Source organism: Ochotona princeps, chromosome 6, assembly GCF_030435755.1.
Source record: "Ochotona princeps isolate mOchPri1 chromosome 6, mOchPri1.hap1, whole genome shotgun sequence".
Lineage (NCBI taxonomy): Eukaryota > Metazoa > Chordata > Mammalia > Lagomorpha > Ochotonidae > Ochotona > Ochotona princeps.
In genome coordinates, this window is record NC_080837.1 from 62,772,715 (window position 1) to 62,844,803 (window position 72,089).

Here is a 72,089-nt window from a genome sequence, read left to right on the forward strand (position 1 = left end):
TGTGTGCAAGATATGCCACTGGGAAGAGACTTGATAGAGGAACTTGGGGAACTCCTTTGTCAGGATGCAGTACCTTCAGCTAAGCACAAGAACCAAGTCAAGGAGCAGCCCAAACTAGGCCAGGTTACAGTACTCGCTGACATACATGTGGGTCAGGTCGGGGGATGGAGCCAGGCTGGGTCAGTTCACAGCAGCCACTGCCAGATCTGAGAACCAAGATGGGGTACATGAGAGGCCAGGTCAGGACACAACACCGACCAGTTCATGCTGGGGCTAGGAATGGGAGCTGGCTGAGACTGACTAGGTTGCAGCACCCACCAACAGAAGCTGGAATTGGGGGCAAGCTTGACCAAGCCAGGCTGAAGCACTCACTGGTAGATGCCAAGGTGATATGAGCCATGCAAGTCTGGAGGCAGTAGGTGCTGAGTCCATGAATCCCAGGGATGGGGGATCAGGTGGGGCCTGAGTTGTCTGGCCTGGAACCTTGGGCCTGCCTGTGAGGTGGGTGCTGGATCCATGAGCCCCAGGGATGAGGGGTTCAGCAGCGCTTGGGTTGCCTAGCCTGGATACCTAGGCCTGCCTGCATGCTGAGTGGTAGGTCCATGAGCCCTGGGGCTGGGGATCTTGTGGGGCCCTGGTCAATAGGTCTGGACCCATGGGCTCACCTGTGAGAACTGGTCCTCCTCAGTATAAAGGAAGGAGTGGTGAACAGCATGCCTTGGTGCACATAGAGGATATGGTAGCTCATTGGGGCCTGCAGAGAAGATCTGGTACCATAGCAAAGAATGGAAAGCAGAACACATTGGACAACTACCCCAGCCAAATGACGATAGCAAATATTTGGGCAAATGGAGACACTAAGGTCAACTGTGTCAGCCACTGGACATTGGATGAGTTTCCTCATCCATAAATCAGCGAGATAGACAGCATTTCATAACTATCACATCTACTTGGGCCGAACCCTCAGAGCATCTGCCACATTGGGATCCTGGGTTGATACTGGCTTGCTGTTTCTAATCCCTGGGTACTGAGGTGGTTGGGAGGTTGGGTATGGCTTCCTCCTCTTCTCTCACTCCTGCCCCCAGAAATGGGAAAAAGAAATAGAAAGTTTGGAAACAATGATCACACCCACTTTTCCCTAATTCTAGATCCTTCCCATCCCACTCAAATATGTAAGCAACATCTAAAATAAAAAAAATAATAAATCATGGACTAAAAATAGGAGAAAAATGTGTGGCTCTACAGATTTTATAATTGCAATCTACTTTTTAAAGGTCTGTATTACTTTACTGTACTAACAAACAGTATGACATCTTTGTGAAGATGAGCAGTCTCTATACAATTTGTTGCCCCCTCCCCCACAACCTGGCCTGGATCAGGAAGCGTCAAGGAAACAGAAACTATATCCACATTTCCTAACTGAGTGGCAGGGAACCAAACTCTTGAGTCATCATCAAACGCTACCTCCTGATGCACAGAGTCAGAAAGCTCAATCAGTGGTGCAGTAGGGCTCAAATTGGCACTCAGCCACCTTTTTCTTGCTGGAGATTACTGAGCTGCACAACTACTCCTTGGGGGTCTGCACAGTGGTGTAATCCTCTGCCTGTGGTACTGGCACCCCCGTGGGCACGTGTTCATATCTAGGCTGTTCCACTTCTAATTCTGCTCCTAGCTTATTGTCTGGGAAGTCAGCAGAGGATGGCCAAAGACTATGGATCCCAACAACCACATAGGAGACCCAGAAAGAAGCTCTTGCCTTTTGATTGGCTCAGCTCTGGTCTCTGCACTCATTTAATGAACCAGTGAATGGACAGAGAGATCTTTGTCTCTCCCTCCCTCTTTCTGTAACTCTGTCTCTCAAATGACATGAATAACTTTTAAAAAAAGAGAGACTAGATGTAAACATAAGAGAAAGGCTCTCTGTGTACTATTTAGGTACTATCTTTTTTAAAAAAAGATGTATTTCATTCTTACTGGAAACAGATTTACAGAGAGAATGAGAGAAAGATATTCCATATGCTGGTTCACTTTCCAAATGGCTACAATAGCCACAGCAGAGCTGATTCAAAGCAAGGAGCTTCCTGTGGATCTCCAACACAGGTGCAGAATGCCAAGACTTAAGCCATGCTCTACTGCTTTTCCTGGCCATAAGCAGGGTGCTGGATGGGAAACGGAGCAGTTAGGACACAAACCAGAGCCCACAGCTACGTCAGCACTTGCAGGTAGATGATTAGCCATTCTGAGCCATCATGCTGGCCCTTGTGTGTACCATCTTAATGGTTCCTTTTCATCAAGGACTGATTCTTGTGGTTCCATAAGAACTTTAGCACTATTATTTTGTGTGTATGAAAAATGAAATGTTGAATGATATTATATTGAATCTCCTTATTACTTTTGTTACAAACATGTTAACTTTGGTCTCCGTCTTCTGGGAAACTGGGTGACAGGATTCAATAAACATCAAATGACAAAACAAAGGAACCCCAATTACAATGGCCAGTCTCCAAATACCCAATACCATTAAGTATTTTTCCACTAGTTAGCTCAAACACTTAAAAGATTCTGTTGTCTTCTGTTTCAGCGGAGTTGAATTCCTGTTAACCCCATTATTACAACAGTCATGTCCTCTACTGCAATGGTTTTCCAATTCAGCCACATTAGGTGTATTTTCTGGCAACAGGTCAAGATACACATTTTCAAAAAGAAATAAAAGCTCAAAAATCCCTTATCCACAAGAATAAATAGATGGTATGTATTTTACAAAGATAACTGTAATAAGAATTTCTCTGAATTACAGCCATGTTGTGACTATCATAAAACCTCATGTTAATGTTTTAAATCCAATCAAACCAAAGAATGCAGCAAACATTGTGGAACCACAAGACGGACGATTACAAAGGCACAGGAGAGAATTTTAGGGAGTACTGTTCACTGTGTTGACAATATCACAGAAGTAAGTATATGTAACACTTCAACAAACTGCACATTTTAAATTAAAAAGTTTCATGTTTTCCAGGAACATAAAGAAAAAAAATGGAGAAATTAAGTAATGAAAAAGATATCATTGGGACCAATGCAGTGGTCTCATCAAATAGTAATGAAACTGGAAAACTAATTGGTGATAGCACAGCCATACACCATCATGGTGTAACACATCAACACATTTGTGGTGGTGCTGGTTTAAGCAAACTCACAGTACTCTCACATATATAAAAGTAAAGCACTTGCATCTATGTACTATATATCATATTGATAATAAATTGTTATTTAGTATTTATTATACTCTACATTCAATGGTTACTTTAAAACCGATTCCTTAGGTTCACCATAAAACAGTCTGGTGCTATGCCTTGCAACAGGATCATATATCTCATGCTTATCAAGTTTCTTAATTTCTTCAGGAGGCTAAATGCAGAGCTTGACCAATGTCTCTGGATTTGTGAAAGTATACTAGAAAATGCTCAAAGACAAAAATGCCTATCAATGCATTTCTAAGAATATATGCCCAGTGAGACCGAATTATACACTTCTACAAATGCTGAAAAGTAGGATTAACTGCATTAAAATTCTCTATTCTCCACCTCTCATAATTAACAAATGCATTTTTGGCATTACTTTAAATTTATGATGTTAAAACCTCCTATTTACATTCATAAAACCGCATTACATGATATGAATAAGGATAAAGCTGTGACCATGAATACGTGAGAAGAATGAATAACTGAAATATGAAAACAATTGATGTTTAAAGCCATAAAAACTCATTTTGTACTTTAGGAGAAAATACCTTGGATTAAAATGTTTTAATCTCTCCTTTTCCATGACTACACAGAAAAAAGCATTCTTTTTCAGGAAATAGCATGTTGTAAAGCAATTTTATTTTTCTCATGAATGTTTAACGTTTCATTAATATCTTCTGAGCAAAAGATCTTTTGAAGTGGTTAAATCACAGATATATATCTTTGTACAAATTTATAACCATGTGTTTCCAACAAAGTCACCTAGTACATTGCAAAGAAGGTTATTTCTCTGCATCAAATTTTTCTTCAACAGGACAAATTTTATATAAACTGTTTGCCTCTTAACTTTTACAGAGAAAGATTCTAATTGTGCACAAAACTGTCAGTGTTATATCCTCACTGTTCTATTTTGAATAACAAGAATTCAGTCACAAACAAGAGTTTAGAATTATTTCATTTCAGCATATACGTGTATGTTTCCAATAACTTACAAATTCAATAAGAGTCTCATATATCATGAAAATACATGAAATATGAATAGCGCCATTTTTAACCATGACAGTAGATAGTGGTTACATAATCTCAACCATTCACAACTACCAAAGGCAACTAATGTATAAATTTCTATAAAGCATGAAATGACCCAATAAAGTATTTAAATTCATTTAAGAAATTAGTTTTTCCAGTTCACCTATAATTAATAATATGAACCAAGTCTTATTAGCTATGAAAATACTTCACCGGAGTTAAATTTTCCAAACCTAAAATGAAATATTTGTTTATATGCATTTGCTGGCCAGAGACAAGCATCTGCTATTAAACATGACTTAGAATCCCTTTGATTTTTAAAGTTGCAGGACAAGCCCTCTTTAAGTTCATATGAAATGGTATGCAGGATGGAATTTTCAATAACAAAAATGTATTTTTGAAGAATGTTATAAATTTGTAATCTTTCTGATATATATACGGCTCACTGAAAACAGAATTAAGGGATTATTATTTTGATGTAAAAGTTATTAAAAATCTATGCACAATTTTTCATGACATAAAATTTTAATGAATTCTTTTGAGGAACTCTTACTTGATCACAACATAGCTCTGAATTCATGAGAATTTAAATTTAATATTTAAGCTTCTTCCTAGTCCCCATTCCTCTTTATTTGGTAAAGCAGTATTTTTTTAAAAAATTTACTTATTTTTATCAGAAAGGCAGATTTACAGAGAGAAGGAGAGACAGAAATATCTTCCATCTGCTAATTCACTCCCTAAGTGACCACAAAGGCTGAGCTGAGCCGATCCAAAGCCAGGAGTTTCTTCCAGGTCTCTCAAATGAGCTTCAGATTTCTCATAAATTGATGAAATCCATTCTGTAAATGTGTGCTTTTTATTAGCCATTCCATATTATAATAACCTTGATACTACAGTAAGCTGAAAGTCTGTTTTTCACTTCAAACCTTCTAGATATATGCCTATATTACTGTGAAATACTAAATGCCTTAGTATTTACATATTCTTATTATTTTCTTATAAAGCAGATAATTAGAAACACCTTTAGTTTTTAAAGGCTCCTATTCAATCATACTTTTAAAATAGGAACACAATTATGTATTCTACCTATATATTTTTTACTTCTACATTGATATTACAAATATTTTTGACAGACCAATGGTGTGGAGTTCACATTTTTATAGACTAGGCCCTTTTCCTTCTTCCTCTTTCTTCCTACTGAACTACTCCATCCATTAACACACACCCTGCTCACTGGAGTCCTATGTTTTCTGTCACACCCACCCAGGCAACACCCATCTCCAGAAGAGTTTTGTAAACTAACCTACTTTTCTGACTAAACCACAGAAAAATGCTGAAAAGAATATTAAAGTTTTATGCTGAAATCACTACAAATCTTCATTGCGTCTTCTTAAATGTGACTTAGGGTTTTATTGCAGCTCCAGACTTTTAAGCAATTGGTTTTTCCTTCTTTGACTATTGTTTTAATTTTTCCTCAAGACTGTACTGAAAAGGAGATGCTGGCTAAATCCAGTTCCTGCTGTAGAGTTGCCAAATCAGAATGTCTAGGAGGCACTTGGGCTGCATTTTAAAGAGGTCATCAATAGACTTTTTATAGAAACTAGAATCTGAAAGCTCCAAAGCTAAATGAAAAAAAATAAATACTAGCACAATAAATTGAAACATGAATGGAGATAGGATATAAGTACCATGAGCTAAATTCTACACCTTTTTATAGTACTGAATTAATTATACCCATAAATACATGGTTTTAGACATATATATTTATAGATACAATGAAGAGACAGGTATCGAATTGTTGTCTGTGAACAAGGACAGACAGATTCATAATATGACAGAAAAATTTGGAAGTGAAACATAGCTTCAGAATACTAAATTTTGCTTTTCATCTTTAGGAATATGCTGATTACAAAGGAGATTTATAACCAAGAAATTCCTACTCTAGTTTAAACACAACTCACTCATCCAGAACCAGTTCAACCAGCTTTGACTCTTGACAGCACAACCAAAATCTTTTGATTGCCACTTATTTGCTTTGAATATTATCTCCACCTTCTTAAATAGTTTGACAATGGTCTCCCTAAAACGTCCACTTACCAGTTCTTCACCTATCAAAAGGCAGTATGGTTCCAATTTTTGTCTAATCTGTGGTACAAATTTCAATGTTTTTTAACTCTCTTGCCGAATGATATGTTCTGACTCAACAGCATTAATCTAAAGTGTTCAACAGAATTTTCTGACATCCAACAGGCAATAAGCAATTGTCAAACTGGACTACACACAATGCTGTGGAGAAGAAAGCTGAGACCTAGACTACAGATGATGTTTTATAAGTACCAGCTTAGGGTCAACTGTTTAATGGGCTGTAGACACACAGTAGTTTTGAACCCATTAGTTTTACTTCAGATCCACTGTCATTGCTCTTCACTTCAAACATGGTTGTCAAGAGTTTTAAAAATACTTCTACAGAAAAAATACTCAATAAACTGCTTTAAACAACATTCAATTCACCCTGATAAGAAAGATCACAAAAATTTCCCTTCACCTAAATTTGTTTCTTTGTGCTTAGTAAGAGTAATGGCTGTGAAAACAAGTGAAAGATAGCTTCATAGTGAAGGAAAAAATGATAGGAAAAGATAATTAGGAATTGTGATCAAATACAAAGGAAACCTATAAATTGCATTTAACACATCAGCTTACACACAAAAACTGGTGGTTGTAGTGGCTGGGTCAGTTCTGTCTGAAGCTCTATCTCTTAAACAGATGATGAATCCCAGACTAACCTAGTCTAACACACAATCAGCCCTCATGTACACTAGCGGGAACCATAGCCTAGCTGGAGCAATACCCAATAATCTCCACTAGGCCTGCTCCCTGCCCTGGTTCCTGTATATGCTGGCATGTGCAACACTTTGGTCCAATCTGTCCCACATCCCATTCAGCTACTGTATGCACCAATGGGTGCTGCAATCTAGCTCAGCCCAACTGACTCTACTATCCAGACCATACTTACGCTGGTAGTTGCTACTGCCTATCCAGCCAGGTCCACCTCCAGCCCTGGTTCTCTTGCTCATCAGTGGGAGCTAAAGCAAATCAGAGTTGCCAACAGTTTCCTTACTAGGCCCACTCCAAGCATTAGACCTTACACTTTACAGGTGGTTCTGAAGTCTATCTTGACAGGATTTTCCCACAGTCCCAGGTGTTGCGGCAAAGCCCAAACGTGAACTTACTCTGGCTCATGCATGTACCACTGGATACAGTCAGTTAGCCCAAACTGGTTCTCCCCCTAGCCAGGCTCACATGCAGGCCAACAGGTGTCATAGATCTGGTCTGCCCCAGTCCCAGATCTCAGGATCACAAGCAGAAGCAGTGGCCCAGCAGGGGAGTCCTTGCTGCCACCATACTAGGCTCGCCCTACTGAGTATACTGGGTGGGTGCTGCAGCTCAGTCTGGCATGGCCCACCTCACATTGGCATTCACCAGCAGACACTGCAGCCTGCCCTACCACAGTCTGCCCCCAGTTCCAGCCTCTGCTACTTTGTGCTGCAGCCTAGTCCAGCCCAGCCAGCCCCCGTTCCAGCCTTAATGCAAGCTGGCTGGTATTGTGGCCTGACCTGGCCCGTCCTGCACCTCGTTCTGGTTCTCACATCTGCCAGTGGGTGTTATGAACTGGCCCAGCCCAGCCTGCCCCGAGCCCAGATCCACAAGTACGCCAGCAAGTGCTGTAATCTGTCCTACTCTGGGCTGCTCCCAACTATGGTTCTTGTGCTCATCTGCAGGAACTGCATCCTGATAGAGGTATTCCCCAAGATCCTCTACCAGGGCTCCTCCAAGTAGCAGATGTCATGCACACCAGCGGGTCCTTGGTCTAGCCTGACTTGACCCACCTCATGTCCTGGTAGGAACAGCAGCCTTACCTGACTAGGTCATACCCATAATGGCTTACTGTTGGGTGTCAAAGCCCAGCCATTCCTGATCCACCTCAGGCCCAGCTCTCATGTGGTTGAGCATGTGCCAAGAACTAGCTTAGCCCATTCTGGCTCTGGCAAACACCAGCAGGTACTGGAGCCCAGCCTGGCACACCCCATATCCAGACTATACCATGCCAAGGTATACTGCAGCCATGTCTATCCCAGTATGCCATCCCCATTCTGGCTCTCACACTCACCAGCAGGAACCACAACCCAGACAGGGTGTCCCCTTAGCCACAGATCCTGCACGTGACAGTGTTTACTCTGACCCTGCCTGGCACAGCTAATCCTTGTCTTGGTGTTTTCCATAAGATGCTGCAGCCTGGCCTGGCCCAGCCCAGCCCCAGTACCAACTCTTGCTAGTGGGTGTTGCAGCCCAGTCTGCCTCCATCCCTGGCCTTCATACAGATAGGTATGATAGCCTAGCATGGTCCACACTCCATCTTGGCTCCTGCACATGCCAGTGAGCTAAGATTTGGTCCAGCCCTGCTTATTCATCCCCACCTCCTGAAACCTCCACCCTCAACCAGCCAGCCCACACTTGCTGACAAGAGCAGTCGTGCCTGTCCTGACCAACACCCATCATTGACTCATGTGGTCACCAGCAGGAGCTACAGCCCACCAAGGGAGTTCCCCAATATAATAAACTTTTATCTAACTATATTCACATGAAGGTATAACTTAAGTGGGTAAAATATAAAGTCAAATACATGTATAGAAAAAGAGAAATATGTTAGTAAATGATTTTAATCAATGCAGTATGATAGAAGTAGCCATCTAAATTTTTATATTGGCTCCTATCTGCAAACATTCATCTAAATTTGGATTTCACAAATGAATAAAATGTTTTCATGTTTCTGAGGTGGTCAGTAGAAGTTTTTCATACTCAAAATTGCAACTGTAGTGTTCATATGCTATCAATATTCATCCTCTCAACACCTTGCCCAAGAAAAGGTTACTTCATCATCTGAATGATGTACGAACAAAAACTAGATTTCAGCAATCTAATCTGAAGTTCTCTGAATAAGCTTTTCATAAACTTAGGACTGATGCAGATGGGCATTCTGTTTTACGAAAGAATTATTTTTGTCATATTCTTTATGTCATAGGATATTGTATTACCTACATTTGCAAACTATGGCAAGAACCTACTCCTCTAAAGACAGCACACTTCACAGGATGTGAAACAAAAATTTCTAATCATTATTCCTTTCCAAAACAATCCTGTAAAGGAATGTACTAAGTGACTACCATTTACTCAGTTTTTCTTATATGTCATTTATCACAGTAAATATTAAAACAAAAATTTTTTTTTGTGGCACCAAGCAACTTTTTTGTATAGAGATTGGCAGTGAAGTATAATTTTGTTTATTCAGGTAGCCATGACCTTCTTTGTTGCAGACACACCTGAAATCCAACATAAATTAATCTCTACACGTTCATTATTCATAACAATAGACTAATTAGAAATCTCTTGAGCGGTCAACACACGTTTGTTCTGTATGTGGCACACCTGTGGCAGTCAAATACGTATTTGCAAATGCAAGCTTCAGCCAACATGCAAACATGGCTTGTCATCAATACCATGGGCAACCAAAGGTGTCCTGACAAATAACTTGTATATGGATGTGTGTTGGATACTACAGTCTGACATAGTGAAAGGACATATAAGCATATTATTTGCTGTTTTTATTCTGTTCAGTTTGATTATCCCAAGATGTATCTACTACTAATCATATTTATTTTATAAACACCATTCTTAAAACAATTTTAAATTTTTAATCTTCTCATTTTCTGTTAATCCAAGTCTTCTGAGCTTTGGTACATTGTTCTCTACATTGTTCTATTAAAAAACATACTTTCAAATTTTGTATAATTTCTGAATTCCTGTCATTTCACTGATTTCTTTTGCTTCTAATTTCATTATTTTAGAGAGTAACACAGTGGTTATTTTCATATTTACTTTTGTTTGAAGCTGACTGCATAAGGAAAATAGAGAAAGAAGCAACTCTAAGCAGCCTTCGGTACTATGCAGCTTACAACTAGTTCCAATCTAATAAAACTGGTTATTTTTCTCAGAACTTGAAACATATTTCCTAATTCAGATTTTGTTGGTCAGAAAGTCAGTTCTCATGGCAGTTCTTCCTCAGCTCCAATTTTTCTATGAATCAATCTAGCCTAGGTCTCCCTAGGGACACTCTCCTTTACTCCAATGGCTTACTCTCAAGTCTTAAACTACAGACATAATAGATTTATCTTTTAACAATGAGCCTCACCTTTTGCGAAACATTTTCTTTATGTAACAGATGATAGAACCTTAGATCAGATACCAATGTACTACCAACTGTATGTTTTTCTTTTAGATGCCTTTTTCACTATATTTATAGAAAACTATATACTCAGCTTGGATATCAACCATGAAGACTCCCAGACCTTCACCACAAACTATTAATACGAGCAACAAGGACTATATCCCAACTGCCAAGGAGGCCACAGGGAATTGGATGCCCTCAGAGGCCGAGTACTCTGAGGTTACCCACCCCCAACCTGAGCTTCTCCAGGGGATGGAAGAAGTCCAAACACTACCGTGCAGAAACCAACGTCACCAGAAAGAAAACCAGAAGCCCTGAGCGGTCTGCAGAAACAGAAGAACAATAAACGTCCTTCGGGACCAGGGAGGAGAGCTTTCTCTGGTCCGAGCCTGGCTCCACCTCTGGACCCCCGCCCTCCCTCGCAATGACCATCAAGATCACTTTGAAAACCCCTCACAGCAAACAAACAATCATACAAACTAAAAAAAAAACCTAAAATAAATAGACAAACAACAGAAGTAGAGCTTGAAATCTGACAGGAAAGAGCTGGCGTGGATTGGCTCATGCCTCGCTGGGTGGGACACAAAGATTAGTCACTCCTCACCATGGTGTTGAGGATTTTCCTGCACACCCCCCCTTAAAAAAAATGTTCTGCACCTTAAATGCCGACAAATATCTTGTTAGAGTTACAAGCCAGTCTAGATTATCCCAAAATATGCCAAGATCAGCAAAATTATACTTCAACACAACAAATGGCTAAATACTAAAATGAAATAGACACGAGACAGCTGAATGGTACCTTATAGCCATTTTAAGGTATATAGCAGCCAGTCCTGTATATAAACTAAAATTGAAATGTCAACGAGCTAATCAGAGGTTGTGGTTAGGACTTGTTTTTTTTTTTTTTAACATACTGGTTACTCAAAACCATGTCAATTCCATAATATTGCAAATTGCTGTTGATGTTATATTGGGACTCTTAATTGACTGGGATGATATTCTACCAGCTCTAACTTCAGACCAGAAATGGTCTCCCCAAGAAACTGTTCAATCCATCTGGACAATAAGTAGCTGGACTCTATGCTTGGTATATGTTTGCAAGGAAAGAATCTTGATTGAATTTGAACTGTAATACTGCATCAAGGTGGAGGAATCCGACAGGGGGGAGGCGAGGGGTGTGAGGAGGGGTGGGGGGATTCCCAGAGCCTATGAAACTGTCACATAATACAAAATAATAAAAAAAAGGAAAAAAAACTATATACTCTTTTATTCTTCCTAGATTATTACACTGCAGGGTTTCTAAAGTAAGGTATAGTAAGTTCTCACTTTTTTAATATTCTAGTATTTGAGACTATGATAACATAGTCTAGTATTTGAGGTTGTGATAAGCTGAAGCAATAAACTATGTCCTTGCAACATTTGAACTGTTCCTTCATAAGATTATTAAGTGATTTATCTTTATTTGAATGAATCACTTAAAAATTTAATGATGAGCTATATGTTAAGATCAGTATCCAACACCTCAAAAACATAAAAACAAGTGGGATAACTGTCAGTTCCTCCATCTGCTCACAGACGAGTGAGGAAATCATGACGTCTGAATGATAAATGTGATTTCAACAGACACATGCTGTGATAGTCTGAAATCTCAGAGGAACTGACCAATTTTGTCTGACTTGATAAGAAAAGCTTGATTAACGAGGTGACATTTGAGCTGAATTCTTGAAGGATGAGAAAATATGCACAGGTGAAAAGAGGTGGAGGAAATTAAAGATAAACAGTACACAAGCCTGATGTGAATAATAAAGTAATTTTATAAAATTGCCAATGTTTAGCAAGGCAGGAGCACAAAGTGCCTGTTAATGAGTGGTAAGATTAAATCTCCTCTCTCCTACACTCAAAGCCTTGGCTGCAATCTCCAGTACTTTCCTATGCTGCTTCAATTTTCCCTCCTTACATGACCACTCCATTAGTTTACAGAAAAGCATGTCTTCCTCTTTTACAGAAAAATTATTATGTACTTTCTTCCAACTGATTATCTCCTACTCCCCGTCTTTAAAATTAGGATCGGGGTGGGTATTGCACATAGTTAGACACTGCTAACCCACATCCCACGTCAAGAGTACTTGTTTTCAGTCTGTGCTCTGCTTTCTATCCAGCTTCCTGCTATGGTATATCTTGGGAAGACAGCAAACAATGGTTCCAGTAATTAACTTACTATCACCTACATAGCAGACTGGGATTGACTGAATGCCTAGCTCCTTGCTTCAGCCTGTCCTAACCCTGCCTATTGTAGCATCTGGAAACTGAACCATCTCTGAAGATCTATTTCTCTGGTATTTACTGGGGGTTGCTCCCACTAGACTACATTTCCCAGTGGTGTACATGAGGGCTGAGTATGTAGTGCGCTTGGCTGGTCTGTGCCACAGCATCCACTGGTCTGCAAAAAGAGATGGGGCTGGAGACAGAATTGTCCCAACAATTGCAACTACCAGTGTGCGCATTGGCTGATGAGGGTAATGAACTGAGCCAGACCTCATACTAGCAAGGACATAGTCAGGTCAGGGACCACCTTAGACAAGGTCTCTTTGGGAATCCCCCCTAACTGAACCAATGAACTCAGAACCCCAACCATGGGAAGTATTGCAGTATTGGTGGACTGACCATAGAGTACACGTGTCAGAACTGGGCCTCCTCAGTAGCTTAGATGCAGCAGTGGACAGCAGGCCCAGATGCACATGGAAGATACTGCAGTCCATTAGGGCCTGCAGAGGTCATCTGATACCATAGCAGGAAGGAGGGCAGAACAAATTGGACAATGACCCGAATCAAGCATTGAGAACAAGTATTTAGGCAAATGGAGACTGAGGTAGACTATGTTAACCAACGGAACTTGGAAAGATTTCCTCAAACTTGGATTGGGGAGACTGACAACATTTCAGAACTACTGAAACCACTTGAGCAGAACAATCAAAGCATGCTCTACATCAGGGACCCTGGATGATACTGGGTGGCTGTTTCCCATTTCTGGGTATTGGAATGGCTGGGAAGCTGGGTGTAGCTTCTCCCCTTATCTTTCCCCTTCCTGCAGATACAGGAGAAGAAAAAGAATACTTGGAAACAATGTTCTCTTTTACTTTATCCAACCCTCAATCTTTCCCACCCTGATCAACTATGTAAACATCATAAAAACAGAAAAAATTAAGGAAAAAAAATTATAAAATTCTCAGAAATTACAAAAGTAGACAAAATTTAAAATTTTAGAAACATAATCAATTAGCATCAACCTTGAAGTCTTATGTATGATCTTTCCACCTTATAAAAATTCTTCCAGAATTTTGAGCATATCATGTCCTGGATATTTTAAAATCTTTTCCATAAATGGAACGACAATTTATATATTCCCTAAACTTGTATCAGTATAAACTTTATAAGACTGAATTATATTATTAGTTTGCTTCTGACATTTTTCTTAAATTTGAATTGATGTTTCTAGCTAAAGTTAATAGGAGCTGCATCAAAGCAACACAAATTATAAATGCAAGATACTTATTTGCTCACCTTCCGGTAAACATTTGAATTCTTCCATATTTTTGCTGTTGCATGCAATACCAGTAGGATCATTCATTTTGCGTATCTTTTTCTAAATGTTATCTATTAATTTCTAAGAGGTATATTAGCACTGTTCACCTCTGTCAAAGACAGTTTTCAAATGCAAGCTTTCCAACTAAACATTTTTAATAGTATGCAAACTGCATTGTGATACTTAAGAGTATGATAGTACTTAATGTACTCTTTTGGAAAAAAAGCATGTATGTTTAATTTCAATGTCTCCATTAAGGATAAAAATATTTTCATATACCTATTGCCATATATATTCTGTTATGCAATTCATCCATTTGTCAATTAATCTTTCTTTGGGATAATATCACTAGATTTTCAGGTTTCCTCATTTCAAGAGCTCTTTCAAAAACCATGCCCATGTAATTGTCTGGCTCTCTCTTACACCATGCTAAAAGATTCCACTTAACTAGCTGACCCTAATAAAGTTAAAAGTGCTTTGTGCTCCTTTGGCTCCTACATAACCTATTTTCCATCATTTTATCATTCTGTGTTTTACCTCAATGCAACAGTTATACAATATTACATAATGAATATATTATTTCAACTCTTAGAGAACATATGCTCTACCACGGAGAGAACTATGTTTTGATTTTATCACTACATTCTATTTTCTAGAAAAACTAGAATATGACATATTATTTAATACTGAATGAGCAAATGTATTGGTACCTAGACGTGGTCAACTTTTTTTTTTAAGATTCTTATTTTTATTGGAAAGTCAGATACACAGAGAGGAGAATAGACAGAGAGGAAGATCTTCCATCTGCTTTGTTACTCTCCAAGTGGCCACCAAGGTCGGAACTGAGCTTATAAGAAGCCAGGAGCCTCTTCCAGGTATCCCATGAGGGTGGGATACCGTTTTCCCAGGCCACAAGCAGGGAGCTTGATGGGAAGCAGGGCTGCCAGGATATGAAACAGCATCCATATGGGATCCTCGCCTGTGCAAGGCAAAGACTTTAGCTGCTACACTACTGCACTGGGTCCAGTTGTGATTCACTTCACGACCTCTTATTTTAGCAAACACGAGGGGGAAAATGCTACGAAATATACAGCACTCAACGAAACAATTTAATGGTGAAGATGGTGTATTTATGGTTTATCGTCGTAGAATCTGAATTTCCTTCTCCGATAGGTTAGGTACACACTTTGAAACTTACTGTTCAATTTGGATATAATAACAGTTGTTTCATAATAATGTAGAAATAACAGTTAAAAATCTGCTATAAATCCTAAATGGTGTTTTTAGTTGAGTATCTACAAACTTGTACATTCTTGTCTACAATATATGATAAACGTTACTTCCATCAAAAATCTTCACTGTTTACTAATATCTGAATAGCAAAAAGATATCAATAAATCAAATATAGCAGAATCAAATACATAAACAAAAAGATATCAAATAAAATCGAATACATCAGAATTTACCTTGCAAAATGGGTCGCAACCTTAAGAACACAGAAATTTCAATTACAATTAGAAATCTAAACCAAGGGTAACGGCACAAAGGCTCAGTGGCTAAGTCCTCGCCCTGCACATACTGGGATTCCACACAGGCGCTGGTTCATGTCCTGGATATTCCACTTCCTATCCACCTCCCTGTTTGTGGCCTAGGAAAGCAGTCAAGGACAGCCGAAAGCCTTGGGACCCTGAACCCGCATGGGAGACCTGGAAGAAGCTCCTTATACCTGGCTTCAGCTCAGCTCAGCTCTGGCCATTGCAGCCACTTGGAAAATGAACCAGCAGATAGAAAATCTTTGTCTATATCTTCATCTCTCTATAAATCTAACTTTCCAATATATTTAAATGAATCTCTAAAAAAATCTAAAACCAGACAAAAATCACATCTTGTAAGACAGAATTGTCTAAGATTTCTTTTATGGGAAAGGTACTACCATAGAGCAAAGAGCCATGGAAAGAGCTCATGCATTTACTGTTTAATTTCTAGATGACCACAATGAACAGACTGGGCCAGACCAAAATCAGGAATCTGGAATATCATCCAGGTTTCTTATGTGGTTGGCAGGAATCTAGGTACATGGGCCATCTTCCTCTGCTTTCCCAGGTGCTTTAACAGCAAGCTATGTTGGAAATGGAGTAGCCGGGACTTGAATCACTGTTCATATATGATGCTAGTTTCACAAGCACTGAATGCAGTGGGCACCCAAAATTGCCTTAAACACAGCATCAATTTGAATATTTTCATTTCTAGAATTAGATAGGACCTCTGGTTTAATCATACAAAGTCTCCCTTTGTACATTATTTGTCTAGTAATGCCAATTACTAAATTCCCTAAATAAGCAGTTATCAGGGTGCCTAGTGTGACAGCTCAATGGCTTATTCCTCACCTTGCAAGCACCAGGATCACAAAAGGGTACCAGTTCATTCCTAGCTGCTCAACTTCCCATCTAGTTCCTTGCTTGTGGCCTGGGAAAGCAGGGGAGGACGGCCCTAACTCTTGGGCCCCTGCATCCACATAGGAGACGCTGAAGAAACTCCTCACTCCTGGCTTCAGATTGTCTCAGCTCTAGCTGTTGAGAACACTAGGAGAGGGAACTAGCAGCAGATTAAGATCTTTGTCTCTCCTCTCCATTAATCTAATTTATCTTTTCAATAAACACAACTGCTAAAAAAAAGTAGTATTTAACAGGTTTGTAATTAATGCAAGTAGAAATACATCAGCATTAGAAGACACTTTATAGCAAATATCCATGTGAACTAGAACATTCTTAGTCATTTTGCTGTAAGAAAACAGTCTGAAGGTAAATTTCCAAATGAACTTCTGAATTTTCTTACTGCCTTATCAAAACTACTTGTGTCCCTTTGAAACAGCTTTTGTGTCAGATTTTGTGCTACTTAAACTGGATAGCAATAGTCATAACTGAACATTAAAATAAAAATTCTTTCAAGGTAACCTGATGATGATTAAATCAGGTAAATATAAAATGCTAGCTATTTATCAGGATATTGGCCATTTCTATAACATTTTCAGTACTTATTCATTTTAATAATAAAATACAGACTTTCAAAAAGATGTAACAGTACTTGACTATGCTCCATAAAATGCATATTTTTTTGTTTTCATTTTTCCCTATTCAAACTACAGCTAGGGGTTAAAACTTCATAAATCCATTTTAGAGATTACACTCCAGACTGAATGATAAGCATCCATTGTAGATTTATGATCATTAACTCCTACACTTATTATCCTTTACCATCTCATCCCATGTTGCTTGGCAAGCTTGAAAACTAGGTATCATAAAACAAAAATCATGAAGGATTGCACACATTTCTGAACAATGTCCCAGCTGTGCATTTTTCTCAGTCCATGAAACTGAAAACAGTCAAAACGAAGTTTATCATATATCCTGCTACAATAAAATTCTTCTCCTGACTTTCCCATTTCTTCTGATGGCACCATTATCCATCTAATCATCCATGCCAAAACACAAAATTTGCATTCATTTGACTCCTCCTTATCTTTAAATTATGCATATTTCAGGTTATATTTCCCATGGACAGGCCCTCCTAAAGGTCACTTGATCTTATCTCATTATTTCCAGCAATGTATTCAAGTTCCTCATTACCTCTCATCTTCTGTTTTGCAAAAGGAAATGCAACAGAATTGTTGCACAAATTCTACAGGACACACCTTGACCTTCTGATTACTAACTCACAGACTCCAACAGCTTCTTTTACTCCTAGGGTCCACATCAACATTTTCTCAGTGGCAGTGTTCCTCCTATGTTTCTCACTCTGGAAACTAAAACAATCTAAGGGGACTGAAAGCAGAAAACAGGCATTTGTCAGATAACCTACAGGAAAAGCAAGGAAAACCAATTACCAACTTCCCTTGGGGGAATTTATGTTGGACTTCCTCTCAAACCTTTTTCCATTTTAAAGTAATATCTTCACAATATGCATTCCTGGGAGGGGCAGGGAATCTAAGACAGTTTATTTCCCTCTTTCTACATCCTGTAAGCAAATAGGAGGACAAATAGGAACTATTGGAAACTTAACCTAAAACTGATTCATGAAGAAAAATCACAAGGAGAAAAGAATTTAAATGTAGCACTAACAGCAATGGATACCTGTGTAGATGATAAAATGTGTTCCATTCTGTACATCCTTTGAATAGCAGCGCTCCCCTCCCCCATTCCTGGTGGTAGTGTGCTCATGTTGATTCTGCTACCTATATTCTATCAATTTTGACCAATTTCCAAATATAGTTCTCAGGCTATGTTGCCAGTGAAGTGAGTCATGCAAAATACTGGTAATAAAAACATTTTAGACATTACTTAAGCAGGTCAGAATACTTATGATGCATGGTTGCAATCCACAGAGACAGAAGACAGGATTTCCTCAGAAATGTGTGGGCTATGATTTGATAAAATGAAATGTTACGTCAGGAGACAGAAAACCCTAAGGGTATTCAAAGATTACAACATGGCAGCATGGGGACAAGTAATTAAATAATCTGTGTTCAACAGAAAAAGAATTAGGAAAAATATTGGGAGTTCTGTTAGGCAACAGAAACACGAATCTTAGTAATGGGACAAAGAGCAGAAGATATGCATTTTCAATTAAAAGGATGACTCCTAATAATTTAAGCCAAAGTGACTGACAAGATCAATAAAATTCTTTCCTTTTCTAGGCACATAGCTAAAACTAATGTCAGAGTTTTATTCTTCATGTTATGTAATTACAAGACTAGTTGAATGCATGACTTATGTACTTTTTACATAAATGTAAATTCCAAGAACCCAAAATTAATTTCCAGTGTCCAGTGACCTTCCCTGCTCCGAAAAATATTGCCCTATCTACAGGGGATAAATTCTTTAGCAGAACAAATTAACTTTTCTCATCCATTTTCTCCTACAGACTTACACATCTGGATTCAAAACCCAAGAATCCCTTGAGGGTCATCTGCAAGTTAAAACATGAGTAAGAGGTAAGAGGAAAGAATTTTAGATTTTTACTAACCACCATCAGAGTAGATCTTGGAAGGATACATAAGAATATAGAACGTAATTTTCACTGAAGGAGAATTTTTAGGCACCATTTACCAGTGATTCTGCATTTGATACCATCATTTATAGACACAAAAATAATTTAAAATAAGCTCACAGCCCTTGTTTTAGCTTGGGGTAGCCCTGTATTTTTCGTGGACATCTAAAAAGTATACTAGTAGATGGGAGATTTATCTGTTTCTTAATTTTACAAGTAAATTGTATCAATGTTTTTAAACAGTAGCCAAGGCGTTTAATATTTCTCGGGAGATGACTTAAAATCATTAACTATTACATGAAAAGATGTGCAATATTAGCAGGTAACAGTAAATGCAAATAAAAACCACACTTCACCTGTTATAATGACCTGTGTAAGAAAGATGACAATAGGTGTTGGTTAAGGATATGGGGAAATGGAATACATGTGCATTGTCAGTAAGAATGCAAATCCGTGCAGACATTATGGAAAACAGCATGACTTTAGTTAAGAGTAGTGAATTCAGGATTATAACTGCTTTTGCTATGAGTTGGGGTAGGGGATAAGAAACAATGTGACATTATGTACATTTCAAGTTTCTCCTCCATAGTAACCGTTTTACTGCACGTTCACATGCACATTGGCATCTTTTATGTCTAAACATACATTTATGCATACACGATGTATCATACATGCATCTTATATCTTAAATGTACACAATAAAATTTAGCTTTTAAAAACACAACAAAGTACTTAACTTTTTAAAAATATGTTTTACAGTAAATAAGCTCAGATGATCATTCACCCATTGCAAATTATAAATAATAAAATCCAAAAAATTATTTAAGCATTTTACATTTAGAAACGAGTTATCAGGACCAGCATCGTAGCATAGTAGGAGGAGGTTCATGTGTCCCTGGCTGCTCCTCTTCTGATCCAGCTTCCTGCTAATGTGCATGGGAAGACAGTGGAGAATAACCTAAGTGCTTGCACCACTTGGACCCCTGCACCCACGTAAGAGATCCAGCAGACGCTCCTGGTGCCTGGCTTTATACTACACCAGTCCTGGATGTTGCAAACATTTCAAGGATGAACCAGAGGATGGAAGTCCTTTCTGTAGCTATGACTTTCAAATAAAAATAAAACTTTAAAAAAGAAATATAAGAATGGAAGAAAAACTTGAGGAAGAAAATATTATAGATGTCAGGTTAGAAAAACCTACTTACCATGGACATCTATATATTTATTTTTAAAATTTTTTTGGAGTGATGTTCAACATTCTAGATCTTGGTGTGAGTTCACATTGTTATCTTTAAGATGAACACCCTAGCCTATGATTAGTCACAGATTGCTTTACAAAACTTAGAGCCCAGAGAAAATAATACAAATAAAAAAAAAAAACTGGCATGGAGGTGAAACTCAATGCACTGGTCCGAGTAGCAGCTTCACTCAGCCACAACGGCTAAGACATCCAGTATAGACGGCACTATGGTTCCTGAGACAAATTTTTCTTACATCCTAATACGTTTTAATTTCCTACTGGTTCCACCTTGTTGATAAAGCTTACTCTCTCTACATTTTTTAATTGATATGATAGTTCACGAATCTTTACAACAAACTATTTTCTGCTTACGTTAACCACAATCACTTTTCAACATGTCACCAGCAAATATGGTTACTTCGAACTTCAATGCAGAATTTTCAGATTCACTGCATTGTACTTGAGGCGTTACATGTGCACTGAGGAAATCAATCTTTGATAAGGGAGCTTATCATTTTGCAAGTGTGTAGAAGATAAGTCAACATCATTCCAGATACTTAAAAAGGAAGAAACTAGAAACAGGGACAGTAGATTGTTTTGTTTATTCTACATAGTTTAATGGTCAGTTTTCTTTTTTTTTTAATTCATTAATTACATTGCATTATGTGTCACAGTTTCATAGGTACTGGGATTCTCCCCACCCCTCCCCAAACCCTCCCACCATGGTGGATTCCTCCACCTTGTTACATAACCACAGTTCAAGTTCAGTTGAGATTCCCTCATTGCAAGCATGTACCAAACAGAGTCCAGCATCTTATTGTCCAGTCAAGTTCAATGGCTTCTTAGGTATACCCTCTCTGGTCTGAAGACAGAGCCAGCAGAGTATCATCCCAGTCAATTAAAAGCTCCAACATACCATCAGTAAAAATTTACATCATTATGGAATTAATTGATATAGTAATGAGTAACCAATATGTTAAAAGTAAATGCGAGTTCTTAACCACCTTCTGTGACTACCTCATTGACATTTCAATTTTAGTTTATACACAACATATAACATACATAACATGTTATACATAACATCATATCATCTTAAATTAAGGCAAACATGTGGTATTTAACCTTTTGGGATTGGCTCATTTCCCTTAGCATTGTGGTTTCCAGTTCAGTCCATTTGGCCACGAAGAACTGCATTTTGTTTTTTTTAATAGCTGAGTAGTATTCCATGGAGTAGATGAACCATAGCTTTCTTATCCAATCCTCTGCTGATGGGCATTTTGGTTGCTTCCATGTTTTTGCAATTACTGATTGTGCTGCTATGAACATAGGAGTGCATGTTGGTTTCTCATAAAACAAGTGTTCTGGATATATTCCTAGGAGTGCTATTGCTGGATCATACGGTATGTTGAATTTGAGTTGTTTGAACGTTCTCCATACTGATTTCCATAGAAGCTGTACCAGCCTGCAGCCCCACCAGCAGTGGAGTAGGGTTCCCTTATCCCTGCAACCTCGCCAGCAAGTGTTGTCGGTGCGTTTATTTATGTGGGCCAGTCTTACTGGCGCCAGGTGGTACCTCATTGATGTTTTAATTTGGATTTCCCTTATTGCCAGGGAACTTGAGCATTTTTTCATATGTTTATTTGCCATTTGGGTTTGTTCCTTTGTGAAGTGTCTGCCCATTTCCCGTGCCCATTTCTTGAGTGGCTTAATGGTCAGTTTTCTATGCAGGAATGAACAGTACTTCCTTCAAGAGTACCCAGCAAGGGGCTGGTGACAAGGCTGAACAGGCTAATCTTCCACCCTGTGATGCCACCAGTAAGTGTCCTGGCTGCACTACTTCTGATCTAGCTCTACGCTTATGACATGAGAAAGCAGTGGAGGTGACCCAAGTCTTTGAAAGACAATCTATATCATTTTCTCTGTAAATCTGCTTTTCAAATAAGTAAATCTTTTTTAAAAAGTACCCAACAAAGATATAAACAAACTCATATAGGTAGGTGGTTTTAGCTATTCTACTCAAACAGTCAAAGGTTGGACGACAGCAAGAGAGTTGTGATGAGGAAGTTGATGATTTCAGCGAGACTCAGAAATAGTATTCCTAACATGTACTCGTCTCAGGAAAGTAGTTCTTACTTGGTGCTCTTTGTTCCTAGTGAGGAGATTATATTAGCAACAAATGGCAGGGCCTTTATTGTACAGTGCTGCAAGGGAACGTGATACGTGGTAGTCTACAAATACAGCATATATTTTCCTGAGTCTGTCATTTCTCTACCCAGAAACAATATATTTTTGCTCTTCATTCACAAAATAGATTTTGCGTGTGTGTTTGTTTTGAGCTTTTAGTACTTTGATGAAAACTACCATTAAGACTCCAGACTGCTTTAACACTGTGCCACCTGAAACCATCCCACAGCCTTCAAGTCCTCCAACCCAGGGCTGGGGCTCGCACCGAGCCACTCTCTGAAACCACACAAGGCATGGTAGGGGCAGCAGGAGCCTTGACCACATGTGGACATCAATATGTGGCCTTGATGCCCTGGGATGGCCCTGCCCTGGATCATGCAAGTTCAAAGGTCATCAGCCATTCAACCTCAAAGAGATCCTAGCATGCCTCTCCAGGCTGTGAGGTATGTGTCAGCTGAGATGGGGGTGTTGCCTCAAGCAGCTATTTGCTTCCCCCTGGCTCCACGCCCAACATCTGTCCTGGGTGGGAACACACCAGCTTCACAGATAAAAGCCACCTATGGTGCCAGAACCCTGTGTGGACACTAGTTCAAGTCCCAGCTGCTCCACTTCCCATCCAGCTGCCTGGTGAGAAAGCAGAGGACGGTTCAAGTCCTTGGGCTCCTGCACCCGCGTGGGAGACCGTGAAGAAGCTCCTGGCTCTGGCCTGGCACAGTCCCGCCTGGTACAGCCATTTGGGGAGTGAATCAGGAAACCAAAGTTCAATCTCTCCCTATCTAAATCTTTCAAATAAAAACCCTAGAACTGAAAATACGCCAAGACCCTGCACCAGGGACAGCTGCCACATCCTACAGAACAGTTCACGCATGCTGAAAACAGCAAAGTGGAGCAGTTTCACAGGCTAATCCACCACCTGCGAGCACCGGCATTCATCTGGGCATAGAATCCTGTCCCGGCAGCCTTGCTTCTCATCCAGCTCCCTGCTTGTGGCCTAGGAAAGCAGTCAAGGATGGTCCAAGGACTTGGCTCGTGCACTCATATGGGAGACCTAGAAGCAGCTCCTGGCTCCTAGTTTCAGATCAGCTCAGCTCCAGCTATTGCAGCCACTTGGGGAGTGAACAAGTGGATGCAATCTCTTTCCTTCTTTAAGTCTGCCTTTGCAGTAAAAATAAATCTAAAAGACAAACAAGCAGCAAACACAGAAGACAAGACTCCCAGAAAAGTCAGGGGGAGGAGGCCTTGCAGTGAGTAAGAGCCGAGAGCCATGGCAGACTGTACAGGCCGTCCACCAATACCTCCACCGGGCCCAGGTGGGCAGGAGCATGTGGCTTCTGATGCCAACAGCCTAAGTGGAGTGGAAGGTGGCCAAAGGCAACAGCACACAAATTGCTGGCTACTCCACCCAGACCCCTGGCTGGCAAGGCAGGCCACCACCAGGAGCCCCCACGCCCACGTCTCCATCAGATCCGCTCACACCAGAGTTCCCGGGGCTGAGCCTGCCCAGACCAGTGCAGGAAGCCAGCCCATGGGAGCCCACTCACGAGCCCACCTGCACTACTAAATCATCCCAGTGATTTGTGCTAGGATGAATAGTGCATCCCTGGTGAAGTAGCAGGCTAAAATCTATCGATCAGTAGTGGAAATCTATCAAGTCATGCAAGTACACTGTTGTATTGGTTAATCTGAAGTTATTCCTCTCACAATTAATAAAAATTAAGAGTGAGAAGCCTTGGTGTCAGGCCTTTTGGTTTAATCATTGTACACAGTCTAGAGAAGAGGCTAAATCCCAGCACATAAACCACCCAGGGCATATCAAAGCATGAACTTCATTTATTTTTTCATCTCCCTAGTAAATGAAAACTCTCCTGGGTTTGGTTGTCAAATAGGCCTGCAGGCGCACATACACAATTACTACTTGCACTTATGTGCAGTAAGTTAAAGACTGAAACCACAGTTCTCTAATGTGTATTTACTACCTCTAGTATTGTGTTAAATTTTAAGGGAGGAAAAAACAGCTTTCATTAGGAGTTGCTCTATAAAAGGTTCCTGAATAAATAAACAACCATTGTCAAAAAAATTTTAGATATGCTTTTTGGTTCATGAACAGTTACTAAACTTCCAGTTTTCATTAGCATCCATAATATAATCTATAGAAATCACTAAGTGATAGAACAATATGCCAGTTAAGAAGGTGTTCTGACAATATCCCAGAGAAACAATCTGAACAACTATTCATACACTAAATCACCGTTGGAACAGTCAAGGAAGCCAAATTGAGAGGCCACAGCATTCTGTATCAGTATTTATCTGGCTTAGATTTAATAAGAAGAAAAACATAATTAAGAAGGCAGAAAACAAAGAGTTGCTATGTCACTCCTCTTCTTGTTATAAGTATAGTTTGGAAAGATAGGCCTCTTTCTAGAAGGGGAGGAAGAGAGAATAAAGTCTACCTAGGCTTAAAAGTCAAACCAGATCTGCCATGGAGAAACAGAGTTCAGCAGTACCTCCCAGACTCTGTTCATGCACACACCAGTACTTGCAGATACAGTATTTGACCAAAAGACTGTCTCCAATAACCTTTTCCCCAACATTAGCAGTCAGGGGAACAAGAACCTAGCCACTAGAGGTTAAAACGGAAAACTAGACCTGGGTATATGCCTTGAAGCTCAGCACTAGGCCTTCCAGAGAAAGGTCTACTATCAGAAATCCCCCAATGTTGCCATTCCCATTTCAGTCCTCAGATATGAAATACAGACGTGCATCATTTGGAGACCTACACCCTAGTAAGACTTGGATGCAGCCTATATCATGATCTGGACTGTGCAGGCCTGGCATAAACCTGAGACTACATTAGACCTGGTAACTCTGGGACCCACCTCACTTCAGGTTGGCATTAGCATGCAGGGGATCTCTCCTCAGTCTTAAACACATAGGTGTACAACTTCAGTCACAGCAAAGTGGCAGGTGTGAACTCCTGACTTTAGTTTGAATATGAAGGCCCGTTCCACTTCAGTGAGATAAAAGAGACAAGTACTGCAATACCTAGTCTAGTCTACCCACACATCCCTCACCACCTCACCATCAAGGGTGTTTGCTGGCAACAAGACTATAGATACTGACTTCCATCAGCTTCTCCCACTATGCAGTTGCTCCTTCCCCCAGTTCCCAAACTGTACTCCTTAGAAGGAAGTCACTATCAGCAGCCAACACATTCTACCTCCTTAAGGGCAAAAGGACAAGATAAGTGATTCAGACAGAAAATGTTTATTTTCTACTTCCCTTTATGTATTATTCAACCCACAATCATGGGTATGTAGTTTATAGAAACTATATTTTTGCATGTATTCATATAAAACACAGAGAACAACATTTAACTAGTATAAAGGTTATTTCCTAGAAAATAATTCTCCAAATATATTCTAAATCCTTAAACCTGGGGTTATTTAGTTTCACAACTTGTGCCAAAAAAAAATTATCAAATGCACTGTTTGTTCTTTTACATTCTTTTTATTGCTTTCTTGTTAAGATTTATTTTATGTTTGCTGGAAAGGCAAAGTTATTACAGAGAGAAGGGGAGAGACATAAAAATCTCTCCCATCCACTGGTTCATTCCTCAAATAGCATCAGTGGCTGGAGCGGAGCCATTCCAAAGCCAGAAACCAAGAGCTTCTTCTGAGAAGTCTCCCACATAGGTTCGGGGGCCCAAGCACTGCAGCCACCCTCTGATACTTTCCCAGGTCATTAGCAAGAACCTGGACTACACACAGAGCAGCCGGAATCTGAACTGGATCCATATGGCATGGCACCACCATAGGCAAAAGCATAGCCTACAAGATATGCCCCTCTGTTAAATTTTTAATAAATAGTGAATAGATATATGCCTTTTTGATGTTTCAGGGTCCTCAACATGGTCAAAGTTTGTGAACAGAAGTAGGATAGTTATACAGACCAACAGACTTTCAAAATTCTTTAATGTGAGAAACAGGAAAATTGTTTAAAAACACTAATTATGACAAATATTATGGAGAAAAAGGATGATTCTGGAAAGATGTACATATGTTGTTTCAGAGGAATCCTAAGAGGACATCTGAGTCAACAGTTCGATGAAGGCATGAGAATATCATCATCAGACCCACTCCCTCAGTCTGCCCTAGGTCTGTTCTGTACTTCAGTCATTCTGATCTAGGTATGAATAAGGAAAAGACTCCCCCTTTTAGGCCTGCCTACCCTATACTACAGTCTTCTTATAAGCAGGCTCTCCAGCAGCTAGTATGCCCTGTAATAATGATCTCCCATTAGATGGGCTAACTGCAATTCTACCTTTTTTTCTATTTGACCTAAACCACTAGGTCTAATACGGCCTCCTTCACTTGTTGCTGTAGCACATGATTAACTCGTTTCCTAAATCCACAGGTGTTTAGTGTTCTCATCAGCTATACCAAATTCTCCTGTTAAGTATAAGCCATAAGACAATTTTAATGCCTTTTTGAAACATTTAAAGAATTTTATACATGTCTGGATCCTGACTGCTACAGAAAGTAAGACAGTATGATTCATGGCCTTCTAGGTAATGACAGATCATCCTGAACAAGGAAACATTAAATCCAACAGTATGGGAAGCTTCCTACTGTTCAAGAGCCAGCAACAGCTACCACCAAGAGGGAGATAGGAGTACAGAGATGGTGAAGGGATGGTCGGAGAAAAATGAAGGCTGAGGTTGAAGTAAATCTTCTACAGTGTAGGAGACCATTTTTATGATTTTAGCTTAAAGCAGACAGGAAGCTTTATAACTGATGAGTAAAATTATTTAATTTTTACTGTAATATAATAATTTCTTCTTGGAAAGTATACTGGCAGAAGCAGCAAGATAAGTAAAAAGTAAGGAACTACATTGACAAGAAAAGGTTGTGACAGGAAAGTAGCACTGGCTTTTGAGAGAAGTAATGAAATTGTGGATTTTAACATCATAGAATTAAGATAAACTGCACTTGCTAACCATAAAGGACACATTACATTTCAAAGGTATACTATACACTTATTGGAAATGTAGGACATATGAGTTACAGAATTAAAAGTCACTCTGGTTGTTTCAGTCCTCTAGTATTTGTATTCACATGTAGAGTAAAACACTGAGTTTTTATCTTGGACTCAGGCTCCCTCTAAAAGCATCCCAAATTCTACATCTCATTCTCACTTGCTGTGATCCCTACCCTGGTCTTTTTGGTATGTATTACTATGGGAGTCAAATGCTACCAATAACATGGAAACATGTCTAGAATTCTCCATCACATTCAGGTCTCTGTTCAGATGCCATCTCTTCAGGCAACTCAACCTGGACTATCAAACTCTGACACTTCGGTTGCTTTATTCTCTTCATGATATTTATCACTAATTGGGAATGTATGCTACATATGTTCTGACACCTTCCTCTACAAATCACATGTAGATTCCTGCAATAGGGAGACTTTTGTCTTTCTCTAGAAGCATAATACATGACATACAGATAGCATGTGAAGAATTATCTTTTATTTACTACTATATTAATTATACGCATTTACTCTGCCAACTAAACAGGTATGAATAATACCTATATATTTCCTAGCTCTGATAGTTTGAGCAAGTAAACCTTGGGTAGCAAAATGGTTATGGGAATATTTATTTATTTTGCTTAAATTGCAAAGTGCTAATAATACTACCTGGAATATTTAAGTATCTAAGTTTACTTATGTTTTAAATTTAGTCTTATGTTGCTAACATTTTTAAAAATATATTGTTGCATTCATGTAAGGTGAAATGCATATTACATATCTGTAAATAAAAAGAGTTTTAAGAAAAGGCAAATATTCTGTTAGACAAAGTAATCATAAAAACGAAGTTTTGTATGCAAGTTATGAACTCACAGAAAAATCAAGAAATAAAACTCAAATATTTATGAATAAATTTAACCCAAGAAATAAAAGATCTCTACAATGAAAATTTTAAAAATTGATGAAAGAAATCATAAATGACGTAAAAAAAAATGGAAGGATATTCACTGATCATGGATTGGAAGAATCAATAGCATTCAAATGTCTATACTTCCTAAAGTAATCAGCAGATTCAGTGCCACCCCTATTGGAATGCCAATGGCATTATTCACTGAATTAGAAAACGCCATCCTGAAATTCATACGAAATCACAAAAGATCCAGAATAGCCAAAATGAGCTTGAGCAAGAAAAATAAAGCTGGAGGCATAACAACACCTGACCTCCAAGCCTACGAAATGTTTTAATTACCATAGCGATGTTTCAATTACCAGCATGGCACTGGCTTAACAGTCAGTTCGACAATCTGCTGCATCTACCTGTGCAGAAGTAGGAAACGAAAGCTCTGCATTCTACCTTATCAAAACAAACTCAAAATGGATCAAAGACCTAAATCCATAAACTGATATAATCAAATCACTATAGGAAAAACATCAGGGTTTCCTGCAAGGCATAGACAGAAGCAGAGACTTCTTGGAAAACAGCCCATATAAATTAAGATGGGAAACTTACGCACTGCAAAGAAAACCCTCAACAAACTGCAGAGGCAACTGACAAATCGGAGATAGTATTTTCAAATTATGTGACTGATAGAGGATTTTTATCCAGGATATATAAAGAATTCAAGAAACTGAACAACAAAATAATCCAGTTAATAAAAGCAAAGGACATGAACAGGCCAATCTCAAAACATACAAATGGCCAACACATTCATGAAAACATGCTCAAGATTAAAACCCTTCAGAGAAATGCGACATCCTTTTTTTCACCTCCAGTCATACTTTAGTGGATTCTTTCACTGGAGTCCAAAATGTGTCCTGTTTCCTTTTTTCCTTCTACTTCTTTGTCAACCTCCACACATAAACCATCAAAATCAGAGATTTCAACTACTGGTTTTGGTTACAGCTTCTCCACTTTGGGTCAAAGGCCTCAAGCATTTGTTTTTTGTTCAAGCACTAATCAGGTTACAGCTTTCAAATCATCCCCTGTAACATTTAATTCACATTTATCCATTCTGAATAAAGCCTGGAACCAAGGAACAACAACATTACATGGTTCAGTTAGAATTTGTACAAGTGTTTTCTCATCCAGGCTACTACACAAAGGAACTCCCACAGGCACTAGTCTCACAAACTCAGGAATCATGCCAAATTCAATGAGATCCTTAGCTTCCACATGACATAACAGCAAATCATTTTCCTCAAACCCTTGGTGAGCATTTGACTTCCTGCTTCGATTAGCAAGGTCTGCAACAGCTGTAGCCCTCCTGCCTTTTTCCATATTAGATGGTGTCTGAAATTCAATATACCTTTCATTTTCCCTCCTGCTGATAATTCTAAGTCATTGAAAGTACCAGATACACTTCTTGAATTTTTTCTGAAACATTGAGTGTCATGCCCTCCAGTTTTTCCCTCTCTGCTTGACTTTACACATTATCCACATTTACAATACATAAAATAAACAAAAACCAAATTCAAAACCTAAAAAAAAGGAACTATGCATTTGATTTAAGACACTTTTCTTAAGCACTCTTTACAATTAGTTTTCAAGGAAGCAACAAGTCAAAAGCCATTTTTCATAAAGATTTGCGTTCACATAAATCATTTAAGTAATTTTTATTGGAATAATAATCAACATGACTGGCTGCAAAGCCAAATGGAATGGGCCATGATCCTCAGCCTAAAAGCAACAACTACAGAAAAGTGGGGCACAGCAATGAATTTGAGCCTTGTACTATTTAATGCTATAAACAAAATCATACCATATATTCAAATTGTTGGCATATCAGCTGTTGGTGAAAAACATAAAAATGATTATTAGACATTTTACTTTTCCTAATGTATTTAATCAACTTGGTAAAAACGCATTTTATTCATCTCGCTTGCCAACTGGCCATCATACCTGAAGGAATATTTTACAGATGTGACAAATCATACACATAAAAGATTTCTATTTTATTCAAGTAGCAATCATTTTGGTCCAATAGTCAGGCACGTCAAACACACACACACACACACACACACACACACACACAACTTAGATTCAAGCTTCTCACCACACTCTTGTCATGTTTTTAAGAGAATTATTGAAGCATAAAAACGTTACATTTGCCCAAGGTCATCAAAAGAGGGGGATCTAAAAGCCTTTTGCTCTAACTGAAGCTACTGTATTAAAAACCTAGCTTACACCATCTCAAAATTAGCTCAATAAACAATTAGATGCATTATCCAGTTTTATTAACTCCTGCTGAACGCCTGCTCCACCTACATACTGTAACTAATGAATGCATGGCTCACTGCCAATCTATTTTTTCCAGCAAGACAATTCCTTTTTCTACCTTATAACTGGTATCTTGGAGGAATTTGGCAATTGCAGATTCAACATCTTTAACTGCATGTATCCGGCCTAAGTTAGAATGATGCAGTTACAGACCACAAAAGGAGTATCAAGGTATTTAGTTAGTTTGTGCCACCAGGGTTTCACCTGACCCAGTTGGTCCACGCAGCAAAATATTCAGTCTTTATGTTATCATGAAAAGAACCCCATACTTCACTTCTTCATTCTTCCTGAAGTATTTGCTAACTCAACAGTTGCTGCTCTGTTGCTCCCAAAGCCTTACCACGCGGGCTGATTCCAGTGACCTGCATGAAGCTTGCAATTCTGTATTCATCCTCTTCTAACACTAGTATTAAGAATGTCTGCTTCTAAATCTTTGCTTATTGTCTCAGATTAGTTGGGAAATTATTAAGTAGTCTCTTGTAATGATTATACACAGCAGCTGGAAGCACTTTTACAAATGACTTATCCACAACATGTTTCTTGTAGTAGTTATAAAGCTTGGAGGAAAGAGATAAAGTTGTTATTCCAACAAAAACTAAGTCTTTTGCTGTTGATTCAGCCTCTTTGACTATGTTTTTGGATCAACTTCACATAGCACAACAAAATGACATTTTTCATACTTCACAAAATGGGTGGATGACAAGGCAGTCACTATGTATGAGCACAAGTCTCCACACTTAAGACATTACAGTAAGTTTCCACCTTTCCCAGAATTCCTAGAGCTTGACTTTTTAATTTTCCTTACTAATTTCTTATTTCCATTTCCAGAGCCATCTTTACTTGTCCTTTCTTCAGAGGAAAAGTATGTTGGTGGTCTTATAATTAGTTTCAAAATTTCCAAGCCTTTCTAAAACTGATATATGAATCTGAGTAAAAATGTGTGGGTAGGTATGGTAGCCTCAGTGAGAACTGTATCCTAGTAATCACTCCCTGAATTACTTTGGAAGTTCTCAGTATGTTACAGTATGAACCCTATGAATCCATCTCCAACATAAATACCATATTTTAAGTTTCTTGTCTGTCCTGAAACAAAAAAAAACTGAATACATCTTCACCTCATTTTTATTCATATTCTGAAGGCTGTTATTTTTCTTAAGCCATTCTTTCTGATATTCAGCTAAATGTTAAAATGGAACTCTAAAAATCGTAAATATGTACCCTGAAAAGGCAATTTAAAAATCCTCATCATTCTTGTCAAGTTTAACAACATAACTTAATCCCCATTATTTTCAATATATAAATTATCAGTCACAACATAATTATTGTAGCATCTGGTATTGATTTACTTCTAAAGTTTAAGGAAGATGTTAAGAATCTTACAAAAATTGACACCATTTAGGAAATGATTAAAAAGACCGAGATGGCCCATCCACAGGCTCACTCCTCAAACACCTGCAGTTTCCTGGGCTGGACCAAGTTGCAGACACGTGCCTGGACCTCCATTCAGGTCTCCATGGTGAGTGGAAGGAACCAAAGTGCTTAAGTTACATATGCACAATACCAGGAAGCTAGATCAAAAGCAAAAAGGCTGGGAATGGAATGAGGCATTCTGATGCAGAACGCAGTTATCCCAACCAGTTACTTAAATGCTGTACCAAATGTTTTCCCCAATATATCTGATGAAAAGATTGATCTCTAAAATATAGAACTCCTAAAATTCAAAGATGGTGACATGAATAAGTATATGAAATGGGCACAACTACCTGATCAAACGACATGCACAGGGACAGGTGTTTGGTATGTTAAAATTTTACTTTTGGGGCTCAGCACGATAGCCTAGTATCTAAATCCTCACCATACATGTGCCAGTATCCCATATGAGTGCCACTATGCGTCCAGGCTGCAACACTTCCCATCCAGCTCCCTGCTTGTGGCCTGGGAAAGCAGTAGAGGGTGCCCCAAAGCCTTGGAACTTGCACCCGCATGGGAGACACAGAAGCAGCTCCTGTCTCCTGGCTTCAGATTGGATCAGCTCAGCTCCAGTCATTGCGGCCACTTGGGGAATAAAACAGTGGATGGAAGATTTCTCAGTATCTTTTCTGTATATTTGCCTTTCCAGTAAAAATAAACTTATCTTTAAAAAAAAAAAGATTTTACTTTTGGAAATCAGGATCTTATTTCTGAGAATCTGAGTTCAAGCACAAGCTGCCTTTCTCTATCCCAGCTTCCTGCTAACATACACGCTGACAAGCCGAAGGTGATGATGACTCAGAGTTAGAGCCCTCTCACACAGGAGATCTAGACCGAGATCTTGGCTCCGGGTTTTAGTTTGTCCCAGCCTGAAGGTTTTTGACAACATGTGAACATTTGGGAAAAGAATCTGCAGGCCGACTGAAATCTCATCTCATCTCTCTGTGCCATCCTCTTTCAAACAACAAAAACAAAAAACCTATGTAATCAAAAGGCAAAGTAATCTATAAAAAGCATAAATGAATATGAAAAATCAGTGCTATATCAGTAAGAAAATTCAGATTAAGATAATGACATACAACTATACAGAGTAGGAATGCCAAAACCCCAAAACTGAGAACATTTAAGCATTGCTGGATTGAGAATCAGAAAATCTCATTTATTGCTTGTGGAAATATAAAACAGTATCACTTTTAAAAATATTTTGATGGTTTCTTACAAAGTAAACTCCATTTTCAACAAGGTGACCCAGCAACTGTGTACCTTGGGTTACTAGTTCAAAAGATTTGAAAACTTACGTCCACACAAAAATTTATAATTGGATATTTTATTATTATTTTTGACAATCTTGACATAATTAGGGTAAAAAGGTTTAAGCATTACAGGAAGATGGGCAAGACGATTAGTTCCATATTGTTTCCTTAATATATCTAATGTAAAAGGATATTTTAAGGGAGAAGCCCCACCCAGTCTCCCACCCACCCCAGGTCCCAGATGTAACTGGATATTAATAACAGTTCTATATGTTTTATAGTAGGTAAATTCATAGACTATTATACACCCAGAAAAACAATGTTATTCAGTGGAGAATAAATGAACTATCAAGTATGAAAACACAAATAGTAAGATTAATAACATAATACTGAGTGGAAGAAAGTAATCATAATGCTTCAAACTGAATGCTTCCAAATATGTAACACCCCAGAAAAGGCAAAACAAGGGATAAAATATACCTTGCCGGGGGTTTGGAGGCAGGAAAGATAACAGGTAACACAAAGAGAACTTTTAGGATAGTGAAACTATTCTGTGACATACTACAAAAATTATGTATTCTTTCCCAAAATTTTTAGACCATAAAATACCAAAAGTTACTACAACTATATACCAAATGGGTAAGAATGATATGCTAATGTGTGTTCATTAACTCAAATAAATACACCACTATGATCGAAGTTGTAGACAATGAGGTAAGTTATACAAGTGTGGCACAGGGACTATCTAGCAAATCTCCACACCTTCTGCTCAACTTCATTATTAAGCCTTAAATTCAACTAAAAATTGTCTAAGTAAAATCAACTTCCATAGTAATACAAATAGAAATCCCACAAAAAAATCTTTATTCAAAATACAATCTCTACTCTTAAAAATGAATGGATAGATTCACTCAAAAACAATGGTCACTTTGAAAGTTATCTGTCTCTTCTGAAATCAAACAGGAAAAATATTACGAAATAAAATACAACAAAATTTTCTTGATAGTCTCAAGGTAAGAATTCACAATACAACCTTGAAATAGCAAGGACTCTTTCATTAGAAAAAATTTCTTTAGCAAGACAGAATATGCAAAAGTCATTATGAAAAATATATATGAGTACAACCACATTAATAGTGATTTATATGTCATAAAATAATAATCAATATAAAAGATAAATGTCACACAGAAAATCTAACACTAATATATAAATGGAAAAAAAGGATGCCTAATGTGCAAAGACTCTAAAAATTGCAAAGGAATGAAAAAGTACTTAATACAAAACTTAGAAAGTTATATTAATAGGTAATTCAACTCACTGTTATTCCGGAAAATGTAAATTAAAAGAACAAGAAATTATCTGTACCCTTCAGACTGGGAAACAGGAAGAGGTCTTAACATCTATTAACAGAAAGGATTGTGGAAAAGTGTTCTGTTACCTCTTGGTTGAAACACAAAGAATGTCATGCTTTGAGGAACATAATCTAGACCTATCTATCAAAACTACAAACAGATAAACCACTAGGCAGGAAACCTTGGCCACTTATTTTCTTTGCTTCTTTATGCTACATCTTTGCATTGTAACTACGGCTCCCAATTTGGTGTTTTTCTGCATCTGTGCTTCCAACTTTGCCAGACCAAAGAGCAGTTGGCTAAGGAAATATTGAGAGCCCCAAAACACACAAGCTTTGGGTTACAAAGGTGATGTTAGCAGCACTAGCACAGCCAAGAAGACATCTTCTACTGCCACAAGTTTAGTCTTCAGCCCAGAAGGGAAGGCAGAATCATTCTATACCTAGTGTTTGGTTTAACTTCCTCAAGCAAAAATTACAGAAGGAAAACAAGCAAATTGTAATAGTAAAGGCAAAAACAAAAAAACAAAAACATAAGAGACAAAGTATAGCATGTTAACCAGAATCAGGGTAATCTAACAGGTGAAATGGCTTCTGAAGGAGAGAACGACTTAATCTCAAAGAACAGGACAATGAAACTGCTGACCAGTTAATGTAATAGATCAACATATAATGAGGGTCTCTGAGTCAATGATTCTATAACTCCTTCACATCGATGATCCTGAAGTGTGATATTACCCAGGACCATGTTTGTCCTGATCAAGTGCCCTGCAGACCTTACTGACTCACTAAGATGCAGTCTGAGCTACAAAACACTGTTTCTTACAAAGGCTCTCAAATATGATCTATAAAAAGATGAGAAAAAATATTGAAAAAAAAGTTCTGGAGGAGACAGCACTGTGGGTGAAAAGATCATTAGAAGAGAGGAAGTCAAGAAACCAAAATACTATTTTGTTAACCAGTTGAATTGCATGTTTGCTTTCTCCTCCACCCTGACCATATATTTAAGCAGGTCCTCCTCGTTTCAATCCTATTATAGTTGGGAATGCACACAGTTAAGGCTACTTCTGTTGATACCCACTAAGAAAGCACAAGTAGGCATATTGTGACATCGAATCTGGACCCCTTGTGGTCACTTTGGCAGCATGTATACTAAAGTTGGAATGAACCTGGACCTCACTCACAGTGATGTAGAAGTCCGAATCAGTATGCAGAGGAGCTCAGTCTGCTCATCCAGACCCTTCTATTATCTCTGACATAAAATTTGCTACCTTTCCCCACCTTTGAAATATTGCCCATATTTTCATATCATAATACATAGAATTCCATTAATATTTTACTTCTCTACTGAAGGATTACAATGTCAATATCAAAGCATTTTATCTCACATTCTTTGCACGAGATAATCTGACACTGCATCTGTCTCTTCTAATTTACATTAAACATGGAAATTTATTCTCAAATATTAATTTATATTCAAATATTTAATTCAAAGACCATGTATATATTATATACATATTTAATAGTGATCAGATATCTCATCTGCAGATTTTGTACATACTTCTACCATATATTCCTTTTACAGAATGAAGCCATTAAAATTTAATATCCAAAAGACTATCAAAAATAAATTTTTCATTCAGTATCTATATTATATTGCTAAAATTTTGGAAATATCCATAAAAATCAATAAATTGATACACAAAACTGAGTCAACATCTATAGTATTTTCTACATGTGTGTATTATTTTAAGAGCCTGGCAGGAAATAGGTATAGTGGCTAATACGGTGGCATTAGAGACTAGTCTTCCATCTATAGTCCTGGCATCCCATATGGTTCGAGTCCCAGCTGTTACACTTTCAGTTCAGCTCCCTCCTTTATGATGTGGGAAGGCAGAAGAGGACAGTTTAAGTCCTTGAGCCTCTATATCCAAGTGGGAGATATGGAAAGAAGTTCCTACCTTCTGACTTAGAATAAGCTCAGTTCCAGCCACTGTGGCCATTTAGGGGGTGAACTATTAAGACCACTTGAGCAAGTATCTCAGAGCATGCCCCACATCTGGGACCTTGGGCGGGTGGGAGACTGGGTGGGGAGTCTCCCTCAATATCCCCCTTCACCTCAGATACATAAATAGTATAATAAAAATATATATTAAAAAAAGCTAGATTCTGCTCATCTCCAATAGCTGCTACTAGAAACCAAGGGGGAAAAAACCTTCATGACAGTGATAATATTCCTAATTTTAAAACCAAAGCTATAGCTTTAAAAGCAACTATAACTCAAAATTTTAGCTTTATTTCAATCTTCTGGTTCTGTTGCATATGACAAAGTTGTTGGAAAGATCATTCTAATTAAAACAAAATACTGGCAGAAAAAAAAATAAATAAATGTTATGCTGATAGACTGGAGATTAACAGAAAATAATTAATTCTCTGAAATACAAAGACAATGTCTTCTTAATCACTATTCCAGTACACTAAATACTTAATAGGTCAAAAGTAATAGGTCATAAATTATTTTTTATTCATTTGCAAAAATTTATCTTATGTCATTTAAAATAAATATTCAGCATTTACTTTAAAAATTCTACATTGATGACTTCATTTACTTTTAAAATTCTACATTGATGTGATCACAGTAAATTTTTTAAGTATTCAGCTTTTATGAATTTAATTACAAGTCAGAAAACCTGATAAATTAAGAACACTTACTTTTAACATTTCTGAGATATTCATTGAGTCAACCACCTAATATTTTAACTTAGGAATGACAAAATTTTAAAATTTTTTAGATGTATGTACCAGTCTTTTTGTATTCAAAAATCCAAAGAAATCAAGATACAAGAGTTACTAAAGTTTTTAATATCCCTGTGAGAGTTGGAAAGCATTAACATGAGATAACTCCCTAAGACCTTACAATTTGAGGAAATGAGAATAAAATATCAATTAAATGATTCTTTTCACTGAATCTTGGGCTTAGTATCTATTAGTCTACTAGATCTACTAAAAAAATAAAACACTATTACCAATTAAATAATACAAAATTATTTCCCACAATTTTATTGGTTGCAAAGTATCAGATCATTGGCTATAAAGGAGGCACTCACATTGAAGCTGCTTCTATTAGTTTGCCAAGCACCTTTCCAAGTGCCTGTGAGTCCACAGGACTTTTTGGTGTGCACATGAATTGTAAAATCTCTGGGGTCATTTTCTCTTCCAATGAAGCCACCAATTCTACAAAATGACAATACTATCCTTTGATCCTATTTAACCTAACTTGCATCTTCAAAGAGCCTCTTTTCAAATACAATCACATAAAACATGTTAGTGCCACTGTCGTCAGCCAGGCAAAGCCCTGAGCACGGCAGTCTTTTGGGGAGTCTCCCTCTGGGTTGTTACGGTGTCTTTCTCTTTATCTCTAACTCTGCTTTCAAGAAAGCAGATTTTAAAAATAAATGTTTAATAGGATCTTTAGATTGTACCTGAAAGGATAGGTGTCAGATACTTCCCAGAGGATAGTTGGGACAGCAGAGGCCTGTGGGATCATACTGAGAAGAGGCTTTGGAAAGAGGCAGAGGGCCTCTCACCCAGAGTGCACTTTTGCCCCCAGTGTGAGTCCTTAGATGTGCTTTCATGCTCACCTTGATGACAGGTGAACATCTGTTCTGTCTAATCAGCTGATCAAGGACAGACAGTACTTCTTATCTATTTTCTATTTCAATAATGCTTTGACTAAGGTGCCTTATTAGCCTCCTTGAACTCTGCTCCCAGACACGACCTGATTCTGAATTGTATTTGAATTATTGTTTTACCAAGCTGTACGAATTGTAAACCTAGAAATAAACATCAGTTGCCCAAGAGAGCACTGTCCTTCCATTTCTTTTTGGTCTGATCTCCTCCCAAGGAACCGGTAAACTTGCAGATAGGTAAGCAAATTATTGTCCCACCTTATTTTAAAACACTTATGTGTAACTCCAACAACTCAATTCAAACTGAATGTGCTTTTATTATGCTTTTACGCCAACAGAACAAGTCTAGCATGGTTAGAAAGTCAGTTTCAAAACTACATTATAGGGTCGGGGCAAAGGCAGGCATTTGGTGTCATGATTAAGTAACACTGTGGATGCCTGCATCCCAAATGAGAGTGACTGAGATTTATTCTCAGCTTTGCTTTAAGTTAGAATTTTCCTCCTTTGCATATTCTGGACAGCAGCAGCTTATGGCTCTAGTGATTAGGTCCCCTACTTGGGAAACTCAAAAATGAGTTTCTGTATTTTGCTGATTCATTTCCTGAATGTCAGGTGGAAGGCAAATGGGAGGTTTCCTTTCTGTCTCTCTTTTCCTTACTCTCACCCTTCAAACAAATTCAGTTTAATAATTTAAAATGTATTACACATTTTATTTAATGATTTGGAAAATACTATTTGACATCAAGCTTTTATAAAACTAAGTACACAATTCGAACAACTAGAAGTCAAAGAGGTATGCCTTTTGCAACTAATTTTGTCACAAGTGTCAAGTTTATAATTGAATTTCCGCAATGAATGCACTTACTCATCTTGCATCCAGTAAATTCCAAAATATAATATTTAATAATCTTTAATTTATGCTTAATATTATACTGTGCACTAACTGTAAGGCCCAAAGTAGTTAATTTCAAACTCAGTTTAATTCTTTAAAGCTTTGCATTACTTAGGGAATAATTAAACCATCAAAGTACTTGATATATCACCAAAAATGAATCCAAAGAGTTGAGTTGCTATAATGGAGAGTAATTTGATATTTCTTTTTAATTATGTAAGAAAAATTAAAGTATCTGGAAAAACCCATAGTATAATAAAGATACAGATACACTTTATAAATTAATAGAAGTTACATTTATAACTGTTTAATTTATGCATAGAAATAGTTAAAGTTGGCTTATACTTTCCAGAGACTTAATAAACCAACAGGATCTTTAATGTATCTTATGAATGTTAATTTTCTACACAGGGGATCTGGTATTTCTGCTTAAGTGGAGTAAATAGGAAGGGATATTCACTTACAAGTGGCTCTCGTTGACAGGGCTTGTCTTTTCTCCAGCATAATAAAGATCTAAAACAAAAGAGTGTCCTATATTCTCAAAAAAAAAAAATTTAAATGGGATTCTAAAATTCAAGATGCATTTTAACTTTACTATTAATTGGGTTTGTGCTATATAATTTAGCAACAACTCTATGTCTGTAAAATGTACATAAAAACTGCCTTGGGATTTATAGAATATCTTAAAAATCACAACAAGCTAGTTGATTTATTTATTCAAAAGGCAGAGCACAACAAAGATCAGTCTGTTGGCTGCCTCCCCAAATGCCTGCAAGCACTGGGCCTAGGCCAGGTAGAAGCTAGGAGCCCAAATCCCTATCTGAGCCTCACAGGCGGGTGGCAGGCATCCAAATGCATGTCCCATCAGCTGTTACCTCCCAAGCTGCACATTAGCAGGAAGCTGGGTCAGAAGTGGAGCCAGCACCTAGACCAGGCACTCTGCTAGCAGACATAGGTTTCTGAAGCAGCATATTGCCTTCCATACCAAATGCTTAGCCCAATAAGCTTTGCTTCACACCCAACTTATTAATGTAGGGCTGATTTATCTTAGAAAGTCATAGTATATTAGAAAATCTATATATTTCAGTTTATTCACAGTGCTCACATGTTAATTAGAACACAAAAGAAAAGTGAACCACATAAAATTGATTTCAATAGGAGTAAAAACACCCATCAGATCATGGATTCTGTGTTTGCATTTATAGAACTCCGAGTTCTTTCACACATGTACAAAATATACATTTGGGCCTGGCACGATGGCTTAATTGGCTAACTCTCCCCTTGCAGGTTTCCAGAATCCCATAAGGGTGCTAGTTCATGTTCTGCCTGCGACCCCTCCAGCTCCCCGCTTGCGACCTGGGAAAGCAGTTAAGAATGGGCCAAAGCCTTTGGACCCTGCACCCATGTGGGAAACCAGGAAGTAGCTTTTGGCTTTGGATTGGCTCAGTTCTGACCATTGCAGCATTTGAAGAGTGAACTAGCAAGATGAAATATCTTCACTCCATAAAACACTTTCCAATAAAAATAAATCTTTTAGGGGCCCGGCGGCATGGCCTAGGAGCTGAAGCCCTCCCCTTGAATGCACCAGGATCCCATATGGGCGCCGGTTCTAATCCCGGCAGCTCCACTTCCCATCCAGCTCCCTGCTTGTGGCCTGGGAAAGCAGTGGAGGACAGCCTAAAGTGTTGGGACCCTGCACCTGCGTGGGAGACCCGGAAGAGGTTTCTGGTTCCCAGCCTCGGATCGGCGCAGCACTGGTCTTTGCAGTCACTTGGAGAGTGAATCATCGGACGGAAGATCTTCCTCTCTGTCTGTCCTCCTCTCTGTATACCTGACTTTATAATAAAAATAAATAAATCTTTAAAAAATAATAAAAAATAAATCTTTTATATACATATATATGCACACACACACACACTCTTAAGTGTGCAAAACACTATCTTTCATTTTGCAACAAAATGGATTCAGCTAGAAACCTTATGCTTGGTGAAGTAATTCAGTTCAACACATCATGTAATTTCTAATCTGTGACAACTCATACACGGAACAGAAAAAATGTAATCTCCACAGTGAGATCAGCATACTGGAAAATAACTGCTATTTACACTTTATGTCTATATTCCTGAATCATAACAAGATTCCTACCTTTTTATAAGTTTTTTCTCCTATACTTGATACATCAAGTTCATTAAGAAATGGCTCTATCTAAAGCTTTGTATTTTGAAGTAAAATATTTGTACATCTTCTATATACCTAGACCATACTTGGTCTCTATACCTAACATACAGAATTTTATTTAGATGTTTATCAGGTGACCTGTATTAGTAAGGCTTTGCTTTCACTTGAAAATATTTTAAAAATTGCATTATTTAATTCATGCTTTTAAAAAAAGCATTTGGCAAACTATTTAAGAATATTTTAATGGTAGTAACCGATTATTTGTAATCAAGCTCCTACAGGACAGATAATACCATATGTATATGTATGTATGTGCATATAAGTACATAAAATAATCATTTATTAGAGGTAAATTCAATTTTAGACATTGTAATCTTAAAAATGAAAAACAGAAATGTTCTTAGATGGTCATACCAGCTGCATACAAAGTTAAGATCAGAACATGTAAAGGATTTTTTAAAAGCTTATATGGCAATTATTAATCATAACTCATATCTACTGAGTATGTATTAAGTTATTACTAAATTCCTCAAGAAGGTTTTGGCCTTTGCCTTTATTGCTTTTAAGAGTATCATCTCCTTGCTCTTGTTTAAAAATGAACTCTTTCGCCCCTTTGCAGTTTTATTTTGATCCATTTCCATTTACAGTTTAACTTTCTCTTTGCCATTCAAAATATTCAGATAGGCTTGATCATTTCCTGAGTTCCAAGTAAAAACTGGCATCTTCTTCAATACCACTGTTAGTCTAGCTCCATTTCTCATGTGCATCTCAGCTGAGCAGCTCCTGCTTTGGAACAACAGAGTGCAAGAGGAAGGGAAAAAAGCTAACCTGGACTTGAATCAAAAGAGCTGCCAAGCTGCCACTTTCATTGCCGTACAAATTTCACAGATTAATCTTATGGTTAGATGCAAGCTATTCACATTACCAGAAAGGTTTCAGTTCTGTGAGGCCAATAGGAGACATGGGTTAAAATTATTAACAGCCTACGTCAATGAATTCTCATTCATCTATAAAAAATTAAGCTAACTTTTAAATCTATTTCCCTGGCCACTTTATTAAACAATGATGAATAAGACCACTACATCCTAGAGCAGAAACAATGCTCATACTATAAGCCTCACAGACTATATCCAGGTGCCTAAATGTATACAACACATAATATGTAAAAGTACTTGCAATGAAGCTATTAAACATATCTTGACAACAGGACACTAGGCTTTCTACCACTGTTTATGCCTACAATTCGATGACACAATTAAATAGCAGAATGCTGGACTTGTGAGGATACTGTAATAATACAGGTGAAAACAATGGTGTGGAAGGATGAAGCAGTAGAAGGGAAAATCTGCCTGTGGAATATTTTTTTTAGAATTTTTAATTAAATTATTAAATTTCATTAAATTTTACTTAATTATTTTCATAATTTTCAAATTATTTCATGAAAACTAATATATATGAATAAAAATTTAGAAGCACAATGGGGGCTGGTATTGTGGAAGAGTGGATTATAATAACACCTGAGAAGCAGCAACCCATATGATCGTCAGCATAGATCCTGGATACTCCATTTCTAACCCAATTCCCTGTGAATGCTTCTGGGAAACCATAAGCTGGAGATGTTCTAAATATATTGGCCCCTGCAACTCCCAAGGTACACTTGAAACTGCTGGCTCCTGGCTTTGGACTAGCCAGCCCAGGTAACTATGAGCATCTGGAGAGTGAACCAGCAAATGGAAGAACTCTTACCCTCTCTCCCTCCCTCCCTTCTCCCCACCTCCTTCCTTCTTTGCCTCTAAAAAAAAATCTACTACCTGCTGATTGTTTTGCCAAATGCTGTCGAAAGCACTAGAGCTGGACCAGGCAGGAGCCAGGAACTTGAATCAGTACCTCTCTACTGGATGCAGAAGTCCAAGTTGTTGGGCCATACTTCACTTTCTCAGGAGTTTTAATAGGAAGCAGCCAACACTTCAACTGGTGCCCACATGGGATGCCAGTGCCGCAGGCATAACCTTAACTCGCCTCACCACACTGCTGGCCCTCTATGTTCTCTACTGTTGCTTCTAACACCCCTCATCCAAAATACCTTCCATTTCCAAAAGCTTCATATACCTCACTTGTTAAAATTTAAGTTCTATAGCTGGTCAACTGAATTTTTTTCTGTAAAAACTCAAGAATATGGGTTGGGTAGACTCTTAGATAATACTGTGCTTATCCCATGTTATCATGTAGTGTACACAAGAAAAAGATGAATCAATTCCTCATGAATGCAGTGAAATGGTCAGGTAGCAGAAGGCAACTTACCTGTGAAACTCATAGAACTGATGACAGGTTAGTATAATGCTGTTCAAAATAGTATTGCACTGATTTAGCAGAATATGCAATCTATGTGTCAAAACAGACATGCTAAAAGTCAACAGCAGTGTTAAGTGTTAAATAACAGTAGGGAACACTGTCATGAAATCCAAGGCTTCTTGCCAAGTCACCCAGACAAGTCAGAAGGAAATACCACAATGTCCTCTTCCACTCCTTTAGACCAAGTTGTTTATTTTCTGAGCTGCTCCGAGTGTCAGCTGTTGCTAATTTACACTGTCCCTGGGACCTGCTCCAGCTGCTCCATCCTGGAGTGAATTTTCTACCAGTTCCTGACCCATATATGAGTATAAGACCCAATTGATGATTTCAATTCACACTCTTGGGGGCTAGCACAGCCGCTGAAACACCCATGACATTGCAATATAACCTCTCCTGCAGTTGGTCCTGTGTCCTCAGCCCCTCCATCACAGGTCTTTATACTGCAACTACCTCCCAATACACTGTACAATATTTGTCTATATTACTTGTAGCACTTATCCAACCACCCATTTTCATTATAACTAAAATAACTAATTCATAGAGAACCTTGAAAAGTAGATAATTGAAAGCAGTCAGACATGAGCATTTTGTGAAAATGACAAATATTATCGTACAAAGTACTGGGATACGGTTTTATTTCTCAAGAAAGGTTTTGTTCTGAAAATAATGTCAAGTTTGAGAATGAAGGATTGTAGTAAAAAGAAATGAGTTTATAGGTAATTATTTTTTTTAAATGAGAAAAGATAATTGTGTATGTGTTGGTGTCTTAACCAGTTTAGACTGCTACAGATGACCACTGCGGGCACCTTGAATAACAACTGCATATCTTCTTTATCCTGGAAGCTGACAAGTCCAAGATCAAACTAATTACCCAAATGGTATCTGGTAATGACCTCTTTCTGGTTTGCAAAAAACCCAAGTCCTTCTTTAACCTTACACTGAAAAGGGAAAGAAAAAAAAATCCCTCCTATTTCTTAAGAGAAATACCATGATTTTCTCTGATTTTTTTGGTGAATGTCTATTTCAAATTCTATGCCAAAACAGAATACTCCCGAGAACACGGTCTCGTAGTCGGGGAGAAGGACGAAACAGGAACGCACGCCGTTAAGTTTCAAGTAAGAAAGCTCTCGCCGCTGACCATGTGGCCAAAGGACTTATTTTTCAACTAGGCTCTTGTCACCTCATAAAGCTAGAAACACTAAACGGTGACTGACACACTGGAACAGTTTCATTGACAATAATGGAGCAAGCACATTCCCACAACGAGTATAGACTGCTCTACAGAAACACATACACACCATGAACAGGCCAAGGAACAAGCGAGGCACAATGACATTAAAGCCGTACCTGCAACACGGCGGCCGAGCAGAAACGCTCCGTTCCCTTCACGCGTGGGAGCTCGCGGCCTGTGGGAGCTCGCGGCCCGTGGGAGTTCCGGGGCTGAGGAAGCCGAAAAGACAGGAACACTCACAGCGCCTGAGGGGAGCGCTACCCCGAGTGAGAAAGCGCCTGCCTCCACTCCTTATATAGACTCTGCGCAGAGGCCCGGATGCCGGCTGCATTATGGGAAGACGGAGGTCTCAACAGGTGGGGGCTTCCTGCTCGGCTCCTCTCAGGTGAGGTGGAGCTGACTGGCGCCCAGCCTGCTCCACAGCCCACGGCCCCGCGATTCTTAAGTGGAACTTCTTGAAGAAGTTAATTATCGTAGCCTCACTAATGGCTTGACACAGAGAGCTAAAGGAGGCATATTTAATCAATTAGCACCTCCTGCGATGCCAACATAATTAAGTGGAGCCACACATAAAAAGAATAACCTGTTTTTGGCAACAAGAATGCTCTTTACAAATTATTTTCAAAATGAGGGTACTGTTAAGTTTGCTGTAAGTACTGATCAATTACCGGAGAAAGATGAAGCAGTTCTTAAAGTGAGGATTTAGCCTGTGCAGGAGCCATGGTCTCTGTCACAGCTGTTCACTTCTGCTACTGTGACCCCAAATCATCCCGAGCCTGTGAGTAAGTGGGTACACCTGTGTTCCAGGAAAGCTTCATGGCAACAGAATTGGCCAACAGATATGATTTGCCCCTAATCTTAGGAAAATGTGTTTATATTTATTTTGATATTATAGAATAAATAATTTACATGCTAGAATGTGTATCTGACCAATATAAAAGAAACCCAAAGGTTATGATTGTGTTGTCTTAAAGAATATTGCATATGATCTAGAAATCTGATTCTATCATTGTTAAATTTCCTTTTTGGTAGACTATATAATACTCACTTCTCGACTTCTCATTTGAATTAGGATTCTTGGTTTACTAGCTCTATCATGATTTGAATGATTTTTGGCATAAACCATGTTTTAAAACTGAAAATGCTACCTAGACAAAAAAATATGAATACTCACATATGGCTGTGTTTTGGATCCTAATGCTTTTTCTCCTAAATAGTATAGATTCTAAAATGTTTGCTCTTCTTTGTTTTTGGCTGGCTTCATTAGGAGGATTTAGGGGTTGGTGTTGTGCTACGGCAGGTTAGGCCAATGATTGCAACGCAGGCCTCCCCTAACTGTTCAAGTCTGTGCTGCTCTGCTTCTTAGTCAACTCCTTGCTACTGACCTTGGAAGATGCTTCATATACTTGTGTCCCTGACACTTCATGGGAAACCTTTATGAGCTTCCTGGATCCCAGTCCAACCTGGCCAATCCTAGCTTTGTGGCCATGTGAGCATTTAACTCCTCTCCCTCTTTCTTTCAAACATTAATAGTAAATACATATTTTTTAAAATAGTATCAGTGGGCCTGGTGCGGTAACCTAGTGGCTAAGGTCCTTGCCTTGCATGCGCCGGAATTGCATATGGGCACCAGTTCCTATCCCTGTACTCCTGCTTCCCATCCAGCTCCCTGCTTGTGGCCTGGGAAAGCAGTCAACAATGGCCCAAAACCTTGGGACCCTGCACCTGTGTGAGAGACCCGGAAGAAGTGCCTGGTTCCTGGCTTTGAATCGCATCAGCTCCGGCCTTTGCGGCTACTTGGGGAGTGACTCAGCGGACAGAAGATAGTCCTCTTGTCTCTCCTCTCCGTATATCTGACTTTCCAATAAAAACAAATAAATCCTTAAAAAAAAAAAAGCACCAATACCCAAAATTCCTTTCAGTCACTGAGAATGCAGAAAATTAACTTTCTGCATTTAACCATGAGCACAGGGTTTTTTAATGACAAACAGGCTTCTTTGTCTTTACTAGATACATTTCTTCACCATCCAAAAAACTTCTCTGCTTTAACAGTGTCAGAGGAAATGATTCCAGAAAAGTCTCAGATTTCTGCTTATACTCTTATCTGTAGGTGGAATTTTCTGGTTAGCTAAGCCTGGCCTTCCCAGACTAAGCAACTGAAAGTGGAATAGAAATGATGCCACAAAAGATCAATGTTCCTTCAGAAGATAAAAGGTAGAAACAAATGTGGTAAAAAGAATAGCTACCTACAACCTGATGATGCCTGGTAAAAAATACAAAAATTGTTTTCTGGGGAACTTTGTTGGTAGGTCATAGTACTCCTAGTACACATCATTGCATAAATGTTAGCAAACCATTAGTTTAATCTTTTAGTGTCTTAATGGGGTAAACATTTTCAAAATGTGAATCTTTTCTCTGAAATAAAACATGTTTTCATAATTTTATAGTTTCTGACAGTAAAGCTGCTGTATATCTTAAAATACTTTTCATAACTTAAAAAATATACTTAAAATGGCTATGACCGCTTGGTATTATTACTTCTGGAACTTATTTCTTTCCATTGAATACTTTTAGGATGAAGATAAAGTTTCCTCTCAATACTGCTATTGCATTTATTGTTTTGTTAAACATCAGATTTTCTTTAACTAATGGAGTTCTTTACTTATCCGTTCTATCATTTGTAACATGTTGAAACGCATATGCCATCCTTTAAAAAATATATCTTTTTTACAGGCAATAAACACAGTATGTCATTTAGTATTTCTGAAACTATAAATGTCACTTGAACATCTATATTTTACCTAAGCCATTTGTTCCAACACTGATGCAATCTTTTCAAATCTGTGTTCAATTTACTTTCCCATGTACTTCATTGCATCTACAGATCTTCTGTTTGCTTTGTAGTAAAGCAAATACTCTAAATTTTTACAAATCCTAATTCTCTAAAACATCTGTTTTCTGACATTTAAAATCTTGTTATCTTTTCTGATGGCCTTCGCCTAACAGTCCCTCCTTCACTTGCTAGGAACTTTAGATTTGTATCCTTCTATTCTGTATTGGTGCTTGCCAGCTCTCCACAAATTTACAAGAAGAATCTTTCTGTCCTCACTGAGATTGTTGACAACTTAAGAATTAACTTCTTGGAGCAGTGATATTCTTGTCTATAATAAGAACCGTTTTTTTTCTCAATAATAGTCATTCCTAGGTTTATGACATTTCACCCTGTGGATATCTCCCTATACAAAGATAATTCAAATTCCTTATGTCTTTCTTCTAGATTCCTGCATATTTCCAAGCCTATAAATCTCATTTTGTATTATAGGATAAAATATTCCATTATTTCTGAAGAAATAGGATTCCCTTCTCTCCTATTTGAAACTCCATATAGCTTCATGAAACTCTGAAGTTACACTTCATTCTTTTTTGCCTCCCCTTTCCTTCCCCAAACTCTAGTTTCTGGATCCTGCTTTGCATCTTTGTTTTCTCATACTATGTTTCATTTCCTTATCTTTCTCATTGTAAAGGAACAGCCCATCGCTTACATCACTGTAGAAGAAACATTCAGTTTGATTCATCACCAATGACTGATGACTGTTTACTCTCTCCTGCAACTGGGTCATTGTAATGCCTCTTGCTGTTTCCCTGTCTCTTTACCTTACCTCCTTTTTATCCTGTAATCACATGTCTAAGAGTATATGATTATAAAATTCCAAATTTCTAAAAAGAAAAAAATGGAGTGGATAGCAATGTGGCCAAGTCTGGTTAAACCACTTCCTGCAAAGCTGCAACCTGTATGGCCGCAGGTTCAAGTTCCACTTCAAATTCACCTTCCTGCTGGTCTGCCTAGAAAAGCAGCAGAAACCATCCCAAGTGCTTTGGCCCCTGTACCCACATGAGTCACCTGTTTCAAACTCCTGGCACCTAGTTTCAGCACTCATGTCGCACCCATTTGAGAAGTGAGCCAGCTGATGGAAAATCTCTTATTTCTCTCACTCCTCAGGACATGAACCAGTGACCATATGGGATCCTGATGCTTGCAAAGTGAGGACGTAGCCCCTGGGCTGACACGCTGGGCCTTTATCCTTCAAGTAATACACTTTCTAGGATGCTTAGAACAAATGGGAAGCTGCTTCCTGTTATACTGGCCAGAGCAGAAACGACTGTACCACCCTGCTAAAGTCAAGCACATCCCATCCAGAGTGAAAGTCTGTCAGACCGTCTCCCCTGATAAAACTCTACCTGAACTCAGTCTGTTCCTCTCTCCCTCTCAGTCACCTCTAAACCTAACACTTCCTATTTTTAACACTATGCAGAACTGAACTGTTTTATACTATGCAGTATCACAGTAGGTATATCCAGAGTGCAATGAGTGATTAAAGCAATGTTAAAATTTAGGCTCTTGTTTTATTTTTTTATTTATTTTTTTAAAGATTTATTCATTTTATTACAGCCAGATATACACAGAGGAGGAGAGACAGAGAGGAAGATCTTTCGTCCGATGATTCACTCCCCAAGTGAGCCGCAACGGGCCGATGCGCGCCAATCCGAAGCCGGGAACCAGGAACCTCTTCCGGGTCTCCCACGCGGGTGCAGTGTCCCAATGCATTGGGCCGTCCTCAACTGCTTTCCCAGGCCACAAGCAGGGAGCTGGATGGGAAGTGGAGCTGCCGGGATTAGAACCGGCGTCCATATGGGATCCCGGGGCTTTCAAGGAGAGGACTTTAGCCGCTAGGCCACGCCACCGGGCCCGAGGCTCTTGTTTTAGTTTAACATTTATAATATTAGGTACTGCAATTTTTATTATTATTACTATTCAAGAGAATTTCATATCATACTTGGTCTTAACTATTTTTTTTTAAATACTTCAGAAAGAAATTCTATACTGACACCATAAATATGTTAGGTTGTGTTAGAAATTTAGTAATCTCATTGTGTTGCTGTATAACACCCCAAATTGGTTGAAGAACCATTGTTGTAGAACTCCCCAACCTGGGGCCCTTCACCTGATGGGCAGGAAGCCAGTCACTGACAACAGGGTGGTGGAAGACACTAGGCATTTATTGCCAAGCACAGAGCAAGGAGCCAGGCAGCTACTGCCTAATTCCTGGGCTCCCCAAGGAATTGGGAGTGAAGGTTCTTTGCTTTTTTAAATATTTGCTTTTTAAAAAAGAGGCTTATTTTATTGTTTTTATTCAAAAGTCAGATATACAGAAAGGAGGAGAGACAGAGAGGAAAATCTTCTGTCCATTGATTCACTCCCCAAGTGGCTGCAATGGCCGGTGCTGAGCCGATCTGAAGCCAGGAGCCACCAGCCTCTCCTGGATCTCCCATGTAGGTGCAGGGTCCCAAGGCTTTGAAGCCATTCTTGACTGCTTTCCCAGGCCATAAGCAGGGAGATGGATGGGAAGAAAGGCTGTCCGGATCAGAACCGGTTCCCACATGGGATCCTGGCGTGTGTAAAGCGAGGACTTTAGCTACTGTTAGAGTCCGGGCCAGAGCTTCCCCCAGACATTAGGGTGCGAGCTAGTCAACCCCAGAAAACGACAAAGAGCCTCGCTGGTAATGCAAAAAGCAAACAGAGTTTATTGTGCCAGCATGCTGGGGTCAGATCGTACTTGGGGCACACAGGCCAGCCAAGAGGATCGGACCCCGACCTAGCATAAGGCTGGAGATTATATACCCCATTTTGGCTGTAACATATATCAAAGTCAACTCAAAAGTAACAAATTTAGACTTATGTGGCTCCCAGGTGCAAGCAGTCTATTCCGTTCTCACACTCATTATTTATGGCTCATCCTATCCTGGCACCCTTATCTTTATGGCTCCTTCAGTCCCTGGGACCGGGACCAGGGAACTGTGCCCCTGCATTCCTGCACCGGGGTAAGTTGAAGGTTACAAAGAAACAAGGGAGACAGATTTATCACTAAAGTGGGGCTTTCCCACAATTCAGGCGCCTGCTGACCTAGCGAAGTAGTGGCTTCTCACCCTAATATGCCTAATATCACCTAACGCTAATATTCTTAACATTCTAACATACTAACATTATACCAACACTCTAACACTACTAGGCTACTGCGCCAGGCCCATGTGGTGAAGGTTCTTACAGACAGAAAACTGAGGCTGAGAGATGCTTGTATGCCAGGTTCCTGATTGATCAGCAAGGTTGTGGTCTTTAGGGAATCTACAGTAATCTGGCAGGCTCCAGCCCATCAAGAGGTTGCATGAGTGTAGTCAGATTTTCTCCAGGATTTCCTTCCAGACAGTGCTGGCCGTTAAGGTTCCTATTTACGAACAGGAGACTCCTTATGATTACAACCTTGTAGGACCAGTTTGCCCTTCTCTCAATTTAAGGAATTTCTTTTGATATAGGGCAGACAAGGAAGCCCTGCTTTAAGGGAGACAGACAAGGACACCCGAGGCTAGGGGGAAGGGCATGTGTCTGGACCATGATGTTATATTACAGGAGTGGTTTCAGTCTCTAAATGTTTCTAAGTCAATTTCTTTCATGTCCATCTCGATCAATTCTACATTACTTAGGGTTCTTCAAATCATTCTCAAAGTCATTTAGCTCATAATAAATGTATAGTTACTTGTGATTACATTTGTTCAGTATATATATATAATTTATTTCTGAATTTCTTTGATTATCATTTCATATTTAATTACACATTTTCTTTTCCACAGTGTTAAGTAGTGCCTTGGTTCTAATGATCACATTTGTATGCAGAACGAATGTATCACAACTTTTTCTTGGTTAAATGTCTATGCTTAACATAGAAATAGATTATTTAAAAGTTTCTATGGTTGAAACACATGCAAAAAGAAAAATTAGAAGGGATTTGTGAAATCCATTTTTCAGATTATTTAGATATTACAGAAATTTCGAATTACTTAGCTAGACTCTCACATCATATATTATACATATGTGCTAAGATAAATAACAGAAATCCCACTGAACATAAAAATAATCTATAAAACGAAATTAATGAATTTTTAGTAATTTTCATGATACTAAATTAATGCATTTTTATCTACATTCAGATCTTATGGCAAGCAAGCATGAAATCAACAGAGTTGGTTAAGTCTCAGACTATTCAAGCCTGCTAAAATCTTGTGTTGGGTCCAGGGGCAAGCCCTGTGAGGCCATTTAAATCCTGAGAATCCTGATACCTCAATGAGAAGGAAATTTCCCTGCTTATTTGGAAATTTACCATTTATCAATGGCCCTTTTTTTTCCCCTTACCAGATGGCCAATAAAGTAGCACCTTCAAGTGGACAGCATAGGAATTTCCCAGGCATTTCCTAATTGACTGGAAAGCAGCCATGGTAAAGGTCTTCCACAGGTTCCGGCCCAGGCAGGCATCTGCCTGAGGGACCCCTGCCCAGCTGAGAGACACAATGAGCAGTCAGCAACCCTTACATACCCAGAACACGTCCTCAAATCCCAGTGTTTCTGTCCTTTCAGGATAGATCACTCCTCTGGGGTTTCCTTCCTGAAGTGTTTTGTCCTTAATTCTTTCTTTCACATTCACTTGCTCACTTTGCAAATAAGTCTTCTCTTTCTACAACCAGTATCCAGCTTTTTATTTCTGTGCTAAGCTGATGAAGGAACTCACCAAGCTTTGCCAGTAACAATCACCATCTTATGCATCAATACACAATAACACAACTGTCTATCAAAGATGGCCAGTTCCAGTGCAGTAGCCTAGTATCTAAATCTTCACCTTGCATGTGCTGGGATCCCATATAGGTGCCAGTTCTTGTCCCAGCTTCTCCATTTCCCATGGAGCTCCCTGCTTGTGGCCTGAGAACCCTTGGGACCCTGCATCCATGTGGTTAACCTGGAAGAGGCTCCTGGCTTTGCATTGGCTCAGCTCTGGCCGTTGCAGCCACTTGGGGATTGAACCGTGTGATGGAAGACCTTTCTCTCTTTCTCTCCTGCTCTCATAAATCTGCCTTCCCAATAAAAACAAATTTTAAAAATGTTTAAAAGAAGATTTCATACAAAGCTAGAGAATCCGTCATCAATCTCATTGTTCTATGCATACAGCATGTTTATTTATACTTCAATCAAAGCCAAAATCAGACAGAAGTTAAATTGGTATTTAGATAACATATCATCTTGAAGATAATGCTAGAAATTAAACCATTGACTAGCATCTTACTATCTTTAGTTAATTTATAAAATAATTTAGTCCCTAACTGCTCAATAAATAATCTTACCATCCAAAATTATTTATTTACAGAGAGGATTTTGTTGAGTATTAAAATTCAGATTTCCTAAGCTATTATATACAGATACTATAAAAAAGAGAAACACCATAAATTAAGACTGGACACTTCGTAAATATGACTGTGTCTTGACAAAAGGAATGGATGTGTTGAAATGTAATTTTGCAATTATTGTAGACCTAAAAGGCAGTGTCCTAAAGATTTCTAGACAAGTGTTAATATACTTTCTCACATAATAATTAGTAAATTTTGAACATCTTTATTTTTAGAAGAGAGTAGCTTGTGTTAACAACAAGAACAGTGAACATTTCTTTTGTAAAATTACTTTCAGAGCAAACATGAGTTAATTCAATCAGATGAATTCAGGATCTTTGCATTTAAATCCATTTCCCAACATGCTTCATCAGAAGAGCATCATTTGTCTTTATGCCAGAAAGTCACAGCGTGAAGGGAAAATGGAGCTGTTAGATTTTTAGAATTTAAGTGTATAGCTAAAGTTTCAATAACAGTACTAGAATTGAATGGGCCCCAAGTGTCAAATAGAAGAGTCAGCATTAATGACTAATTCCTTGTAGTGAGAACGCTGATAGGCTTCTAATATTGAGGTATTGGAGAGGAAAGCCATTACATCATTGCAAGAAAGAATTCTGGGATGCTCGGGGTTGAGTGGTGCAAGCATACACCTGTGATGATGAAAGGAATAGAAAGCATGTTATTGAAAAACTAAATAAAAAAAAAAGAAGAACAAAAAGGAAGGTGGGTGGGAATGCAGGCAGGAGGAAGGGAAGGTTGGGAGGTATCATTATATTTCTGAATTTATATGATGAGATACATGAAACTTGCTCACTTCATGTATTTTTTCAAATCTCCTTTTAACTTTCTTCATCAAAGAAATATCCTATAATAATATCTTTTGCATTTTCTTTGTTTCTTGTTAGCTGTTTTCAATCTTACTTTTAATTCCCTCTAAAACTTACAATCATTTTAAAGAAGATCTTGATAGGGACAACATGTTTGCCTTGAACACAGACTTGTGGGTTTATGTTAGCATTGAACCTTGAATTGCAGGTTTTTCAGGCAAAGCAATATCTTTGTCTCTACTAGCATCATACCTAAGGGGCTAGCCCTGAGAGCTATGAATTATGAAGTGATATCCAAAGAGGACTATCAGCAGTCCAAGGAAATATGGTGTTGGATTTCTAACAAAACCAATAACTAATGAGAGACCAAAGTATCTTTTATATCTAATTCTAGAGGCAAGGAAAAATACTGAGAACAAGACTTGTTATTCTCAGAACAGTGCAGCTTCTGAAGAACAGAGGTCCCATCTAGGAAATCCAACAGTTAAGAAGTCAAGTTTTATGTCGGACCTCCATAGTCACCCATACCTCCAGGTGTGTGATGACATGTGTGATATGGTTGCTGACAGAATACCCAAATCCCTCAGTTCTGAAACAGCAACATAAGGAATTTGGAAAATTTCTCCCTCTTTTCAGAGTTAAGAATCCTGTTTCCATGACCTCCTTGTTGGTATTGAGGACACCAGCAGGGGGGTCTTTTTAGGTAGGGAATTTAAGTTTATAGCTAAGCAAATATCCATTCAGCAAAGCATATTACATAGAATATCCCAGCATCTATAATAGCCATAGCCTATAATTCTTTGGAAAAAATAAAACCCATTGATCTGAAAACTCCTGCCTGATAAGAAACAGCAAAATATACAGAGTCAACAAGTCACAGTAAAAATTTGATGGTGAACAGAAAACCCATTAATTATATCTATTAAACAATTATAAAAATTATATATATGTGTAAGGAGTTATTCGAATATCCCACCCTGGACCCGGCACCATTCCTTCTTCCTCACAGCTCACAAAATTTGCGCTGGTCTAGCCATCCACCAATCAGATGTAACCCCGCATTCCACCTGAGAATCCCACCCCTAATCTTCCAGCCCTTCCCCAATCCCGCTCACTCACCAATCATCCCTAGGCATTTACCTGCAGTCGCCAATCCTTCCCCTTTTCCTCCTCACCTCTCCAACAGCTCCTCTCTCTCTTCCTCTTCTCTCTTCTCCTTCCGGCCTCCCTCCTCTTCCTCTTCCCCCCTTTTCTCTCCACCACCTCCACCCTATTCCTGCCCCGCTGGAATAAACCTCCTAAGATACCTCGTTGCGTCTGGTGTGTTTCAGCTCACGGTAAAGAACCAGGTTGCGGGAATTAGCTGCGAGTAATAATATCGTAATATCTTATGAACTAGAACTCTAACACCTTTTAAAATAACTAACAATATGCATATATATAACAGGCTAAATAATAGAAGTAGATCAAACAAAATTCAGATAAATCAGGAGGCATAATAGTGAGAAAGATGGGATGACAGAGAGAACCCTGATTTTCAAGCAACAGGGTTAACTGATGCCTATTTAGATACACTAGAATAAGTAGCTATAATGGCTATACCTTATGTATTTTTACATAATCTCTTTAATTTTAGAGTGATCTTAAATATCCTTTTTGTGAAGATTAAAAATTCTAAAATTTCACTTTTACTTAAAGGATAACTTCATATATAATATATAATAGCATATATAACTAATTTTTTCAAGGGGAGCATATTTCTACTGTATCTTATCTGTGCAACCAACTACTTCATAGATAGAATTCTACATCTGAGATAATGTGTAATTTAGGTGATTATTTTTGTGTGATAGAATTTGTAGTGTTTTTCTTCTAGTTGCTATTGTGTTCTTTTAATACCTTCAATGCATTATTGACAGATTTTACTTTGAAAATGCTAAAATTTTTTAAAAGATTTATTTATTTTTTTATCAGAAAGTCAGATATACAGAGAGGAGGAGAGACAGAGAGGAAGATCTTCCGTCAGATGTTTCACTCCCCAAGTGACTGCAACGGTCTGTGCTGAGCCAATCCGAAGCCAGGAGCCAGGAACTTCCTCCAGGTCTCCCACGTGGGTGCAGAGTCCCAAAGCTTTGGGCCATCCTCGACTGCTTTCCCAGGCCACAGGCCGGGAGCTGGATGGGATGCGAGGCTTCCGGGATTAGAACTGGTGCCCATATGGGATCCTGGCGTGCATGCAAGGCGAGGACTTTGACCGCTAAGCTATTGCCCCAGGCCCTAAAAATATTTTTTAGATAAAAACATTCAATATCTGTGTGGAGTGTTCACTGCATTTTGAGGATCTCAAATTTCCTTTTTATATACTCTGGTTTACAGTTTGAAGATACCAGTTACAAGGCACTGAGTATTGAAGACAAGTATCAATTCTAAAATACATCACTTAAGAAAATTTTGAAGTAAACAGGAAATGCTTTGACTGACATGACACAGAAGATGAAATGTGACCCTGGAATGAAGCTTTTCTTGTTTACTTTTCTACCATTCTTTCTGAAAACTTAGCAGGTGCCTCTAAATAGCCTATCATGATGTCTTATGTTGTACAGCTAAGTGGCTTGTCTTACTTTTACACAAAAAGTACAGGAAATTCAAAATAGGATTTTCTATTGCACCCTGTATTCATTACCACTATTAGACTAAAATATATCATTACTATCATTTACTATCATTCATGCTTCACTACAAGTATTTGATATTTAAAAAGTAAATTAACAGCTGTGTTCGCTGAGAGGAAAGGCGGGGTGTGCGGAGGCTGTTTTGGCGTCGCTGAGAACAGCCTTGGCGGACGAGAGATAATTCTTAGCCAAGGAAGCACAGCACCAACCTGCTGGCTGCCGAGACTGCAAGCCTGGAAGAGCAGCTGGAAGGATGGGGAGAAGTGATGCTGAGGGTGGATAAAGTGCTCTGCTGGGAAAGGGTGTGGCTGTCCGCTGCCATTGTGGGCGTGGTCTCCCTGGTGTTCCTGATTATCTACTAACTGGATCCATCCCTTCTGTCCGGTGTTTCCTGTTTTGCCACGTTTTCTGTGCTTGGCTGACTGCCTTGTTCCCATCCTAGCACCTAGGCTTTTTGGCTCCAATAAATGGACCACCGAGCAGCAGCAGAGATTTCATGAATCTGCAGCAGTGCAGTGAAGACCCGACGCTGTGCTCTGGGCTGATGGAAGCTCCTCTTCACGCTCAAGGAGAAGCCGAAAATGTACCTCACGATCATGATTATTTCTTTTGTTTCATCTTGCTTCTCACCTACCTGGTAGTGACTTTCTTACTGTTGCTTCCTGGACAGAACCAACATGGGATCGTTTCGATGTACATTGGAAAGCCCAAGAGGGAGATAAACAAGCTTCTCAAACAAAAGCAAAGGAAGAACGAATAGTATGCCTGCTTTGTTCCTGTGATTAATGGAGTATGCATTGTCCCCAGAAACCACTTCTCCTTTTCTCCCTGTTGCTAAAATGTTACAGAAATTGATTTTTTGCTCTGCTTCACTTTGCCCTTAGTGAAAAATCAGACATGCCAAGTAAGGCTGTGTGCGTAGTGTCTGCTTGTCAGCTGGCGCTGGGTGCATCCTTAGCAGCTGGCCTTACCCAGACTGTTCTTTAGTGAATATGATTTGCTTTGATTTTTCTCAACCAGCATTCATTTTCACTTTTAGACAGCCTCCTCGAAAATCACTGAGTGATGAGCCTTTCCCTTGAGTGCAGTTTACAGTAACATTGCAAACTGTTGATCTTTGCTTTAGCTCACACAGGTTAGTCTGCTGTTAGCCTGCTTAAAGCACTGTCTTTGTGATGACACAGACCAAGTGCACCACTTCTGATGAAAAGACCAATTAAGAATCATTCCTCATTATGTTTCTTTGCCCTGGGAGAGAAATTCCCAGGAAATAAAGTGAAAATTCCATGCTTAGGAGGTGCAGGTTTCTCCTGTGTGCAAAACCTAGCAGTGTAGGGCAGCACGGACCTTTTTTAGTGGTTGGGAACAGGACAGGCTGACACTTCGTGTCCCCTTGCACTTGGACTTCAAGCTAGAAGACCTCCCAAATGATGAGATTGAGGATGTGTGGCATACTTGTAATTCCAGTTTGCAGCTGACTTGTCAAGTACACAGCAGGTTAAGACTCCCGTGTCTATCTAGCCATGAACTCCAAGATCAGCCCGAGATTGGACAAATGTCTTTCTGTGTTATCTTACCCTACCGATTTCTGAGACCAAAGTGAGTCTTTAAACAGAAGCCTCAAAATTCCCATGCAATACTGGCCCTAGGCCAATTCCTATCGGTCTGGCATAGGACGACCCTGCTTGTGTCAAAACTTTTTTTTTCCCTAGGTATTTCTTTGAAAAGACAAGGGCTGTTGATGAGGGCAAGCTTTGAGCAATGACAGTTGGCCTCTAGTCTACACAGGTATTGGATTAACTTGTAAAGTTTCCTATAATCATTCTGTACTTCTTGGTAGCTAGAAGTTTATAGTTGATGTCTGTAGGAATAAACCTGTAAGGGCCAAAAATGTGAACTATCTGGGAACAAGTCTTGAACTGATTAACTAGCTGTTATCTGAAGAAACTCCCACTTTTGGAACATTAAAAAAAATGTAAATAATGGAGTACATTTCAAGATACAGGAAAATAAAATTTTATGCAGTTAATTCAGCATGATGAAATTACATCATAATGTATAGTTTATGTGACACAGTGTTAATATATTGGAAAATGTCAGAAAAGAAAATTAGTTGTATTTAAGCCTTGAAGTTACTAAGCCTAGATTCTAATTGTATCAATTCATTTAAATCATCTTAAGGGATTAGTATGGTGGCATAGCAAAGTCATCTTCCACTTGCTAGTGGCAGCATCCCATATGGATACCAGTTCGTGTCCTAGCTGCTCCACTTCTGATCCAGCTCTCTGCTTATGGCTGGGAGGGCAGCACAATGTGGCCCATGTCCTCACATGGGAAACCAGCAAGAGACTCCTGGCTCCTAGGTTTGGGTCAGCTCAGCTCTGGCCATTGCAGCCATTTGGGGAGTGAACCAGCAAATAGACATTCCTCCCTCCATCTCTCCTTCTCTATCTGCAAAAATTCTCCATTTTAAATAAAATTGAAAATTCAAAAATAAATCATTATCCTTAAAATAATTATCATTAAATTTCATCTGTATAAAATTATCACATCTGACTCTGTATACTTTTACTTTAATCAACACATCACATATTTCAATATGCTTTCAGCATGCAGCCCGGGCTTTTTCTTGGGGCCCAAGTTACTGATTTCAGAACATTATGTTCTCACATTGGATTAAGAATCAATTGTAGTTTCAAATACATCTGCTACATTTCCTCTTCAAATAAATCTTAAGAGAGACTCAAAATGGCAACTCATACCTTATACAAAAGTTCACAATAATTGCAACTAGAATTAAACCTCAACACATATTGTTCCTTTCCATTATCAACAAATCACTACTGAACATAGAAATCATTAGTTGGCAGTAATTTTGATTCTAGGAAGAAAGAACCTGTTGAAAAGATTTTAATAGCTGTGGAATTAATGTAAAAAACGATAGCTTGTGCTCATGGACATTCTTCTGACTCTTTCACAATTTAATTACCAATCTGCTTATACCACTTTTCCTCATTCATGTGCGAGTTGCCTACTTCAAATTATTGGTAATATTTTATTGTCCTAGAAAAAGCCATTTCTGAGACAAATCATCTATCTGAGTAGCAAGTAATTTTCAGAAGTGCCAGTAGCAAATATTCTTCAGAAGTGTTCATAGATTAACATTGCTATGATAATTACACACTTATAAAACATATGACACTTATTGTCAGTACAATGGAATTGCACAATTCTTATCAATAGCAGGCATGCCACAACTACTCGAGGCTTTGACATCCAAATTTCTGGAAAACTTAGAAGAAATTCATAGATTTCTGGATTCATTCAAAACTGAGTCATGGAACAGAAAATCTGAATAGATCAACAACCAAGGCTTAGACGGAATCTCTAATGAAGAACCTTGAAATAAAGAGAAAACACATGTCAGATAGCTTTTTCACTGCTGAATTTTTTTAACGATCTATTTATTTTTATTGGAAAGTCAGATATATGGAGAGGAGAGAGACAGAGAAGAAGATCTGTCTGATACTTCACTTCCCAAGTGGCCACAAAAGCTGAAGCTGAGCCAATCCGAAGTCAGGAGTACAGAGCCTCCTCTAGGTCTCCCCCGCGGGTACAGGATCCCAAGGCTTTGGGCCGTCCTCTACTGCTTTCCCAGGATACAAGCAGGGAGCTGGATGGGAAGTGAGGCTGCTGGGATTAGAGCCATTGAAATACCAGTGTGTTAAAGGTGAGGATGTTAGCCGTTAGGTTATTGCACCAGGCCTTAGAGAAAGCATTTTATAAATGTAATATCCTTTAATGATTAAAAGAAAAAAGGGGGGGCTTTGAATAGGAGAAAAGCTGGAAGAATTTTCAATAAAATCTGTTAGGATCGTCCAGGGAACAAGAACACAGCTTTGTGCCCTATGCCCTCAGGACAGTAAATAAAGAATTTCCCACACAGGATTCTTACATTGCATTGGGAAAGACCAATCTTATCTGACTCCCACTGCAGCCTATGCATTTCCTTACACCCTGGGAGCAAGACCTACCAGGGTAGAAATAACTTTGGAACAGCTAGTGGTCCCCAAACACGCCTCTGTTCTCTTGGAATTCCCCCAATCCTAGAACACTGTCAAGACTCAAATTAAAAAGCCCAGCCTGGTAAAGGAGTGGCCTTTACCATAAGTTCACTCCATCTATGCCTGGGCAGATGGCCACCTTTTTAGTTAACTCTAATAAATTCAATTTGGCTGTGGATTCCTACAGCATCTTTCTCTGTTTCTCTGTTCTGTTTGTTTTCTAATTTTAATAACTACTGAAAGGTATGACGTCTACTCAATTTTTATACTATATTTATTGACTTCCAAAAATACGATAAAATGTGATATTTGTCTTACTGTCTGGCTTATTAATGATCTCTAGTTCTACCCATTTTGTGGCAAATATCAGGATTTCATTCTTCTAATGGCTGAGTAAAGAAAGCTAATCTTAAAAGGCATTCTGTATTATTCCAACTATATTACACTATGAAAAAGGAAAAAATTACAGGGACAGTAAAAGGAATCTTAGTTGCTGGGAACCACAGGGAAGGCATGAAAAAAATCAATGGGATATAGAAGATGTTTTAAAATAAGGAATTCAGGGCCTGGTGCGATAGCCTCACAGCTAAAGTCCTCACCTTTAATGCACCAAGATCCCATAAGGGTGCCGGTTCTAATCCCAGCAGCCTCGCTTCCCATCCAGCTCCCTGCTTGTATCCTGGGAAAGCAGTAGAGGACGGCCCAAAGCCTTGGGATCCTGTACCCGCGGGGGAGACCTAGAGGAGGCTCTGTATTCCTTGCTTCGGATTGGCTCAGCTTCAGCTTTTGTGGCCACTTGGGAAGTGAAGTATCAGACAGATCTTCTTCTCTGTCTCTCTCCTCTCCATATATCTGACTTTCCAATAAAAATAAATAGATCGTTAAAAAGAATAAGAAATTATTCTATAAGATACTGCAAATAATAGATATGATTGTAAGCATGTTAATACACATGGAATGTAAAATACCAAGAGTGAAACTTACACTTTGATCATTTATATTTCTGTGTCCCATTAGGCTGTGAGCCTAAAAAAAATCCTAAACAGTTGAAAATGTAAGACATTACAGAAATCTAAAGCAAAACAGCAGAAGCATTGGTTTTGTAACCAATCGAGTATTTTTGGATCAATGGTTAGGTATCACAACCTGCTTTAGAAGACAGAGCTGACTTTGTCCCATTGCAACCTCATCAGGACAACAGACATGGTCACAACAGATACAGAGATGCAGAGATTCCTCAGGTCTTAGAAACAAATACATTATGCTCAGAATAAGCAACTAGTTTCAAACTGCAAAATGTATTTGAAGCAGATTTTTGGTAAGGCTTAAGTCACAGACCATTTCTAATTGAGAGGCCAATAACTCCTTGCAACTAGGTGAGCTAGGACCTGTGTAACAACCTTTATGCACAAGGCAAAGAGCATCAGAACTTTGACATGGGAATAAAAAGGGTAAATACACTAAACAAGTCTCAACTATACTTGGCAAAAAATTTACACATATTAAGAGTGCAAATTAAAATAATTGCATAAATTATGTATTTTTTATTTTATTATTTTTATTTGTGTTTAGTCACTCGAGTTGCTTATTGATTTTTTTTTAATTTTTTTTATTTTATTTTTGTTACAAAGTCAGATATACTGAGAGGAGGAGAGATAGAGAGGAAGTGGAGCTGCCGGGATTAGAACCAGCGGCCATATGGGATCAAGGCAAGGACCTTAGCCACTAGGCCATGCTGCCAAGCCCGCTTATTGATTTTTATACTTTAAAAATTTGTGGTTAAATTTCATTTTCTACAAGTTTTGCATCCATGGCATATTTCTTAAGTCAAATGGATTTCTAAAACTTAGATTCATGATCTAGTTTCTTGAGAAGGACCAATCAAGTGATAAGGATGCACATAAATCAAACCAGTCACATACATAATTCTTTTTGTTTTTCATTTTACACCTCTGCATTCCATTTACATTTTTCGTACAAGTGAGCTTTATTTATTTATTTATTTATTTATTTATTTATTTCCTGAAAGGTCAAGCAAGACTTTTTCCGGTCAGCAGATCTTATTGAATAATGTCTTGGAAATAAAACATTGCCTTTTACATGATATTTAGAAATGCACACAAGTAAGCATTTTAATAGCATTTATTATTTACATAAATACATTTACTAGTTGCCATTTAAAAGGAAATGAAATGCAGTACATTTCAAAACAGACTAAGTTTAATACTGCTTGTTCAAAACATTTTGAATTCTTGAAAATACAAATTTCTTTCAAGAAATAGGTCAGGCAAAAATCTGTTAGTAGAAAGTCAGTACGATGAACAGCAAATCCATAAAAGGAGCAGGAGAGAATACTTCGGTTGTGACTGTGGAAGGACCTGAGCCACAAGCAGTGACTACAAGGATTACACTACAGTAACATCTATTTTGCAATGCAGCAAAAGATGCCAAAGCGTTTTTTTGTGTGTGTTAAAAACACTCCTGAAAACTGAGGTGATACACAGTCAACAAATGCTCACATTTCATTCTTTGATTTCATTTGACACTTTAAATCACTCAATGTTAGCACTGGAAGGACCTCAGAGAATATGTCAGCTAAACCCCTCACGGCGCAAGTAAAAATGCATCAGATTTTCCACCAAAACATCTGAGTTAATATCCTATCCAGCATGCACTGGTTGAGTTTCTTTAAAAATATCATTCAACGTGGAGTCTAATTTCCACGTGTGCAAACCAGGGTAAGGATATCTCCCTTGCAAATTTGTAGTGGTAACTGTGTGAGCTACTTATTGTCATTATGAACAAATAACCACAAACTCAGTTATTTAAAACAATATAAATGTGTCATCATAACAATGTTAAGGTCAGAAGTCTGAAATGGGTTGTAGCAGAATAAAATTAAAGTTCCCTCAGCTTTAAAGAAGCTCCTGAATTTCTTTGTTACAGCTTTACATTAACGTATTTCCCTTCCTGTCTTAGAAATATCCTTGTGATTAAATGAGTTCCACCCAGATTAAAACAAGCTACTCTACCCATGCCACACTCAGCTGATGATCAACCATAGTGTCATGAGGAACCTTTAAATACCCCTTCCAATTTACATAACATTCTTTTAAAATATGCATGTATTTATTTTTTCATTTATTATTATTATTATCATTTTATAATAGTTTCATAGGCCCTTGGATTTCCCCTTTCCCCTCCCCTAATTCACCCCACTCACTGAGTTCTCCCACATCACTATAACATCATAGCTCCTCATAAACAGTTATTAGTCACTCATTGCAGGCATGGATGATGGCAGAGTCCAGCATCCCGTTGTCAAGACACATTCAACATTCCATAGGTTATAAAGATCAGGACCTGGACACCTGTTGGTGGGGCACTGTAACAATTTCTGAAAGGAAACAAATTCATTTCATAGATCATGAAGTTGTCTTATATGCACAAATAGTTTGTGCTAGAAGAACTAAGGTAATGATCTGGTTCTCATTGCTAATTAACAGCACAGATTATCTCAACCTCAGTTTTCCTGATCACCTGCTGGGAACCTCACATATCTCATCAAACATAATCTTACATATCAAGAAAATCATAAGTTTGATTTGGACCTAACAGCAAACATTCTGAAAATCGAATGAATCTAATGATTAGTTTCAAGATACATGTTTGATATTAAACTGCACAAATTTTTCTCTCAGTTAAGTAATTTTTTAGTTCCGAAAACTTTACAAAGTTTCTGAATCTAATTTTCGTATATCCTGTAATACAAAATAGTAATACTACTAGGAGCATAAAATGTTTATTGCAAAAGCTAAATGCAAAATTTATGGAAAGTGTTTAGCAAACTGACATTTAACAAATAAATATTTACTGTTTTTTACACACTAGATAAAAGTGTACACAAGCCAGTCACAAAACACCTGTGCTAGACACCAAACCATGCTAAGATACAAAATTTTGAATTAGCTTCATACAGAAATTTACAATCCAAGAATGAAATAATCTATCATATTTGTCAAACTAATTAAATTATTTTAATATAATGTGGTTTCCTTTTTCACACCCTTCAGTCCACAGAGGTACATAAAATCTTCTATGACCCAAGGAAAACTATATATATATGCTCCTTGCTCAGTAAGATTAGATCCTAAAGCTTCTAAGTGACATAAAAGCACATTGTGGAAAACTTAGTACCAGACAGGAAATGGTTAGCCTGGACTCACATATACCTTACCAGGTAGGACACAAACATTAGTTACTCCTCACGAGGGTATTGAAGATTTCTCTGCACACCCCTCCTAAAACTGTTCTGCACCTAAACGGTTGACATATGCCTTGTTAGAGTTATAAGCCAACAGGGACTATCCCAAATCCACCAAGTTCAGTAAAAATTATGCTTCAACACTATAAACTACTAAATACAAAAAGGAAAACAGACACAAGACAGCTGAATAGTACCCTATAGCCATTTTAAGGTGTATAGCAGCCAGTTGTGTACAAACTAAAATTGAAATGTCAACGAAGTAATGACAAGATGTGGTTAAGAACTTACATTTTCTGGCATATTGGTCACTCAATACGATGTCATTTAACTCCATAAGGTTGTGAACAGTTGTTGATGTTATGTTATGGCTTTTAATTGGTGGGGATGATATTCTGCCAGCCCTGCTTTCAGACCAGAGATGGTCTGCCCATGAAACTGTTGAACTTATCTGGACAATAAGATGCTGGACACTATGCAAAGTATATGTTTGCAAAGAAAGAATCTTGACTTAATTTGAACTGTAATACTGCAACTAGGTGGAGAAATCCACCATGGGGGGAAGGTACAGGGAGGGGTTGGGGAATCCCAGAGCCTATGAAACTGTGTTATACAATCAAATGTAATAAAAAAAAGATTAAAAACAAAACAAAACAAGAAAACATTAAAGAGAAATCTTCCACGTTTCAATGTTATAATTCAGAAGCTTTCCAAACATCTGCAGTGGAGAAAAAAAAAGCACATTGTCAAATTAAGGGAAATTTCAACTGTCATTTAAATTTTCGCACCAAGCCAGCTATTCTGAAATGACTCATAAAAGTGTATAACTGTCCATAATTATCCAATTCTCAAAACGGTGTGAAAAAGAGTACATGCAAACACACATACATATATATACACACTCATACACACATACATAATGGCTTTTTTGATGTAAAGATGAAAAATTTTTCTTTATACATTCCACAGATTCGATTTAACTAAAGCATGATAGTATTTAGAACACAAAAACAAATCAGTGACTAGAATTCAGAGATAGCATTAGATTATGCAGCTGATAATCAAGAGTATACTGCATAGTTTTCAGAATGTTGTAGTATGTACACAGTTTGGTAAACACTGTCAAGGTTACCCAAGTGCCTCCTTCCAATACTGGGCTTTCCTAGATCCCCTAAACAAAATTGCCAGGATCCAGGCTCCACTAACAGATTAAATGCTTGAAAAGCAGAAACTTCTAAAAAGCTTCATTGTAGAAGTCAATGTCAATTCTCATTGGTCAGTGCATGTGCCAACCTGTTTGGTAAATGTATTATCAGATAGATAGATGAATAGATAGATAGATAGATAGATAGATAGATAGATAGATAGATAGATAGGTAGATTTTATTTACAGAGAGGAGGGTAGACAAAGAGATCCTCCATCCTCTGGCTCACTCCCCAAGTAGCCGCAACAGCCAGAGCACAGCTGGTAAGAAGCCTGGAGCCAGGAGCTTCTTCCAGGTCTCTAATGCAGGGACAGAGTCCCAAGATTTTGAGCCATCCTGCACTGCTTTCCCAGGCCACAAGCAGAGAGCCACAAGGGAAGTGGAGCAGCTGGACACAACCTGGCACCCATATGGGATGCTAGTGCTTGTAGGTAGAGAATTAGCCTGTTGAGCCACTGCGCCGACTCCAATAGCACTTTTAAAAGAGTTTTCTGTGGATCTAGTTGTCAGAAATGTCAATATTTCAGTTAGTATTAAGTTGATTCACTCAAAACAAATTTGAATATCTTTATCTTACTCCAGTAGCTGGAAACTTAAAATTCTGGATTTACCTGTGCTGGGAAATGAGACAATATGACAGCATTTTTTTCCCATAAGCCATTAGCAAAAATACGTAAGTTGCCTATCTTTTTCCCTTCTTTCTTGACACTTGGAGTACTTGGCAGCATAAAACCTGCCACTAGGGAAAATGGAAGAAAATGGCAGAAAAAAAAATAGTTTCTTCATGGAAGTATTGGTTTATTTATCAGCCCTAAAACCCTACCTTTAGGCGACAACATGTCAGAAAATGTAACGTCTCCATTTATTTAAACTCATGCAGGTGAGGTACCTAACTGATGCAGACAAAAAAGTCCTACTTCTAGTCTTTCGACCAGATGCCTCTGTACATTCCACAATTGCAATTCAAACATGGTTATGTTTATCCTCTGCATTTTGTGTAACTCTAGAACAACTTCAATTTCATTAGACTTTATGCTTACTTGTCTGCATGTTTCCTCACACGGTTCTGTGCCGACAGAGGACCAAGAGTCCTCATCTTTACAACATTTCTATTGTCCATGGTGCCTGGGACAATAGTTTCATTTGACAGATGCACAAGTGTATTTTAGTTGAAGAATAAAGGAGAACATCATAGTGAGGGAATTGAGCAAATCTGAAGATCAATACTTAAGAAAAAGTTTATTTTCTCTTCATCATAAAAATTAACCTGGTTTTAAAAGAATGAAAATAAATCAAAAAGTAAGAATCTCTTGGGAAAATTATTTGCTTTTCACTTTATTGCAAAAATGCATTATTTAAAAAAAACAATTCATGGCTAAGGGATTTTAGCTTTCGTTTTGCCTTAGGCGTTAGCACTTTGTAATATTTATTAGCTTTGAAGCAATATCTTATATCTTAATCATCATTGCCTGATTAAAAACAACATGGTAGTTCTTAGGAAAAAGTTAATGAAAATACCAAGTTTTCTTGTTTTTGAAATATTTTCCACTTTTATTAAAGAAATTACTAGATTGGCTTTTAAAAAAGAAGTAAGTGTAGCTTAGTAACGTATGAGAGATTTTGCTGAAGGAGATCTTCAGTATGCCAACATACCAAACTCAAATAAATCCATTCCCCTTCATTATTTTTCAAAAAATAATGATCATAGAGAATTTTGGAATCATTTGAACCAGAATCAAGCAACCCCCCTCAACAACTTTTATAACTTGGCATATTTTCAGCATCATTATTTTTAAAATGTGGCCAAAAATCAGTAGAAAAAATAATTTTATTATTTTAGAATAATATTTTATTATTTTTGAGATAACATAGCTGACTTATTAGAGTCAAAGGGTTATTGTTCTACTAAAGAATTCAACAAATAAAATGTCAAAAGATTATAGTTCAGCAGAAATATAGGCACTATAAATGTAAGCCTATATACTGTAATCAGTTGAAAATACCAGCTTTATTGGGCAGTGCTGTGTTTCAACAGGCTAATACTCTGCCTCAAAGGATCAGCATTCCATATGAGTGCTGGTTTGTGTCCTGGATCCTCCACCTTTGATCCAAATCCTTGGTTGTGGCCTGGGAAAGCAGACAAGGGTTGCCTAGAGCCTTGGGACTCTGCATCCATGTGGGAAAATGAGAAGAGGCTCCTGACTCTTGGCCTCATCTACTCAGCAGCAGCCATTGTGGCCATTTGAACCAGCAGATGAAAGATTTCTCTTTCTCCTTCTCTCTGTAAATCTGCCTTTCAAATAAAAATAAGTAACTCTTTCAAAAATAAAAGAACAGTTTTATTTTGCTAATAGTGATTTGTCAAACATAGTTTCATATATTTGTCAAATTAATAATTGTATATACTGTAGCTCTAATGATGTGAGACTATTTTAAAATTTACTCTGTGTGATTTGAGTCTTGATATCCAATTTCCACCTAATTAGTGGCTTTATCAACAATGTAGAGGAATCTTGAAAGAGCTCAGCCTGGAGTATAAATGATGTGAATATTGACTGCCACCTTCCATTCAATCACCAACATTTAGATTAACATCATAGCTTTTGTATCAACAGCAAAAATGAGTTGAATAGCATAGTTACATAAATGACTCTCAAAAATAAACAGCTGTGGCGCATTGTATACTTCGTCCCTTCGACTAAATAATAAAAATTTCAAATTAGCTGGCTATGTAACTTGGTAGGCAGAGCATGGTTTTGTTAGAAAAATTCCCTGGAAACAAAACAGTTTAAATTTTTCAAAAAAAAATGGACAGGATACTTATTTTGTGGGATTTTTTTGTGTGTAAAATGATCTTAACTTTAAAATTATTATGGTGAGTTCTCAAGGTAGAAAAAAAACATGCAGTCTATAAAAATACACTGTTAGAAAGACATCTAATTTCTATAAAAGAAAATGATTAATTTTATACGCTTTATTCTCATTTTCATTACATTTGAGATGAATGAGAAGCTAAAGAAATTGATGGAGGATCTGCTTGAAAATCCCTACCATTTGATAACATTTAAATGTTATAGACTCTTTGACTACACATTTTGACATTAAAAATTCTTAAAGCAAATGGGTACATCTTAGTGTACCCATTTGAACACAAGAGTTTAAATAGCCTTTATATACTGTCTCAAATGTCTCCTTGGGGTTGAACTTTGGGGCCCTTGGCTTTGAGGATATATGAGACCCGTCTCTGAGCAGTCCGGCTAGAGTGCAGGGCAATGTGGACCATGTAATTCCTTATCATTACAAATTTGTCATCTGCAAATGCTTAAAGACATTAAGCTATTTTCCCAAAGATTCTGGGTGATGGGAGCCTCTCTTTTTTCATGATTATATTTTCATAGGATGGCTCCTAGATACTTGAGACAGTCCTGGGTTGTACAAAATTTATATCTCAAAGGGACAGAAAAGGAATTTACTGTGCCAAGTTTTTTTTTGTTGTTGTTGTTGTTGTATGAATGTACCAAGTTTTGTAAAGTGAATGCTTCAATAGGAGAAAGGATATCAGGTCTGAAAATTAGAAATAAACTTACATGGAGTTTTATTATGATCAAAGGAATCATATTGGCAAATATTAAACTTTTATTCAAAATCTTCCAGTTACAAGAATGCAGTGCTTTGTTGCTAAATGCATACATTACAGACTTAGTTATACAAACTAAGAATTTGCTTAATTCACTCATACTTGCAGTGTCAAATAATTAAAATGTGCCTCTTTATTATGTCAATGATGGAAGTTTATACACTGTAATGTATTTTGAATATCTTTGAGATATTACTCATTCGACGAAGCAAGTCATACCAGTTTACTAGGTTAATAGCATCCAGGAGATGTTCACAGATGTAAACAGAAGGAAATGTTTTTGATGTTACTGAATGCAATCAACAGATAAAACATTCACCTATTCTCCCTTGTCTTTCCTTCTTCCATTATTTCACTCCTATGTTACTAAATATCTTCTCAAAAAAATCCTACCTACTCATTTTTATAATGTTTCTTTATATTCTTAAAAGTAGGAGTAGCAGTTAAAATAAATGAAACTTCTTCTAAACAAAATTCACTGGAATAGGTGCTCTTAGTTGCTTTTTAAAAAGATTTATTTATTTTTATTGGAAAGACAGTTTTACAGAGAGGAGAGACAAAGATTTTTCATATGCTGGAGCACTCCCCAAATGGCACAATGCCTGCAGTTAAGCCAATCCACAGCCAGGAGGCAGGAGCTTCTTCTTAGTGTTCCATGTGGGTACAGCATCCCAAGGCTTTGAGCCGTCCTCTACTGCTTTTTCCCCCAAAGGCAGATACCTGGAGACCAGGAAATTCCTTTGTCCTTGGAAAACCCCCTCTTTGAACTAAAGCTTTAAAAGGTCTCAACACCCCCAATGTACGGGTCTTTTCTATCTCAGAATGCCCTTCCGTCACTAGGGTGGGAGTCTCCTTTCCTAGCTTTTCTAATAAATCTTACTTTAAAACTAAACTGTGTCCGCATGAAAATTCTTCTTTCCTGCGAGACAAGAATTGAGGTTGCTGCAGTATTCGGTGTTGAAAAACCCTACAACATAACCATATAAAACGATGTGGTTTCAGGGACTAAAACAAAACTTTCTATTGATTGCGGGACTCTAGAGTCACTTCCATGTAGGATACAACTCCAGTTGTTTGATCTTGTTAAACAAGAAAGGTTTTTAGTCATTTCTTAATATCCAAGAAGAAAGTACAAGGAGTAATAAAGTAGCTTCTATATTAAAAATTGCAAAATATTGCTACTTCCGTTTAGACAACAAACTCCAGCCAATTATGCCTATATTTTAAAGATTAATTGTCTACCTTTAGAAAGCATGCAGAATTGAATGATAGCTTGTACTTAGGTGGAATTTTCTGACCAGAGCAGTTCTGATTTCAAATATTATTGCATTTATTATCCTAAATGATAAAAATGAATGAAATAACAAAGTTGGCTCATTTATTGTTGAGGTTCAAGGAAAGAACAAACTGCCAACAAATAGTTTCCCCATATGCAGTAAGCATGTGCTGACGAACCACCATGTGCATGAAGCATGGTCTGTGGGGGACAACCCAGAAGACAGCCATGGGAGAGCCAACGTGCTTCACAGCTGAGCCTGCCAAAGGACAAGCCTCTTTCTCAGCTAGTGCTTATGACTCAACTTAAGAAAGAAAGATGGAAGATAAATAGAAAAATAGAAGATAAATAGTTCAGTGGCTGAAGATGGCAGTCCTATCAGAGCGGAGCGATGACCACTCCCCCTCCTGCTACACCGTATTTTTAAAAAGATGCCCCAATGATAAGAAATACTTTTCGAGGACCCAAGATGAGAGATTGAGACGCAAAGGGGAAATGAGAAATCTGTACTATTACTTTATTTTCCTTTACCCGTAATGTTCAATTAATAAATTC

General features: G+C 38.2%; 2 pseudogenes; one reads left to right on the top strand and one right to left on the bottom strand.

Annotated features, from left to right (window-relative positions):
* Positions 1 to 29,411: 29,411 nt before the first annotated feature.
* On the bottom strand, positions 29,412 to 46,450 carry LOC101525594 (ATP-dependent Clp protease ATP-binding subunit clpX-like, mitochondrial; annotated as a pseudogene).
* Positions 46,451 to 57,339: 10,889 nt separating this feature from the next.
* LOC101525825 (ADP-ribosylation factor-like protein 6-interacting protein 1) lies at positions 57,340 to 57,848 on the top strand (annotated as a pseudogene).
* The last annotated feature ends 14,241 nt before the right edge of the window (positions 57,849 to 72,089 follow it).